At 43.1% G+C, this 72,089-nt stretch overlaps 3 protein-coding genes, 1 non-coding gene and 2 pseudogenes across 4 annotated transcripts; 3 read left to right on the top strand and 3 right to left on the bottom strand.

Annotated features, from left to right (window-relative positions):
- Positions 1-3,894: 3,894 nt before the first annotated feature.
- LOC111969056 (5.8S ribosomal RNA) lies at positions 3,895-4,053 on the bottom strand. Its single transcript, XR_011480453.1, has one exon. It is a non-coding gene; the product is annotated as a 5.8S ribosomal RNA (ribosomal RNA).
- A 1,685-nt stretch (positions 4,054-5,738) lies between these two features.
- Positions 5,739-9,561, bottom strand: ccdc32 (coiled-coil domain containing 32). The gene is given in 4 exon segments (XM_070445265.1): positions 5,739-6,180; positions 6,346-6,499; positions 8,299-8,470; positions 8,533-9,561. Coding segments are annotated over 4 exon segments (630 nt in total). The 5' UTR covers positions 8,653-9,561; the 3' UTR covers positions 5,739-5,996.
- Positions 9,562-20,939: 11,378 nt separating this feature from the next.
- On the top strand, positions 20,940-23,770 carry rpusd2 (RNA pseudouridine synthase domain containing 2). Its single transcript, XM_023994940.2, has 3 exons — positions 20,940-21,821; positions 22,067-22,363; positions 22,576-23,770. Exons 1-3 carry the CDS (start codon positions 21,117-21,119, stop codon positions 23,371-23,373), a joined length of 1,800 nt encoding a protein of 599 aa, XP_023850708.1. The 5' UTR covers positions 20,940-21,116; the 3' UTR covers positions 23,374-23,770.
- Positions 23,752-39,828, bottom strand: disp2 (dispatched RND transporter family member 2). The gene is made up of 8 exons (XM_023994939.2): positions 39,390-39,828; positions 31,280-31,702; positions 31,161-31,190; positions 30,602-30,725; positions 29,897-30,024; positions 29,424-29,542; positions 29,083-29,180; positions 23,752-28,704 (listed from the first exon to the last, which is right to left on the bottom strand). Exons 1-8 carry the CDS (start codon positions 39,479-39,481, stop codon positions 25,204-25,206), a joined length of 4,515 nt encoding a protein of 1,504 aa, XP_023850707.1. The 5' UTR covers positions 39,482-39,828; the 3' UTR covers positions 23,752-25,203.
- Positions 39,829-41,428: 1,600 nt separating this feature from the next.
- On the top strand, positions 41,429-47,592 carry LOC139028222 (uncharacterized; annotated as a pseudogene).
- Positions 47,593-50,011: 2,419 nt separating this feature from the next.
- Positions 50,012-58,559, top strand: LOC111968957 (extracellular tyrosine-protein kinase PKDCC-like; annotated as a pseudogene).
- Positions 58,560-72,089: the final 13,530 nt, after the last annotated feature.

Below are 72,089 nucleotides of genomic sequence, written 5' to 3'. Positions count from 1 at the left end.
TGCACACGAAGCGGAGATCGCGGTGCCCTTTGGCAAAAGAAAACTAACGAGAGAGAAAAACATGCCAGCGACCCCGAATGCGACCATACCCCCACATGTCTTCTTCTCGACGAGGCTGCGGAGGATGAAGTCAGTTGAGTAGCCGCTTCAACTTCCGTATCTCTACTTGACCTCCTACCGCGGCGATCACCAACAAATCTCCTACGACCATCGAGCTCCCCGAGGGACACTCCCGGATGGACATCGTGCATTGAACGGAGAGCCGCACTCAAACCTCTCGATATTCTCCCCCCCAGAGACTTTTGAAAAAAGATTTGGGCCGGGGGCGACCGGAGGCCATCGCCCCCTCCCTTCGAACGGCGTTCGCCCCATACTGCTTGTATCGATCAGGATCGTCAAACCGCATCATGACCTCTTCAAAACGGTGCTGTGGTTCCACACATTCGACGCTCACCTGCGCGCTATCTTTGCTTCACTCTCATGCGAGCCTGGTTCAAAGCTCTCGCGTTTGAATATTTGCTCACCTTTACCACCGGAGATCTGCACCCGCGGCGGCTTCCACCCGGGGCCCGCGTATCTGCCTAGGCTGGTCCCAGTGCCTGGCTTCTCACGGCCCTGGCGCCCTGACCCGCTACTCACTCGACTACAGTGCGGATAGCCCTCGAGCTCTCATTTGCCGTAGTGCGGGATCGGCGACCGGCCCCCGGGTATGGAGCGGCCCGACGCTACCACCAGCGCGGGGCCAGATCCATTTTTCGAGGGCTAGTTGATTCGGCACGGTGCCTTGTCTCGATTCCAGGCACATCCCTATTACCTCCTAGCGGCGATTCCGACTTCATGGCCACCGTCTGGTGTCTATACTCGTGGGTCAGAGGACCGAGCCACTCTTAATTTCTAGCCGGTACTTGGTCAAAAGACTCCAACCACCTCATCATAGGACTGTTCTATTCTGGATTACCGCATGCCAAGCTGAGCGTCGGGTACCGGGGACCGACCAAGGTCTAGGACCCAAGACTTCCTAAAAACACTTCTACCTCCCGCGAAGCCATCGATCTTCACTCGGCCGCGTTCTGCTGAATTTCTATCAACCATCTGCAGCAGCCCCTATATGTTCGTGCCATTATTGCCCCCAATCATACGTGGTCCCCTCTATCTAGTCCAGCCATGCGCTGATTCTCACTCTCTACGTCCCAGGCTCACGCCCATCGAGCCGGGCTTCTTACCCATTATAAACATATTTGTTGAAGCACATATAGATAGTAGGAACGCTTTCTACCGGTACGCCCAAGACCTCTTAATACTCTAATTACCTTACCTAACCGGGTTTCGGCGCCTCGTGTCTACATCTCAGGAATCACACTATGCAACCACCTGTACCCCCTGTATCTGTAGCAGCGTAGCTCACTTACTTGTTACTGATTAGCTGGATAACCTCTCTCGTAAGGTACATTCATTATTTGTACTTTACTCTTAGATGGTACGATTCAGTACTCTCCATTACTGTCTCTCCATACTGCATGATATCACCTAGTCGTAGCTTGATAAGTAACGAGCATCTCACCTCGTTATATATGTCGCAACGTCAGGACGCTACGGTATTCCATCCCACTCGAGTATGTTTACCTCTTCGTCGCGCGCGCATCTGCCCAGCGTCAATATCAATTCATCCAATCATTTAGCCCTTGATCCTATTCTGCTATTCCTGCGCTCACGCTCCACCTCCCAGCAGCAATGACAGAGCTGGAGCAAGTAGTAACATCTGTTAATAAACACGATGTGTGGACAAGGCGCGCGCGCCCCGAAGGGCGGAGTGATGTCTCACCTAACTCATTCTTCGACTACGCGTGCTAGGGCCTCGCTCGAGCTTTGCGATGAGCTGACACAGTTTCAGGTGTGTAGGGTTTGAGCAGATAACCCTACCACTGACGTTTCAGCGCCAACTGTTCAAAGTTTCTACCGCTGAGGCTGGCCAAGTAGTAAACATCTTCCTTTTAGGTCCGTCTTATTCAAGACGGGTCGGAACGTGAATGCGTGTTGCCAACAATCACTCGGGCACATACGCCTTCCTTGGTCTCTCTTGCGTAACGGAGGCAGAGCGCACGATAAAGTGTACGTGAATGGGGCGACAGAATTCACCCTCTGCCACTACTTGTCATCGTTAGGTCGATCACGCCACCGATCATACAAATGAGTATGATGGGGCCTCGCAATCTGGAGGAACAGTCCGATAACACTCGGAGTGTGGCACAACTTAAGCATCGCTAACTCTCTGAACTGTAGCATTGGGGAAGCTGCGTAGCGTGTGGCCCCTGAACAGTGGACACCGCGCCCACGCTGCAGATAGACTTGCTATAGCATATAGTGGAGACGATGACGTTGCGAGAGTAACTAAATAGTTTCACCTCCGCTTTGTCCCCTCGTAGTATGAGCGCCTGCACGAAACCTGTGAGCGGAAGCAAAGTGAACAGTCTCTTCTTTGGTGGTAAGAGCGTCTTGATACTGTTGCACTTTTACACAACATAGACCGGCTAAGCACTTTGAAGATGCCACACATTATTTCGTCTCCTCTAGAGTCGCACTCACAAAGAACCAGAGGACCACCTATAGCACAAAAAAAACGGAAAACTTAGCGCATGGCGAGTCTGACTTACTATTCAACCCCTCGCAACGCTATCGAACGAGTGACGTGAAATTGGTCTAGAGCACCTTTCTGCAGCGGACGGGGGCATTCAGCAGTCGCAAGCTTTTCGCGTGACTATGTTCTGCGTAGTTAGAGTGAGTCCCACAGGTTTGACAGATCTCCTATAGCCCACCTAGCGACTCGGATGCACCGCGGATTTCTTAAAGCAAAACCTGCACCCCGCTCGACACTTCCACCGCGGAAGTATTGGATTCCCGGCTCAGGCGTGGCGGCGGACCCTGGCATCCAGCACCGTATTCTTATCTCTTAAGTCCAAACGTGTTACCTCTTCAGCGCACCTCTCTGACAAATCTTACTGCATCTTTCAAGGATAGCTGGATGTACCTCTTTCCTTCAACATAGCTTATCTCTTCTCCACACAGGAACGCAGCAACGTTCCTCGTCTCGACAAAACTACGCAAACAGTGGTCTTCCGATTAAAGAGTTCCCCAGCGGCTCAAGTTATTTTGCTCGGCCTTTGCCTCAATTCATTAGGCACAGGTATTAGCCTTAGACTGGAGTTTACACACCCGCTTTGGGCTGCATTCCCAAGGGCAACCCGACTCCGAGAAGACCGGGACCCGGCCGACGTGGCCGTTACCGGCCTCCACACCGTTCCACGGTGAGCCTCGATGCAGAAGGACTAGGGCCACCCGCATCGGACACGGGACAAAGCGTCTTTCTATACGCTTACACTGTCCCGTGCCCGCCGGTCGGACAGATTCAGCGATGGGCTCTTCCCTCTTCGCTCGCGCCTACTGAGGGAATCCTGGTTAGTTTATTTTCCTCGCTTAGTATATGCTTAAATTCAGCGGGTTGTCTCGTCTGATCTGAGGTCGTAGTCAAAGTGAATTTTGTTGTGTGGCCGGTGCCCGGGCTCACCTTCTCATTCGGTTCAGGGCGGCGGTCGGGAAGCTCGCGACCCAAACCTAACCCCGAGCGCTACCCCGAGAACCACCAATGCGTAACGCGGGGCAGCTGGAGAGACAGAGTCCACCGGCAGCCGCGCCCGACCATGCGGGGAACCGTTGGGCGCCTCCCGCGAACGGGAAGGGAAAGGATGGGCGCGCGGGGAAGGAAGTAGAGCCGAGGCCCATCCTCAACAATTCCCACCGAGCCGCCTGGTCTGCACTTAGTGGGGACGAAGGGCCGCACGGTGGCGGCCTGCGACTGCCCCAAGCCGCGGAAACCCGGAGGTTCCGATTGATGCAAAGCGACCCTCAAGACAGGCATAGCCCCAGGAGGAACCTGGAAGCCGCAAGGTGCGTTCGATAGTGTCGATATCAAATGTGTCCTGCAATTCACATTAGTTCTTCGCAGCTAGCTGCGTTCTTCATCGACGCACGAGCCGAAGTGATCCACCGCTAAGAGTTGTACTCTTTTTTTTGTACACAGAGGCTGTTGCTTAGGACGGAGTTGGGGAGGTTGCCCTCCTTTCCCCGCCCGCACTTCGCCAGAGTTGAGGAGCCAATAGTTCAAGGACAAGTGTTGGTTGTTGTTGGGAGGCCTCCGGGTGCTCACCCGCCGCCGCCCGTCGCCGAAGCGCCGTGAGGCTGGGGAGACATTTAAACCCCCGCCTGCGCCGGGCGCAGAGCGGTTTGACTGGGTTCCCGGTGCCGAGCGAGGATACTGGGCGATACTCAAGCCGCTTATAAATGGGTTTACTTTCGGAAAAAAGTTTCCCGGTTCACCGGACACCCCCAGTCCCCTTCGGTAGGCGGAACCGGACTCACCTGCAATAGGTGCGCCATTGTGGCCGTGGCTAACGGGGAAAAGGGATGGAGCCGGTCGGTTGTTGCAACCCTAGGCAAAAGGAAGAATAGCGGGGAACCGGGTAAGACCTAGGGACACCCGCGCGAGAGATGAGCGACGGCGGGGGCGTGAGCCCCATTTACCCTACCCACCCACAGCAGACTTGTTCGGAGCAACAGCCCATGCCGGCGGCTGGCAACCCGTTTAATGATCCTTCCGGCAGGTTGTCACCTACGGAAAACCTTGTTACGACTTTTACTTCCTCTAGATAGTCAAGTTTGATACGTCTTCGTCGGCGCTTCCACCCAGGGCGTGACCGACCTCGGCAGGGCCGATCCGAGGACCTCACTAAACCATCCAATCGGTAGTTAAGCGACGGGGTGTGTACAAAGGGCAGGGACATTTAATCAAGCGAGCTTATGACCCGCGCTTACTGGGAAATTTCCTCGTTTCATGGAAATAATTGCACATCCCCAATTCCCTATCACGAGTGGGGTTCATCGGTTACCCACGCCTCTCGGCGAAAAAAAAAAAAAAAAAAAAAAAAAAAAAATAACAAAAAAAAAATAAGGGTAAGACACACGCTGATCCGCTTCAGTGTGGCGCGCGCTGCAGCCCCCGGGACATCTTGAAGGCCATCACCAGACCCTGTTATTGCTCATCTCGCTGTGGTGCTGAACGCACTTGTCCCTCTAAGAAGTTCGGACCACCGACCGCTCGGGGCCGCATAACTAGTTAGCATGCCGGACTCTCGTTCGTTATCGGAATCAACCCAGACAAAATCGCTCCACCAACTGAAAGAACGGCCATCGCACACCACCACAGAATCGAGAAAAGGCTATCTAATGAACGTAGTATATTTACCATACATGGTACTAATGAACGTAGTATATTTACCATACATGGTCATGAACGTAGTATATTTACCATACATGGTCATGAACGTAGTATATTTACCATACATGCTCATGAACGTAGTATATTTACCATACATGGTAATAATGGACGTAGTATATTTACCATGCATGGTCATGYACGTAGTATATTTATCATACATGGTAATACTGAACGTAGTATATTTACCATAAATTATAATGAACGTAGTATATTTACCATAAATTATAATGAACGTAGTATATTTATCATACATGGTAATGAACATGTAGTAGCTACATTTATAATGATTTCATCTAAGCTATTAATACTCTTGATTGGACTGGTAGACTGGTATCTTAAAAGCAGTGCCAAAGCTCGTTACAACATTATAGACCAACATAGTGCAGTAGCCTAACAAAAATGCAACCGGTGTGGTTTCGGGATATTACCCCAACAATTAACTGCTTTTTATTTGAAACATATCATAAAATCAACAACATTTGATAGGAGTAACATAACAAACAATGGACCGTTCCAATATTTGCAACGATATGTCACCGAATTCTTTCTCCTCAATAATAAAGACAAATACACATAACCTAAAAATGACAGTACAGGAAATCCAATCATGATTCTGTCCAGGAATAACACATGATAACGTATAAAAATGTCTGCAGTGAACAGGTAGCTATTTCTCAGGTATGGGACTCTTGTCCTCGTCAGGGTTCTGAGTGGCTGCCTCTGGTCCGCTCTGTGATTGGTCCGTAGAGGTCTGCTCTCGGCTCAGTGACGGTAGGAGGAGACACTCCAGCTCCTCAGCGCTGATGGCCACGTTCTCAGGTACCAGCCAACGCTTTAGATGCTCCAGGGTACTGTGAAGGGAAGTTATCACACATCCTATCATTACACAGAGGCAAGGTTGATAACAGAACAATCAGTGGACCTGTAAGAAACTTTACTAGCTCAACCTTCAACGCTGCTCAGTGATAGTGAGTTTATAGACTTACCTTTCTGCCTGTAGAACAAATGATGCTCACCTCTGATCTAGCTCGTCCTCCTGAAAGAGTTCCGAGCTCTGAGCGTCGTGCAAGAATCTATCCCAGCATTCTGTTTTGGTCTGAGATAGGGAGCGCAGCATCTCCCTGGACGTCACCTCAGTACACTGGCCCTCTATTCTCTTGAGACGGTTCTCTGAAAGACAGGATTTAAAATGAACTTCAATAGTATGCTAAGTAATATGGGACCTTGATTTCTGGCTTTCTCACAATCATTCCAAATAGCCAAGTCAAAAATTTGACTTTGCAGTGTGTTGCCAGGGGAGACCAGGATTAACAGTAAAACCTGTGTTGGGATACTTTCCCAATTCATTATCTTTCTGGACATAAAATGTTCTGCATGAACTACAGCTTACACCTATCAAATCAAATTATTTGTCACATGCGCCGAATACCGTGAAATGCTTACTTCAGAGCCCTTAACCAACAATGCAGTTCAAGAGATAAGAAAATATTTACCAAACAAACTAAAGTAAAAAAAAAAGAAAAAAAGAAAAGAAAGTAACACAATAAAATAACAATAAGGAGGCTATATACAGGGGGTACCGGTACCGAATCAATCCAACATCAAGAATGGAAAGAAGACTGGCCCTCTTAACTACAGTAAAGCAGTGATGGTCACCAACACTGGTCCTAGGTAGCTGTTGGGTATACAGGCTTTTGTTCCATACTACCAAGGACCAGGGTTGATGGCTGTTACGGTGACTATATTACCGCCACACCTGCAGTCATGAGTCACGACTAGCGCTGTTAACGGTGACTCTATTATCGCCACGGCTGCCTGTAAAATTCTACATGACAGTTGAGTCACGGTAATCTCGTTTTATGCATTCTGGACATGCATTAGTAGTAGCCTACCCAACTCGCTAACGATCATCAGGTCGCTAATGGCCTGGTTACTCAGGACTCTATTGTCCTGCTAACCACTCTGACATTAGTGGAAAACATGGTACTTGTGGATGTTGTTTCAAAGCCTAACAACAAATTGGTCAGCGCTTTCTAAGGTGATGATTCGTTCAAAACGTCCATATGCATATTAGAGCTAATGCATAAGCACAGGCCTATATATGAGCCCAAGCCCCCCCCCCAAAAGCTCAATTAAAATAATGATTGTGCCGTTATACAATACATAGCCAACCGCATAATTACACATGGCAGAAAAACATTTAACAAAATACTGATTTAAGATCTTTGGTAAATCATTTGTCTAGCCTAAAATAAACAAATTCAGATTTAGCCTACAATTATAGTGCATTTGTTTTTGATTTTGCATAGCCTATTAATAGGGTTTTTGTTAAATGTTAATTTATTTATTTAGCCTTTACTTAACTAGGCAAGTACGTTAAAAACAAATTCTAGGAACAGTGGGTTAACTGCTTTGTTCAGGGGCAGAATGACAGATTTGTACCTTGTCAGCTCGGGGACTCGATCTAGCAACCTTTCGGTTACTGTCCCAACGCTCTAACCACTAGGGTACCTGCCGCCCCATAATTAATAGACATTACCTTTAGCTACAGAATATCTCACCACTGTGCGTTTCCATCTCCTCCCCTCTCTCCTTCATTCCTTTATCATGCGCACAAAGAGAGGGGCTGTCAACAGTTAAATTAAATACTTTGTTTCGTTGTGAAAACATGTTACTATCGATGTTCCCCAATAGATTTCACAAATTTAACACGGGATAGCTGCAGGAACAGGGAGAACCCATTGCATACAGAGTTTAGGCAGAACATTACATTTGCCGCAGCGAAATTACCGGAGTAGCCTACCCAACATGAGTGCATATGGATGACATGTATTTCCCCCCTGCCCCTACCGCCACCCAAGGTCTTTTGCATGACAATAATGGGCTGACAAAATTGAATGACCGCCACTACTAATAGCCATAGATAAGGGTGAGTCATGACAGAAGGTCGATATTTTGATTGACTTTACCTAAACTAGCAATGTAGACATCCGAGTCTTCCATAGGTTCCCAGACGCTGTGAGAGGAGAAACTCATAGACGTGCCATTAGATTGCAGGTCATTGCCAACATGTGAAGGTTGGAATTAATCTTTGAACAGAGCAGCATTATCCTCTCCTCGGCCTTGATCTTTCTCCTGCACCTGCACATCAGGCAGGCTCCAGCAGATCTCTGACCACAGATCTCTGACCACAGATCTCTGACCACAGATCTCTGACCACAGATCTCTGACCACAGATCTCTGCTGGACCGGGCCTTATGACTCTCAAAATCGTCAAACATCTTCATACTGTGGTCTGTTGAGACAAGCATCATCAACAACATAGTCAGTGGTGTAAAGTGCTTAAGTAAAAATACTTTAAAGTACTACTTAAGRCGTTTTTGGGGGTATCTGTACGTGACTTTACTATTTATATTTCTGCCAACTTTTACTTTACTACATTCCTAAAGAAAATAATGTACTTTTTAATCCATACATTTTCCCTCGCACACATAAGTACTCACAACATGTTTACAGGAAAATGGTCCAATTAACACTTATAAAAGAGAACATCCCTTGTCATCCCTACTGCCTCTGATCTGGCGCACTCACTAAACGCAAATGCTTAATTTGTAAATGTCTGAGTGTTGGAGTGTGCCCCTGGCTATCCGTAAATAAATAAAAAATTATAAAATTGTGCCGTCTGGATTGTTTAATATAAGGAATTTGAAATGATTTATACTTTTGATACTTAATACATTTTAGCAATTCCATTTACTTTTGGTACTTAAGTATATTTAAAGCCAAATATTTGGAGATTTTTACTCAAGTAGTATTTTACTAGGAGACTTTCACTTGAGTCATATTCTATTAAGGTAGCTTTACTTTTACTCAAGTATGACAATTTAGTACTTTTTCTACCATGGAAAAAAGTTTTTATGAACTACTAATAGCAAGCTCAATAATGAATTAAATTACAGCTAGAAAGAGCAATGCAATTAAGTTTGAAGGTATACCAAATCCAAGGTGTTGGTAAACTGTCCACCCAAATTAGAAATGAGATAAACTGCAACAATGAATCAGAATGTTCCTATTTGTTAGCTAGGATATTACTTTAGATGCAGCTAGCTAGTTAACGTTAATGCCAACGCCAATTTAGTTAACGTTAGCTAGCTGCAACTAAAATAATCACCTTGTCATTGGAATTTGAAATTATAAATGGTAAACATTCACTCTGCTAGCTAAAGATGTTTATTGGTGTCTTACCTTCGACTTCAATTTAGAGCAGCTAAACCGTATTTTATCAGGTAGTATCTAGGACTTTACTTTGCTAACGTTAGCTAGCTAGCTAGCCTGCTCCTCTAGCTGTAAGAATCCCAAACAAGGCCATCCTTCTTTGGCGTGTTTTGAGTGATCTGACTAGAGAAGGTAACTGCCTGTCAAGTCATTCTGAGGTTCTATGAATGCTCATTGGCTTTCATTTGTGTAATCCCAATGTTATTGGCCAGCTCTGTGGGGACCAGGAAGTGTGACCTACAGCTGGGTCCTACATGGTTGTCTCTAGTTACTACAGCCACAAAGTCAAAATAGGTTAAATCGTAAAAAAAAAGAAGCTTTTTGGTCTTAATTCATGGTTAGGTTTAGGCATAAGGTTAGCAGTGTGGTTAGGGTTAGGTTTGACCGTCCTACAGCCAGAGATACATTTCTCTAATATCTCTGCTACAGCTGAGGCCAAAGGAAATCATCATCATCTTTATCTTCTTCTTCTTCATGTTCTTCTTCTTCTCCTTCAAGGTTTATTGGCAGACTACACCCCACAAGGTGAATTACCGCAACATACTGTGCGGGATGAAAACAAAAAGATCGCAAAAATAAGGTTATCAGTGGGTGTTAGTTTGTCATGTCTACACCAGATAAGCTTTTCTCTCATATCTATGCTACAGCTGATGCCAAATGAAATCATCATCATCTTCTTCTTTTCCATCTTATTATTATATTATTTTCTTCTCAAGCTTTATTGGCAGACTACACCCCAAAAGGTGAATTGCCGCCACCTACTGTGCGGGATGAAACAAAAAGATCGCAAAAATAAAAACAAAAAACCTCGAAGGAGCCTGAGAGGTGGCACATCATCCTTTTGCCTCCATATAGGAGTCCGATAGAACGTCCTGACTTTCACCACCTGACTTCCTTCACCCTTACAGCATTTCAAGAACTCTGGATCATGATCCTTTACTCCACAATTGCAGCACTGACCTTCTTCACTCCAATCTTCAGTGATACATCTTTCGTCTGCACACAACATGGCCACAATTTTTTACACTTTTTAATTGTAGCATTTTGGGGACATGATCCGTACCTTACAGCGGAGTCTGCTGAGGAGAGGACGGCTCATAATAATGGATGGAATGGAAACCATGTGTTAATGTGTATTTGGTACCCTTCCACCAATTCCGCTCCAGCCATTACCACAAAGCCCGTCCTTCCAATTAAGATGCCACCAATCTCCTTGTGCTACTTATAACCCTCCTTGTACTTATAAATCCCTCCATGTAACCTTATACCCTCCTGTTTACCTTATAACCCTCCTGTTACCTTATATGTACCCCATCCTGGTACTGATAATACTTCCTGACCTTATATACCCCTCCTGTGGTACTTCATATCCCCCTCCTGTTTTACCTTATATAAAACCCCTCTTGTGGTACGTCATATAGCCCTCCTTTTTTACTTATATTACCCCTCCTGTAGTACCTTATATACCCCTCCTGTTTTACCCTTATTATACCCCTCCTGTTTTACCTTATATACCCCTTTCCTGTGTACCTTATATACCCCTCCTGTAGTACCTTATATACCCCTCCTGTAGTACCTTATATACCCCTCCTGTTTTACCTTATATACCCTTCCTGTGGTACCTTATATATCTTTAAATGCATAGGGAGGTGTTCTTTGTATAAAAAAAAAGAACCAACGGACGTTCTTCCCTTTTTCCATTCTGGTCAGGTGATGGGTACTAACCACACCTGTGATTCTTTTCCTTAGGAATTTAAACTCAACTTCCATCGACATGACTCCCCTATCAGGCGCCCTGCTCCAAAGTTGAGATTCCCAATGCACTCTCTTCCTCAGAAATACAATTAATAAGAACAATCCCGCTCCTAGTCGCTTGAATTGACTCCACATTTCTCAGCACCTGTTTCACCTTCCTCGAGACCAGGGTCGGACTTTGTGATTTGGAGGCCTCAGGCAAAATTGTCTATATTGTAAAAATTAATGAACACAATAATTTAGCTTTTTGGTCTTAATTTAAGGTTAGGCATAAGGTTAGCAGTGTGGTTAAGGTTAGGTCTAGGTTTTTAATCAGATTTTAAGACAATCAATTGTATGAATGGGAGGGAGGCGGTGGGGGGGTAAGCCATAATTATGACTTGGTGGGCGTGATAACTAGTGAAGACCCCTTCCACTGCTYAAGCGGAAGGCCGACATCGGCAGATGCGGTGGATTGAGACGCAGCCCATGCAGCCCACTCTGGGGAAAAAACAAGCTCCGACTGGGAAATTGTTTTTGAACGATCATCCACCTGGGAATTCCAAGTCAGAAACTCAGACGTCTTTCTGGAGCTCCGACATTACAACCTGAGGATCACTGGCATCATGATTTGACCAATTTTTTCCCCAGAGTTGTCTTGAAAGCACCAAGACGTCATACCGATCTCCCAGATATTCATCCTTATCCAAAAAACACATCCCAGCCGGAAAACTAATACTTGTCTGCATTACACTTATCATATTCTTCAATTTTAGACAATTTCTATTTTGTTCCAGTCTTCGACTGTTTTCCATTCATCTTCTCCAACCTTACTCGACACGCTTCTTGTTTCAAACTCGACATCCAGTTCRATTTCCGTCATTGCGCAACCCAAATTAAATTTTGAAGATCAATGGTGGCTAGTACCAAGGTACATTTCCATAATTGGGAAAAGCTTTGCTACTCATATTTGTTTTACATTTGTAGCTTACTATAATACTACTTACATGTAGTATTTTACATGTAGTATTTTAAACCAACCCTTTTTGCTACATTTTGCTACATTTGCAATGTTTTCTGGCTAGCTAACATAACGTTTATTGTTATTACAGAGAATTATTACACCATTAAGGGCATTATGATGTCAGAGCATTATTACATCATTATAGCCATTATGGTTTCAGATTATTATTATAGAGGGTTTGCAGTTGTCACAAATCACCTAGCAACCGCACCAGGCACCATGTTGAAAGACCTGAGTCAGTCTGTTAGATGTATAAACGTATTACAACTTCTGTTCCAGCCCTGCACTAACACACCTGATTCAATGTATCAAACCTAATTAGTTAATAATCAAGTGTGCTATTGCTGGGCTGGAATGGAAGTCTGCTCCCCCAGTAGATCAGTGGAGTGATGTTGGCCACCTCTGGTATTGCATTTGTTTTGTTCACCTGAAATTATGCTTTAGTAGTAATAGCCATTTTGTTCAGTCATAAGCTCTCCAATTAGTTTTATTTGATTGTCTACATTTTTTCAGGATATCAGCCATGTGAACCCATTTTGCAGCTGATAATGGCATGCAACACCAATGCAGCCATAGGCCTACAGCAGTGGTTCCCAACTACAGTCCTTGAGTACCCAACACACCACACATTTTTGTTGTAGCTCCGGACAAATATACTGATCTGATTCAACTCTTTGAAGGCCTGATGATTAGTTGACAAGTTGAATCATGTGTTTTTGTCCGGGGCTACAATAAAACTGTAATGTTGGGGGACCAGAGTTGGGAACCACTGGCKCACAGTATGATGGCATTAGACTTATCGGCATTTGCAATGCATCCCTTGACATTGTGCATCTGAGTCAGAGAATAGCTAAAAATTCTTTACATTGTTCAGCTATATGTTCTTAATTTAGAAACAATACCAGTAGACAATGTATGAGGCTAARTATTCTACTAGATTTTGTACATGCCTTGTGCTGACATGAACTTGTTTAATGCAAACTTTGTAATCTAAGTGGTGACATGTCTGGAAGGAATAGAGGATGGGATCCTTAGCTTAAAACATACAACTACTACTACTACCAAAGTTCAATGCCAGATACTTTTCTCCCAGAAGGTCTTAGTGGCAATTGGAGGTGCCACTGTGATACTGAAGATGGTTTGCTTAAGACTACTACAACAATTACATTATCTATGCTAAATGTGTTTGAACTGTAAAAAGAAAGACAATAGTTAGGCTATAAAAAATATGTTTTATTCAACGTGGCAAAGCAGAGATGACAAAATACTTTTCATTTCACCCATACAACAATATAGCCTATCATGAAAGTACAGTATGTTCACAATATCAACAATAGTTTTTCACACGTTCCAAATTACATTATATATTTATAAGTTTAAGGGGGCACTTTTGTCATGTATTTTTCCATATATAGACACACCCTATGTGTTTTAATGAAATCAACTGTCGTCTACTGAGGTTGTCTGATGCTATAAGCATACTGTGATTAAATAATTTAGACACACAAATGACTCAAGAGGGAGCCAGAGATCAAGGTAGCCTAACCAGAAGAAGAAAACCTGTTCCGAACCTCCTCCTCCTGCTGCTGGCCTTTGCAGATTCTGCCATTATGTTCCTGATGTTGCAGTTGCCGTACCAGGCGGTTATATAGCCCGACAGGATGCTCTCAATTGTGCATCTGTAAAAGTTTGTGAGGGTCTTAGGGGCCAAGCCACATTTCTTTAGCCTCCTGAGGTTGCAGAAGCACTGTTGCGCCTTCTTCACCACACTGTCTGCGTGGGTTGACCATTTCAGATTGTCAGTGACGTGTACGCCGAGGAACTTGAAGCTTTCCATCTTCTCCACTGCGGTGGATAGGGGCATGCTCCCCCTGCTGTTTCCTGAAGTCCACGATCAGCTTCTTTGTTTTGTTGACGTTGATGGAGAGGTTATTTTCCTGGCACCACTACGCCAAGGCCCGCACCTCCTGAGGCTGTCTTGTCATTGTTGGTAATCAGGCCTACTACTGTTGTGTCGCTCTGGATAAGAGCGTCTGCTAAATGGCTTAAATGTAAATGTAAATCTGTAAACTTGATGATTGAGTTGGAGGCATGCGTGGCCACGCAGTCATGGGTGAACAGGAAGTACAGGAGGGGACTGAGCACGCACCCTTGTGGGGCCCCTGTGTTGAGGATCAGCGAAGTGGAGGTGTTGTTTCCTACCTTCAACACCTGGGTGCGGCCCGTCAGGAAGTTCAGGACCCCATGCCTTGGCAGCAGCTAATGGGGATCCATAATAAATACAAATTGAAAATACAAGTGTCAGCTACTGTCAATGAACAGCATTGTTACATAGGTATTCCTCTTGTCCAGATGGGATAGGGCAGTGTGTAGTGTGATGGCGATTGCATCGTCTGTGGATCTATTGGGGCAGTAAGCAAATTGAAGTGGGTCTAGGGTGTCAGGTGAGGTAGAGGTGATATGATCCTTAACTAGCCTCTCAAAGCACTTCATGATGACAGAAATGACTGCTTCGGGGTGATAGTCATTTAGTTCAGTTACCTTTGCTTTCTTGGGTACAAGAACAATATTAGACATATTGAAGCAAGTGAGGACAGCAGACTGGGATAGGGAGAGATTGAATATTGAATACCTGGTTAAATAAAGGTGAAATAAATAAAAATGTAAATAATATGTCCGTTAACACTACAGACAGCTGGTCTGCGCATGCTCTGAGGACGCAGCTAGGGATGCCCTCTGGGTCGGCAGCCTTGCAAGGGTTAACACACATAAATGTCTTACTCACGTCGGCCATGGAGAACGAGAGCCCACAGTCCTTGAGAACGAGCCACGTCGCTGGCACTGTGTTATCCTCAAAGTGGGCGAAGAAGGTGTTTAGCTTCTATGCTCGCTTCAAGGCAAATAACACTGAAAAATGCATGAGAGCACCAGCTGTACCGGAAGACTGTGTAATCACGCTCTCCGCAGCCGATGTGAGTAAGACTTTTAAACAGGTCAACATTCACAAGGCCGCAGGGCCAGACGGATTAACAGGACGTGTACTGCGAGCATGTGCTGACCAACTAGRAAGTGTCTTCACTGACATTTTCAACCTCTCGCTGTCTGAGTCTGTAATACCAACATGTTTTAAGCTGACCACCATAGTGCCTGTGCCCAAGAACACTAAGGTAACCTGCCTAAATGACTACCAAACCGTAGCACTCACGTCTGTAGCCATGAAGTGCTTTGAAAGGCTGGTCATGGATCACATCAACACCATTATCCCAGAAACTCTAGACCCACCCTAATTTGCATACTGCCCCAACAGATCCACAGATGATGCAATCTCTATTGCACTCCACACTGCCCTTTCCCACCTGGACTAAAGGAACACCTGTGTGAGAATGCTATTCATTGACTACAGCTCAGCGTTCAACACCATAGTGTCCTCAAAGCTCATCAATAAGCTAAGGACACTAAACACCTCCCTCTGCAACTGGATCCTGGCAATTCCTGACGGGCCGCCCCCAGGTGGTAAGGGTAGGAAACAACACATCCGCCATGCTGCTCATCAACACAGGGGACCCTCAGGGGTGCGTGCTCAGTCCCCTCCTGTACTCCCTGTTCACTCATGACTGCACGGCCAGGCACGACTCCAACACCATCATTAAGTTTGCCGATGATCACCGACAACGACGAGACAGCCTTTAGGGAGGAGGTCAAAGACTTGGCCGTGTGGTGTCAGGACAACAACCTCTCCCTCAACGTGATCAAGACGAAGGAGATGATTGTGGACTACAGGAAAAAGAGGACCGAGCACACCCCCATTCTCATCGACGAGGCTGCAGTGGAGCAGGTTGAGAGCTTCAACTTCCTTGGTGTCCACATCACCAACAAACTAACATGGCCCAAGCACACCATGACAGTCGTGAAGAGAGCACGACAAAACCTATTCCCCCTCAGGAGACTGAAAAGATTTGGCATGGGTCGTCAGATCGTCAAAATGTTCTACAGTTGCAACATCGAGAGCCTCCTGACTGGTTGCATCACTGCCTGGTATGGCGACTGCTTGGCCTCTGACCGCAAGGCACTACAGAGGGTAGTGCGAACGGCCCAGTACATCACCGGGGCCAAGCTGCCTGCCATCCAGGACCTCCATACCAGGCGGTGTCAGAGGAAGGCCCTAAACATGGTCAAAGACTCCAGCCACCCAGTCATAGACTGTTCTATCTGATACCGCATGGCAAGCGGTACCGGAGCGCCAAGTCTAGGACCCAGAGACTTCTAAACAGCTTCTACCCCCAAGCCATAAGACTCCTGAACATCTAATCAAATGGCTACCAAGACTATTTGCATTGCCCCTCTCTTCCCCTCTTTTACACAGGTGCTACTCTCTGTTGTTACCATCTATACATGGTACCTTTAATAACTCTACCTACATGTACATATTACCTTACCTAACCGGTGCCCCCGCACATTGACTCTATACCGGTACCCCCCTGTATATAGTCTCACTATTGTTATTTTACTGCTGCTTTAATTACTTGTTATTTTTATTTCTTATTCYTATCCATATTTTTTCAAACTGCATTGTTGCTTAGGGGCTTGTAAGTAAGCATCTCACTGTAAGGTCTATACCTGTTTTATTCGGCGCATGTGACTAATACAATTTGATTTGAATATAGCCTATTCARGTCTGTCAGCAGCAATCGTGATATAATTAACATTTAAAAACAATGTTGAAAAGGGGATAATGTTAGCTAACTTCGCTAGGTAGGCCTACGTTGGTTGGAGAATACAGTTCATTAGGTCTACAGTACTTACCATAATGTTCAGCCAACTGTTCAAAGTTTCTACCTGTAGCTTGCAAAGTAAACATTTTCAGCTAACAGTAACGTTACATCGGCAAATGCGCCCTTCTGTTGTTTGACAGGCAGAGCAGACAAAGGATGGGGAAATTAACCTGAACCACTACTTGTCATGTATAGTTCACCTTCATTTTATATACAAATAATGATGGCCAATATTGAGAGATATCTTGAGGCTAACTTCACATATCTGAACTTACATGGTTAGGCTACTGTCTGAACATGAAAGCATGCAGTTACTTGCTATAGCATATATAGAGTCTTGCAAAAGTATTCACCCCCTTGGCATTTTTCAATTCTGTTGCCTCACAACCTGGAATGAATTTCTTTTTGGGGGGGGGTTGTATAATTTGATTTACACAACATGCCTACCACTTTGAAGATGCAAAATATTTTTTATTGTGAAATAAACAAGAAATATGACAAAAAAACGGAAAACTTGAGCATGCATAACTATTCACCCCTCCAAAGTCAATACTTTGTAGAGCCACCTTTTGCAGCAATTACAGCTGCAAGTCTCTTGGGGTATGTCTCTATAAGCTTGGCACATCTAGCCACTGGGATTTTTGCCCATTCTTCAAGGCAAAACTGCTCCAGCTCCTTCAAGTTGGATAGGTTCCGCTGGTGTACAGCAATCTTTAAGTCATACCACAGATTCTCAATTAGATTGAGGTCTGAGAACCTTTCCTCAATAGTATCTTTCCCCCACAGGAACCACACGTGTTGTCATTCTCACAAACAATCGCAACATTGTTTCAATAATATATAGAACTTTTCTAGCAGCTCTGGTATATAAAGTTTTTTTGAGGCCTTGCTCAATTCTGTGGCAACACAATGACCAAACAATATACTGTATGTGAGGCTCTCATATCTCATATGATCTTAATATGATCATATCTTTGATCATGACACTGGTGAGGAGGATAGAGTCCTGGTTAAACTTTGACACAAAGTAGTTTGTGATAAATAGCACAATATGTTTAATCTGAGTATTTGTTATAGTCAAAATAATCCATACATTATGCTTTTTTTTACTCAAGTAAAAAGTTGTAAGAGCTCAGGTCAATGAGGCCTATAGGCCATAAATATCAAATAGAAGTTCAAAACTTGTAATGTTCACAAGAACTTGAAGTTGATAAAAATATGTAACACAACATTAGGTGATAATATATGTATTATTATGGATTTATAATCAGCTATAATGGGGTGGTCATTTTGGACCGGGAACACAGAATTAATTAACAGGAAACGAACACAACAGGAGGGTTAAATTACAGGTTGTAATGCAATAAAATAGGAAAAAATACCAAAGGGGGAAGAATACTTTTGCAAGGCACTCTAACTCTATGCATATTCGATGCATAGTCACTTCACCCCTACCTACATGTACAAATTACCTCAACTAACCTGTACCCCTGCACACTGACTCGGTACCGGTACCCCCTGTATATAGCCTCGTTATTGCTATGTTCATGTGTTACTTTTTAATATTTTTTTTAAACTGTAGTTTATTTGGTAAATATTTCCTTAACTCTTCTTGAACTACAATGTTGGTTAAGGGCTTGTAAGTAACCATTTCACGGTAAGGTCTACACCTGTTGTATTCAGCATTTCACGGTAAGATCTACACCTGTTGTATTCAGCATTTCACAGTAAGGTCTACACCTGTTGTATTCAGCATTTCACGGTAAGGTCTACACTTGTTGTATTCAGCATTTCACGGTAAGGTCTACACTTGTTGTATTCAGCATTTCACGGTAAGGTCTACACTTGTTGTATTCGGCGCATGTGACAAATAAAGTTTATTTTATTTTGATTTGAACTCTGATGATAGAGCTAATTGTTTTGTATCTAATCATCAGAAATGTTTACTTCTCACTATGCTCTTCAAGAGGCGACAGTATTCCAACCAAATAGTAAACATTTATTAAACAATCCCTTGAAAACGGCACACAGTTGTCGGGGGGTCTCCTTGCCTCCCAGCAGGCAAATCGAATGTTCTGCACCTTATTGTGATGTTTTATTGGTGACGACCTATTGTCTTACAACTTTGTCTTTTTACAAAGGAAGGAAAGTAAATTAGTGCATTTTCCTTACTGAACGAAAAGCATTTGTAATTCCTTCAATAACCAATATTGCTAGCATGCTCATCATTTATACAGTAATTTACACTCAACATGTGCTCTAATGCTGCAGCTCTTGGATCAGTTGGAGCCTGGTGGGAGACTGGAGTTGCCTGTTGGTCTGAAAGCCTTCATGGGGGTGATCTATGTTCCCTTGACTGACAAGCGACACCATTGGCCAGTTATGTATACACTATATAAAGGGTATGTATTCACTATATAAAGAGTATGTATTCACCACATAAAGGGTATGTATTCACTATATAAAGGGTATGTATACACTAGCTACATAAATTGTATATATAGTATACAGTGTAAAGCAGATAAATGGGCAGGTCATGAAAATCTTAAACCTTAACTAATGTCAGTTTCGTCCCCGCCTGACTTTGCCTTTATTCATCATCCCACATCTAGAGTTGATCTCTTGAGAGATGCTGTTCTGTGTTTTTCTTTCCAGAGGGGGGCTCTGACTTCTGTGTGCTGTGGTTGCCCTTGCAGGAGGTGACTCCGTGTGGTGTGGTTGCCCTTGCAGGAGGTGACTCCGTGTGGTGTGGTTGCCCTTGCAGGAGGTGACTTCCGTGTGGTGTGGTTGCCCTTGCAGGAGGTGACTTCCGTGTGCTGTGGTTGCCCTTGCANCTTCCGTGTGGTGTGGTTGCCCTTGCAGGAGGTGACTTCCGTGTGCTGTGGTTGCCCTTGCAGGAGGTGGTGCTGTGTGGTGTGGTTGCCCTTGCAGGAGGTGGTGCTGTGTGGTGTGGTTGCCCTTGCAGGAGGTGGTGCTGGTGCAGCAGCTATTGAGTTTTTAGATCTCCGTCTGTCTGCTGCCTAGCAACACTTCCCATTTGCTTATTGACTAAAACTGGGCAGCAGATGAACATTATCCCAGAGGGTTGAAGAGGTTTGCCAAGGGCTTTTGGATTAATGACTCTGTCTGTGATTGCTAAAATCGTTCATTTAAGTGCTCCCGTTTTGTACATGCATTCAAAACATCGACCCACTGTTTGTTCCTCACAGATGTCTAGCTGAAAGGTCGGCTTATTCATGTATTTAATTTGACAAAAAATGAAAGGGATATGACAACCCTCATACAAATTGAGTGATCGTACTTCATCAACCAACAGGAAGATGTCTTGATAAAAGTGAACATTAATTTTGTTCTAATGTCTGATGTGAATGCAAGTAAACATAGTCTAACCTATAAATGATTACAATTAGTCTGTATCGGCAACAGAAAAACAACCCTTTTTACATAACGATGAGAATAGATGCAGTTTAGTCTTTATTTTTTTTATACTGAAATGATTATACAGTAATGTCATAATTTATTAATATAAATATTGTAATGAAAACGCTTGTTTGTGTGTAAATGTATGGGACATAATGTTGTTTTATTTGAGAGAGATGGGATTGTTTGGCTTTGGGCTTTTTTTTATACACTTTGCTTCTATCAATTTAACCATTGCCTGTATAAGAGATCATAAATGCTATTTATTTAGGTCTATGATTTTATTATGTTGTATGTGTGAAGCATTAGGTGTGAAGCAATATTCAGTGTCAGGAGGATGAGGATATTTGATAAGGCTTTGAAACGGACTACTAACACACAGGGGCGTCATCGACGAGTGCCCGTAGTCATTTGGAAGGGAGACCCATACTTTCATAGCTGTTTCCGGGAGATACATGTGAGTAGTTTGGACACATATTACAGGTTATTTTATTTACCTTTAACCGACAAACAGTGGTTTTACAGAACTCCCTAGAGAAAACGATACTCTTTCTTAAATTTGATGGTACGTTATGTCAAGAACATTTTCTATGTTCTCCAAATCTTTAACAAACGCGAAATAACGCTTAATAACAGAACACTATCACGTGCTAGACCTTGGAATGCGCAATTGACAAACGTCACAAATTATAGCGATTTAATTTGTAAAGTGACAAAAAAACATACACTTTACCACTCAGTAAATGAGTTGTCATCTGGCCCACGTTTGCATCAAAACCATTTTACAGTAATGTCGCATACAATGGAGTCGACAGAAATGACGAAGGTGTCGGCGGTAAATACCTCAAACACTTCAGTCAATTCTACCACAGACGAGTTGAAAGAAACTTGTAAACGTAAGAGCGAAGAGAAGGAAGACCCAGAGAAAAGTAGTCGTGGAAAGAGACGACGAGGGGGTGGGAAGAAACAACTCCGTACAGGAGAGAGATACATTCCTCCTCCTCAAAAACGTAACCCCGGGGTAAGCTTCAGCAAAGAGCATTTTGATGAAACAACATACTATTTTGAAGGAGGTCTACGCAAAGTGCGCCCATACTACTTCGACTTCAAAACGTACTGCAAGGGACGCTGGATTGGGAAAAGTCTTCTCGATGTTTTCAGCAGTGAATTCCGAGCTGAGCCGTTGGAGTACTACGTTATGGCTTCCAAACTAGGACGCATCCGACTCAATGAAACACCAATGGATGACCTCTCTGTAACACTCAGGGTGAGTAAAATATTTGTCTCGTCCCTGACTCGTTCTATGATTATGTTGGCTTGAATTAGATGGATACTGATTATGTTGGCTTGAATTAGATGGATACTGATTATGTTGGCTTGAATTAGATGGATACTGATTATGTTGGCTTGAATTAGATAGACTGTTGTATCTATCTAACTTTGTCCCTACATAAAAAAGAAAAACATTCTGTGCATAATAAATATAGTCAGACTTGTCTTTTCCCCCCTCAGAACAATGACTTCCTAAGGAATACAGTGCATCGCCATGAGCCGCCTGTAGTCGGCCGGCCACTGGAGATTTTGGAAGATAATGGGGAGGTTTTGGTAGTTGACAAGCCAGCCTCAATGCCAGTTCATCCTTGTGGGCGCTTCCGTCACAACACGGTCATTTTCATCCTGGGAAAGGAACGGGGCATATGTGGCCTTCACACTGTTCACCGGCTGGATCGCCTAACATCGGGGGTGCTGCTCTTCGCCCGGACTTTGGAAGTGTCCCAGAAACTGGATGTGTTGGTGCGAGACAGACAGGTAAGACATCCTCTAGTCCAGTGTGCACTAATCAATCGAAAAGGGACATTGTGTTTACTAATAATATTTATTTTTTATTAACTTATCCAAGAAATCTGGTCATCAGTTTGGATTAAATAGGGCCTCAAGTATAATCTCTCTCTGGGAGGGAACATAACATATACTTTGTTAAAGTTTGATATAAGTGACTGATAGTCTGTCATCTTTTACAGCTGGAGAAGGAGTACGTCTGTCGAGTGGAAGGGGAGTTCCCAGAGGGTGAGATCATCTGTGAGGAGCCCATCCTGGTGGTCTCCTTCAAGGTGGGACTGTGCAGAGTGCATCCTAAAGGCAAGGATTGCCGTACAGTCTTCCAAAGGCTCAGCTGGAACGGCCACTCCAGTGTAGTGCGTTGCCTCCCTCTCACTGGCCGCACTCACCAGATTCGCGTCCACCTCCAGTTCCTGGGCTACCCCATCCTCAACGACCCTGTCTATGGCTCCTCTGCTTGGGGTCCCCAAAGGGCAAAGGGAGGCCTGAAGGGCATGAGCGACGATGAGCTTCTCAAAGCGATTCTGGAGGAACATCGCTTGAAGGAGAGTCTTCATCTCCTAGACATCCCAGATGAGGGAATGGTACAGGTGAGCAATGTGCGTACTGACGTCTGTGGCAAAGATGCTCAGACACCTCAGCCAGAGCTGTTGCCACGTGTTTGCAATTCTGTTTCAAGTGACTGTACACTGAGTGACGTAGAACAGAGTGCAAATCAGGTCCACAGCAGTCCAGCCTTACCCGGTGCAGTACCCGGACCAACTGATGAAAATGGGGATCAAACAGAGTCCACAGAATCTTCTCACTTAGCTGCTACAAACACGAAAGACCCTCTGTGTAGCGAATGTAAGATTGTCCGTCCGGACCCCACTGAGAAGGAGCTCATCATGTACCTCCATGCGTTACGCTATAAAGGACCAGACTTTGAATATTCAACTCGCCTACCTGACTGGGCCAAGGATGACTGGATTGAAGACTAAGGCACTGTAGTGATGTTGTACAACAGAAGTGCAGGCAGTGTATAATGTGATGTGCCCAATAGGATGCAAAATATCACTATTGTTGTTTTGTTGAAGTGTCTTTGGACACTTGGTGAACCAAGCTCGGTTGTTAGTTCTATGGCTCACGGTTCTGTAAATCATGAATAATTCTGTTTTTAAATTATATAATTCATTTCCCTCTAACTCACGTTAAGGGATATATTACATCGGACCATATATTTTCCATTGGACTCTAAGCCAGGAAGATGTTTATCTAGGATTTATTTTCAACAGCCCTTCTAATTGAAAACCAAATAAACATTTTCATGAAGTTTGACAATGAAATTATATTTTCATGACATTGAATAAAACAACCCATTCTGCAGGAAAAAATACATTTTTATTTATTTTTTAACTTTCCACCATGTGAAAATGAGTACAAGTACCGTGTTATCTCAAGTTTAATAGTCATTGCAACCTTTCTGTTTTCTCTGCTCCTCAAAAGCCTAAAGTTAAGTCCTATCATTCCTTTCTCTAAGGCAGGTTATTTCAAAAGCTCATCCAAGATTTATGATCACTGAATCAGTTGTCAAAAGGAAACCCTTTCGGATGAGACAACTTCAAAATAACCCTGCTTGTAGGCACATTATACAATTCTTGTCAATTCTTCGCATTCATTTTTGCAGTCATTTCCATAATTAAACCCTTAATACATACATTATTCTGGGTTGTATTTTGAACCAAAAATACAACTCTGAAACCATTTTGCCACTATTGTAAAGGATAATCCCTTTCACATAAAACACATTTACATTTTATTCATGGAAAAACAACTGTTGCAAAGATTTGGCACATGCTGCACATTGTACACCATGATCCATATACTGCATGTGTTCTGTCAAGGCAAACATATATATTTAATCTGATGTTCCAGGAGGTGGTGAAATGTAGTGAAGGCTGCTCTGTGGATGTAGAACTACACTTGTTGATTACCCAGTCAAGCCTTAGTAGAGATCGTATTACTCTACAGATAACGCTGATTCTACATTTCTTTGAACTGTGCTGGGAAGCTGGTTATCTACAAGTCATGTTTAATGATGGAAGGAGCCACCAAGCTGGTAAAATCACCTTTGTCAGATTCAGGCCTGCCAATACATCAGTTGGTTTCGTGTACAAGACCTTCGTTCTTTCATTATCAAAGGATAAGGCTCACTATATACATCTGCAGCTCCCTACTGTAAGTGTATAACAGTGCTGTTCAGGTCCCCTAAATAATTCATACACACAGAGTTGTCTTAAGTCACCAAATTAATGTTACATTTCTTGGCATTGACTTTGTACAACAGCAATGAGTGTTGTACATTCTAACAGTGAAGTGGTTTACAAAATGTATTTGACATTACACACCATTTCTAATCTACTTGTAGTGATGTAACTTCCATCACCATGTTATGATAAAATGTCTTGTTTTGATGGTGGGTGTGGAATACATAGCCAATCGCATTGTGTTCAAACAAAAGAGCCCCTTCCCTCACATCTAAAATGTATTTTGAAATGATTGTAAAGTGTTCAAATTACATTATTGTCTAAGAATCTAACCAGACGATGGATATGGAGCAGGGTAGTACAGTCGAATAACAAAAAGGCCAGTGATTATCCACGTTCCAGTGTCTGTCCAGCTGTGAATTTTCCAAAATGTGTAAATCCATTACAAAGAATCTTATTCACAACGTAACATTCTGCAGTTTCTGACTGAAATAATCAAGCGGACAGATGATAAACTGAAAACTTCTGCATGCTTAGATTAGACATTATCTTTTGAAATCCGATTCAGCTTTTATCTTCCCTCTGCCCATCTCGTTTGATCCACACATCAGGCAAATCTGGTTTACTGTTTGGCAACATCACTGGTCCTTCACTCTGGCTCGTACGGCCCCTCCCACACCCCGGAGAGGCCGTCTCATACGTGGTCTCTCTCAGGGAGAGACGTAGGGTGTCTCTCTTTCCGTTAAGGTGTCCTGGTTGTGGTTCCAGTACTCCCTCTGCTTCAATAGAAGTCTGTTGGTTTGAGGGTCCAGGTTCAATGTCACTCAGGCAAGTCTCATTGGAATCCTCTAACCCGTCAAATGAACTCTGAGATGACAGTAGGCGTTTGTGAGGGTGACGCTTAAAGGTACTATTAGGGGCCTCGTCCTTTGAGAGGGATGGCTGGTAAATTGTTTCTATTGTTTGACTAATGATGGTGTCCTCCATGCTTGAGGAAGAGGACAGCGATACGTTCCAGTGCTTAATGCCAGCAGACTGTCCTCTGCACGTCTTGCACAAGAGCCTTTCCTTAGCCAGGTCACCTGGAGGAGCTACTACAGGCCCTAGGGTGTTTTCTTTGTATGGGGAAGAGGTCTGCAAAGCTGGGGGTGGGTGACAGCCTTTGTGGTGCCTCCCACAGAGCTCTTCACTATCTGCCTCAATGTTGCTCCTCTCCACATCCCTCCTGGGACTCAGCCCACCAAACTGGATGTCATCCGAGAGAACTGAGGGTCTGTTGGATAGCTTACTAGTGCACGTGCTGTTCTCAAAGCTGTCACTCAGCTGACAGGCCAATGGCTGAAGCTCATACTGCTCAGGCTCCCTTCCGCCCCCTGCCTGTCGCTGTCTTTGACGCTGATGGTTCGGGTAAAGGTAATTACCCTCGTCTTTATTGAAATTCCTTCGAACTCTTGATCTTCCAAAAGCCCCGTTGGCTGCGCAGGTCGAGGACCTAGGTTCTGCTGCTGAGCAGGAGGGCAGACTTTCAGTCCCCGGTTCAGATGAACATGGCAACATTATTTTCCCACAGTTCTTTTGAGGACCGAAAAAGCAGCATAGGGATTGGAAAAAGAAAGTGGCAAATCCACATGCTACACATTTCACCAGAAATAAGAAAATCCCCAGCTTTCTGAACAACAAGGCAGTAGTAGGGAGCATGGCGATGCCCACACAACAGAAGGCCCCGGATCCTATTGCTACAGGACAGCTCATTCTTTTCAGAGAATGTGCAACTCTTCCAAATCTATCAGAGTGTGGAGCTGAATTATATGATATGCAGTAGTTGGCTAAAAAGTCGACAGACAGCCCAGCAGCAGCTGATATGAAGAGTGCCTCCACACCACTAAGCTGCCATTCTAGAAGGACCAGGAGGCCGATGGTGACAAAAACACTTCCTCCAACAGCAGCAGTGCCATAAATACTCAGTGGAATATTCCATGTGGTCAGAAGAAGCAATGCAAACGCTAGGGCTACAGAGAACCCAGTGACCACAAGGGTTTCTGAGCTTAGACATTGTTGCAAGTCAAATAGTGTCAACTGGCTCACGAACCATCCTTCCTTTAGTCCCAGTGGTGCGCCAGACATTTCACCATTAAACCATGACACAATATCATTATAGAAAAGGGTGGTGTGACTAAAGTTGTAGCTATAGCGGTGCGTAGTTCTAAATACCATTACCAGGGCTGCTATTCGACCATCTGCCTCAAAATGTAGGCCTCCAACCTCGGACACGTAGCCCTCTGCATGCCGCTCGGCCACCATCATGCTCAGGCATTGTTCAAAAACACCCGGTGGGTAAGGAAAGGGAATATCATTGCAGCAAAAATGGAAGGCATCCTCACTCTCTGAGCATCGTCGAATAGACACCCAGTGTACGAGTTGCTCGACAATACAGACGTTGTCTGTTGAGCCTTCGTTTTCAGATGATGATGATGATGGTAAATAAAAACTTTGGTTTTGAACTCTTCCACACAAGTCTCTCAACCACACCTGAGCCTCTGGGCTACTCATGTTAAACTCTGGATCCATAACTAAAGATCCATTGCTTTTTGGATCAAAGTGATTGCCGTTATCGGTTGGGATGACTCCCCATACAAGAGTCAATGTAATGAGCTTGTCCTCCCCGTTCACCAGCCGTTCAAACATGAATTGGTGGCGATATTCAGCGTCGTATCTTTCAAAGGGATGGCTAGAGCGGAATAACTGAGTTGCCCTGTTGTCTAAAGTGGGTAGTCTCATACCAGGGTCTACAACTGAGATGTATGTTCCTCCTGCGGCCAACACTGCGAACCAGCAGATCCAAATGTATCTGAACTTGACCACTCCACATGGGAGGATTTTCAGGAAAAGTAAATTGGAGGTGTCGGACAGTCCCCGCTTCAACCCTCGTAGCTTCTGACCCAAGGTGAAGAGGCAACGCTTTCGCGAGCTTGTGTCCCAGAACCCGCCAATACTTTTCGTGCAGCAAGGCTTCCATGCCTGTGCGGTAACAGAGGCTGAGGCAGGCACAGTGTAGCGCTCGCGTAATATCAGCGAGCTGGGCAGCCACGCAAGGGCGGAAAAAGTACAGATTAAGGAAGCTGTTCCCAGGTACACAGCAAAGCATCTGACTGCCGTGATGCTGCTCAGGAACCCCGAGAAGAACGTGGCACTAGAAGTCAGGCCTGATGCCAATATCAAATATCCGACCTCTTGGAGAACTCGATTGACTCTTATCTCTAGAGAAACGGGTGGATTCTGGGATAGTTGTAGATTCCAGAAATCAATGAAAGTGAAGGCGTGGTTAGAGCAACTACCAAACAGGATGAAAGCTGAAGCTAAGTTGAGGAAAGGGAAGAATGTCAGCTGAAAAACCACTTTGTAGAAGAAATAGGAAGTCAAGAGAGAACCCACAATTGCAACTAAAGACAGAGCTGATAGGAAAAGAGACTGCAAATAAAGGGCTATGGTGAGGAACAGTGAAACTACAGCCAGAACAGGGTAGATGGAGTCCCTAGCCAGGTAATACTTGAAAAGCTTTTGCTTGATGCCTAGGTCCATTCCTGTAATAGTAGTGTTCTTGTATGTAAGCTCACGACCTTCAAGGCTGTTCATGTATATCTCCATCAAGTGATCTCCTTTTTCCACCGGTAGAAACAGGAGGCTATATTTCAGTGACGGGACCTGATATTCTATTGTCTGTGGCCCTAGAAAGTCCTTATCAACCAGGTAATGCAATATCTGGAAAACGGCACGAGAGTGTTTGCACCGAGTCGGCACAGATGCACAGTTGCKTTGCGAGCCCCTCTCTGCACAATACGCCACCAGCCTCCCATCGTGGTAGTATGGGGCGCAATAGCGTAGTAGGCTCAGACTCTCTGACACTTGCACAGAGGTCAGGCTGAGACAGGATGAGGCATTGCTGAGAAGTGCCAGGTAGTTTCCCAGTGACCAACTTGGACAGCATCCTCCCCTGATTATGGCACCGTCCACTTCCAATCGGATATGTTGCTTGCAGAGATCTTGGAAGTGGGGTTGTGAACGAATCTGAAACATGGAGAAGAGAAGTTTGGCATTTACACACTTCTGTTGACTTATTCTCCCTCCACCTATGGCAAAATCAATGTAATTGATGTTCCATATATCTTTTTATTACAAGAGTAAATTGAAAGGGACAGATTTTATAGCAACTTTTCACATAACTTATTTTCATCTACCAGCTAATGGGGATCAATAACACCTTTTTTTGTTCTCTTTCAAATAAATATAAACGTTTTAAGATGTGTGCTATTAGTGCCTGCCAAGTTCTGTAGCCCAGAAAGGTATTTCATTTGTTTGAGTTGGCTCCCTGATTTTGTGGTCTGGTTGGTAATGGTGGATATATGGCAGATGGTCTGCTGATTTTTAAGATGCATGAAGACCTACCCTGGCCTGCTCCATCTCACACATGGAGTAGATCGCCTTCAGGCTCCAAAGACTGGCAGAGTTTCCAGAGCGGAACACAAGCTGGGCGTAGCGCTCTCCTGTGATGTCACAGATGGAGTCAAGAACATGGCACCCCTCAACAAAGACTGTCCTCAGTCTCCACTTACATAAATGTATCTAGAGGGATTGCTTATGTTTTGCTCATAACTGAAAGTGAACACTGGAATGATGAAGTAGCTCGTGGATACCTAGATTTTTTTGATTGATACATTATGGGTATGTTTCCTGCTAAAGTTTTAGGAACATTGCTCTAGTAGCAGAGAGACATGTTAGTTGCCTACCTGGAGCGTCACAGAGGAATGTGTCTTGGGCCGAATCCCTGTCTAGCATTCTCTTAGACCGTTGCCTGGACGACTGTTCCTGGCTCCCACCGGCATCCCCTCCGCTACCGTCTCCATAGCTCAATAAAATAAACATGAACACAACACAATTATACATGAGACATCTATACAATTCATATCAATCACACAATAGCTAAATCAGCACCCCAAGCAACAATGGACATATGGACTCCCTATACAATTATCCAGCATTTAAAAATTGTAGCTATACTATATCATGTGCAAGTGTAACCCTGTTCCATCTCTATCGTGCCTCTGAACTGAAAGATGCCAAATTGTAGCCTGTTTTAGTGAGTAATTATAATCTGCGGCTGAGTGATCACAATGTCCCATGGTTCTACTCTGTTGTAGCAGCCATTTTGTGCAGGGCTCTCTGTGTGTGGTGGAGAGCTCCTCCGGTTTTAGCACAGTACCTCCCAGCTGTCTTGTCTTTGAGGTGTTGCGGTATCAGAGACAGTGTGTTTCCAGGCCCTGTGTTCTGCTGAAGCTTGGCCAAGGCGGACTGTCGCACCCCGATGTATGTTCCTCGAGGCTCAAACCCCTGCATTAAAAACATCAAAGTCAACGCAACAACATCTGACGACAGCCGGAGCAGGAAAACAATACTGAATTAATTTACATGAGAAATATGTACGCCTAATGCTGACTGTTTGGCCTACAGTAGGTGAATAAAGACTGATTAGATGCTAAGGTTTAGTGACATACTAGAATGGATGCTTTGAAAATTAAAATTGATAGTGACATTGTACATACAGTGTTGATTGATATAGCGTTGTCTTCAATATTCTTCAAGATGTATTTTTACCCTGGTCTCTGCCATGGTCATTACATGTTGATCGCCATGAGTTTAACTGTACACATTTATTACACACATGGTAATTCAATTTGTTTATGTAACTATTCTTGACTGTTCGTTATACCTGCAATTGCACTGATATGGTTACACTTGTATTTCTGAGCTGACAAGATGTCATTTTTTGAGAGATCTGCCGGGTCTACTTTATTTACGGCAGCTTTTCAAAGAGGCAAGGGACGAGCTAAAAAAAGGGGTTTACAGTAGCATTCGGTTTGACAGGAAGTTGGCAGAGAACGCGACAGTGCTGCAGAGAGGCACTCACCATCAGCGGGTCAGAGAAGTCTGGCAGGGGACCAATCAACAGGCCGGCTAGGGAGCATCCCAGGAGGACTACTGCACATGCGACGAGCACCACCAGAGGATACTTCACTACCACCTGGGAGTAACTGTCAAGAAAATGCCACAGGAAAAGAGGATCTCAGTGACACTTATCTCTAATGGGCTTTGCATAGTAAAAGGACTGTACTGTGTGTCTCACTCGGTGGGTGTGCTAGGAAAGTCTCATGGTTCAAGTATCTTTCAGTTAAGTACACCATTTAACATTAAATTTCAAAACATTGGTCACCAGTACTCATATTTTGAGTTATGCAATGCTATTGTGAGCTTACGACCATGTTGTATAGATAAATACTTTTGAGCGTACGACCATGTTGTATAGCTTAATGAAATACTATTTTGAGCTTAGAACCATGTTGTATAGCTAAATGAAAGACTATATTTGTTGTCCTATTTACTGCCATGCACTGTGCACATTAAGGATGCAATGGAAATTGTAGGTCATTTTGCTGTTACACAATCATGTTGTTGTCGTGGATACTGACTTTCTAGGGATCCAGTAGAGTCCATCATCCCTAAAATAGACAAATAATTCTGCGTCATTGACCTTTTTTAAAAATTTTGCATGATAATTATGCTTGTGTACAGCATACAGACTACAGACCTGACTGTGACCACATGATGCTGTTTGGACTGGTGGGGGCCACCGCCGTCATGGGAACCGTGCAGCCAGTGGCAGCGGACAGCGTTGTGACAGGAAGGAACATGGGAGGGGCTGCAGCTGCGACCCGTCTTGACAGCGCTTGTCGAGCAGTCGGTGTGAGGAGGACCCACAGTGATTGGGTGCGACTCCAGACAGGCTTTGCCTTTGATTGGCTTGTGATGGCCACAACAGTGACATTGTCGGTGCTGCTGTGAATGGTAGGTGCATCCCTGGGAGACTTGGTGGTAGAGCTGGGAGGAGGTGGAGGAGGAGGGTCTGGGGAGGCTGCAACTGTCAGACTGGTCCCCTTCGTTTTGGATCCGAGTGGCCTGGGCCTCCGGGCACACACTGTCAGGAGGACACAGTGACACCTCCGGTATCTCACTGTGAAAAGACAGAGGGGGGAAAGTGTATTTATTTATAACCCCTACAGTGGCAGAGTTTGTCATTGTCAAATGTACACCATAATTTTCGATAATCAATGTTTCAGCTCAGCTGCTTCCCTGGCTGCAACAGTTTTACTAAGCCTTGAGTAGGTAAACCAAATGAATTGTGTAAGGGGTGACTTCCAAAGTATTGTTGCGTTGCTTGAAACCCAATTTGGCAAACCAAATTAATTAGGTAAGGAATGACATCTAAAGTATTGTTCCGTTGCTTGAAGGCCCAATTAGTCCAAGAGATGCTCCATCTGCCCTGCCTGCATTTCAGCATCCAAAAGAGAGTCCTGTTGATGGAGACTGCAGTGGATCTGATGAAGAATGACTCATGTTTATGGAAGACGTGCATTGCACAGATGTTATGGGTTAAGTTATGTGCTTTTCTTCCTCGTGTTTTCTCTAAAGAACAGGACATAAACTATACACAATGAAACTCTGCTGACTATCAGTGAGAGAGAGAGAGCTGAATACGTTAAGCACTATTAGTAATTGCGTTAGGCCTAATGACAAGTAACGTTTCTAAATCGGAATCCCTATTTACTGAACTGTAACTAATATTGAATGCACGTTATTACAATACTCTATAGCAGGGGTATTCAACTCTGAACCTACGAGGTTCGGAGATGGCTCGTTTTCTGTTCTACCTGATAATTAATTGCACCCACCTCGTGTCCCAGGTCTAATTAGAGGGGAACAATGAAAACATGCAGTGAAACTGGCTTTGAGGTCCAGAGTTGAGTTTGAGAGCTCTATAGTATTACCGAATTAAACAAGGCAACAGTAAACATGTCATCCCCCAACGAATGATGCAGCGTCCCCCCTTGGGCCAATTGAGATATCGCATGTGACTAACAGATTTCAGTTAATTTCTATAGCTCCCGCCTTGGGCCAATCAGTGTAATTAAAAAAAAAATGCCGGATCTCGATGGCAAGACGCATCATTCACCCAAGTTTAGTCAAAATTGCATTTGACAAACGTACGGAAACATATCCACAGTCCCCTCCCCGATTTCATTGTGGGGGACAACCAGACATGTATGCACTAGTCTAATTTCAATCTGACTTCGGTTAGAGGGTCAAATGACGTTATGGGTTGTTTTTCCAGACCTGGTCGTCTGGGTGGACTGAGACGCCACTTTTTTGACCCCCATCACCTCATCACCAAGGCGACGGGGTAAGTAAACAGAGAGCAGTACTTGAGGGTTTTATTTGCATTTCCAACCACCGGGGAGAGATAGGTGAGCAGCAAATTCATCACAACTCGACTGTGTGCCATTGTGCATTTTCAAAATGTAGCTGTATTAATAATAAAAAAGTGTCTAAAGATGTATCGGTCGCTTAAAAGTGTGGAGTCAATTTCTCAAACCTACGTAGTGGTTCCACTCAAATCACCCCGTCAAGATGACCGTTTTGGCAGGGGGAAGACAATATGTTGCTGTTGGGTGGCTGATGCGTCACCAGCTTGCTTCTGAACTTACTCAGGTGAAAGCATTATTTCTTTGCTGTCCAATTTAGAAGTTGCCATGTACCCCTCAGCTGACACATCACAAGCTGCACAGAGCACCGACGGCAGCATGATGGTGGGGGCTTCTGTGCTAGCAGCAGGTACTGCACTCCTTAGGACTGTGTTGCTGCAGTGGTAAACTCTGGTATTCACTGCTTCTCATTGACCACTTTTAATAGAACTAGGTCAATCTTGCATAGCTAGGCGATTAGTGGATCCAATTCATTATTGAACAGAGCAGTTACAAAAAATACCTCCAGCTAGGCGTTACGAGCCCCCTGCATGCAAGCTACGTATCAAACAACAATCGCCTGAGATATTGCCAATCTCTCAAATATGAATTGACATGGGAAACGTTCTATCAAAGGTTGATATGACATTTTATTTCAGTCTAAAGAGGGTGTTACTATGCCGATAGCCTGCTACATTGTATTCGTGTCATACTGTCGGCCAGTACCACCCTCGGTGGCACAGCGCTGTGCATTTTGCTAAACGTTGATATTACATCGTATTTGGGTCTAAAGGTGTTGATATGCTTACACTGCTGCTTTCATGTTTGGCCCCCGTACTACTACTGGTGGCCTGTTTAATGATTTTATGGAGATGGAATTAGCAAGCACGTTGTTCATGAGGGAACCATGTCAGTATTTGTCCTGTTTGAACCTCTTGGTTTCACATCATTTAACCACTCTCTTTGGTTTCACATCATTTAACCACTCTCTTTGGTTTCACATCATTTAACCACTCTCTTGGTTTTACATCATTTAACCACTCTCTTTGGTTTCACATCATTTAACCACTCTCTTTGGTTTCACATCATTTAACCACTCTCTTTGGTTTCACATCATTTAACCACTCTCTTTGGTTTCACAGCATTTAACCACTCTCTTTGGTTTCACATCATTTAACCACTCTCTTTGGTTTCACATTTAACCACTCTTTTGGTATCACATCATTTAACCACTCGCCTAATTATTATGATGCATTTGGTACATGCAGAATTGAATATTGATTGTTGTGGTTGGTTTTTGTTGGCTACTGAGTAAGCAGGCAGCTGATGCATCATGGGGAAGTTTGACAAGGGTACCTGAGTGTCAGTGGTTGCATATCATCAGGGAGAGTGGGATATGCAAAAAAAAAAAAACATCTGCAATTCACAAGTGTTTTAATACACACGTGTACATGTATGAAATAGGACAACATTTATTTTATTTTTTATCATTAGTCAAGACCAATAGGTAACAGCTCTATGCATTTGCAAAAAAAAAAAACAGGTTTGGAAAGGCATTGCATAGAGTTGTGCAAGAGATGCTACACTGACTACGGGATCTTTCAACTATTATCTCCAGCGTTGTCACTCCCTCCTCCTGTGTCAATAACAGGTGTCTCTCTGGCTTATCATTATGAAAAGGACAGAAAAGTATTTGTATGTGCCTTTTCTGACCAATATACTGAACAAAAATATAAACGCAATAATTTCGATGATTTTACTGAGTCACAGTTCATATAAGGAAATCAGTCAATTTTAAATAAATTCATTAGGCACTAATCTATGGATTTCACATGACTGGGCAGGGGCGCAGCCTATGTCCTCCCAGGCCCACCCATTTCGGCGCAAGGCCCACCCATTGGAGATCCAGGCCCAGCCAAACATAATTCAGTTTCCTCAGTTTCATCAGCTGTCCCGGTGGCTGGTCTCAGACGATCCCGCAGGTGAAGAAGACAGATGTGGAGGTCCTGGGCTGACGTGGTTACACGTGATCTGCAGTTGAGAGGCCAGTTGGACATACTGCCAAATTCTCTAAAACAGCGTTGAAGGCGGCTTATGGTAGAGAAATGAACGTTCAATTCTCTGGCAACAGCTCTGATGGACATTCCTGAAGTCATCATGCCAATTGCACGCTCCCTCAAAACTTGAGACATCTGTGGCATTGTGTTGTGTGACACAACTGCGCATTTTAAAGTGGCATTTTATTGTCCCCAGCATAAGGTGCACCTGTGTAATGATCATGCTGTTTAATCAGCTTCTTGATATGCCACACCTGTCTGGTGGATGGATTATCTTGGCAAAGGAGAAATGCTCACTAACAGGGACGTAAACAAATTTGTGCCCAACATTTGAGAGAAATAAGCTTTTTGTGCAAATGGAAAATTTCTGGGATCTTTTTTTTCAGCTTATGAAACATGGTACCAACACTTTACATGTTGCGTTTATATTTCTGTTCAGTGTAGTTTMTTTTTTTTCCATTATGAAACGCAAGCTTTCCATAGGGCAGACACATGGTCTATGATGCTCCTCTTTCCATATGACAGACACATGGTCTATGATGCTCCTCTTTCCATAGGGCAGACACATGGTCTATGATGCTCATCTTTTCCATAGGGCAGACACATGGTCTATGATGCCCTCTTTCCATAGGGCAGACACACATGTCTATGATGCTCCTCTTTCCATAGGGCAGACACATGGTCTATGATGCTCCTCCTTTCCATAGGCAGACACATGGTCTATGATGCTCCTCTTTCCATAGGGCAGACACATGGTCTATGATGCTCATCTTTCCATAGGGCAGAACACATGGTCTATGATCTCCCTTTCCATAGGCAGACACATGGTCTATGATGCTCCTCTTCCATAGGCAGACACATGGTCTATGATGCTCATCTCTTTCCATATGGCAGACACAGGTCTATGATGCTCATCTTTCCATAGGCAGACACATGGTCTATGATGCTCATCTTTCCATATGGCAGACACATGGTCTATGATGCTCATCTTTCCATAGGGCAGACACATGGTCTATGATGCTCTCTTTCCATATGGCAGACACATGGTCTATGATGCCATCTTTCCATAGGGCAGACACATGGTCTATGATGCTCATCTTTCCATAGGCAGACACATGGTCATGATGCTCATCTTTTCCATAGGGCAGACACAGGGTCTATGATGCTCCCTTTCCATAGGCAGACACAGGTCTATGATTGCTCATCTTTCCATATGCAGACACAGGGCTATGATGCTCATCTTTCCATAGGCAGACACATGGTCTATGATGCTCATCTTTCCATAGGGCAGACACATGGTCTATGATGCTCCTCTTTCCATATGCAGACACATGGTCTATGATGCCCTCTTCCATATGCCAGCGACACATGGTCTATGATGCTCATCTTTCCATATGCAGACACATGGCTATGATGCTCATCTTTCCATAGTGCAGACACAGGGTCTATGATGCTCATCTTTCCATAGGCAGACACATGGTCCTATGATGCCCATCTTTCCATAATGCAGACACCAGGTCTATGATGCTCATCTTTCCATAGAGGCAACACATCAGAGGTCTATGATGCTCCTCTTTCCATAGGCAGACACAGGGTCTATGATGCTCATCTTTCCATATGGCAGACACAGGGTCTATGATGCTCATCTTTCCATATGGCAGACACATGGTCTATGATGCTCATTCTTCCATAGGCAGAACACATGTCTATGATCTACCTCTTACCATAGCGCCAGACAACATGCGTCTATGATGCTCCTCTTTCCATAGGGCAGACACATGGTCTATGATGCTCCTCTTTCCATAGGGCAGACACATGGTCTATGATGCTCAGCTTTCTTGTCCTCGGTGACCTCTGTTTTTTTTTTTACTGAAACACCCTCCCCCCTGAAAATTAAGCGCTCTTAGAGCTCAGAATACTTTTAAATCAACTTAAAGCAGAGTTGCCCAACTGGCGGCCAGCGGGGCCGGTCGTTTTGTTTGTGGCTGACCTAAAGGGATACTACGAGATTCTGGCAGTTAAGCTGCAGAGTTCCACTCATTGCATTAATGCTAGTTTAACATTAGCTTGCGAAACTAACTCTAAATTCCTTCATACTGCACACAGAAATATAAAAATGGTTCATCTGACAGAATCTCACATTATCCCTTTATTGACCTTCCTTTTCGTAACCTCCCAAGATGCACCTATAGCACACATCTCAACAAAAATACTTCTACATTTAGGGCCAGTTACCCAGACACAAATTAGGCCTGGTGCTGGACTGCAGGACTAGTTTTCATCTGTGTTGGAGAAACCGGACATTAGTATTATTCCCTGTTAATTGTGTTTATCCAATAGTTCCCTAATCCACAAGTCGAACCAATTCATCAGTATGTTGAGAGAATTATATGTATCTAACCATAGCTATTACATAAAGTACTGTAATACACTGCAGACCAAAAGTATGTGGACACCCTCTCGTCGAACATCTCATTCCAAAATTATGGGGTTTAATATAGAGTTGGTTCCCCCTTTCCTGCTATAACAGCCTCCACTCTTCTGGGAAGACTTTCCACTAGATGTTGGAACATTGCTGCGGGGACTAGCTTCCATTTGGCCACAAGAGCATTAGTGAGGTCGGGCACTGATGTTGGGCGATTAGGCCTAGCTTGCAGTCGGCATTCCAATTCATCCCAAAAGTGTTTGATGGGGTTGAGGTCAGGGCTCTGTGCAGGCCAGTCAAGTTCTTTCACACTGATCTCGACAAATCATTTCTCTATGGACCTCGCTTTGTGCACAGGGACATTGTCATGATGAAACAGGAAAAGGCCTTCTCCACACTGTTGCTACAAAGTTGGAGTCTAGAATGTCATTGTACGCTGTAGCGTTAAGATTTTCCTTCACTGGAACTAAGGGGCCTAGCCCGAACCATGAAAAACAGCCTCAGACTATTATTCCTCCTCCACCAAACTTGACAGTTGGCACTATGCATTCGGGCAGGTAGCGTTCTCCTGCCATCCGCCAAACCCAGATTAGTCCGTTGGACTGCCAGATGGTAAAGCGGGATTCATCACTTCAGAGAACGCATCTCCACTGCTCTATAGTCCAATGACAGCAAGCTTTTTTGTGTGTGCGGCTGCTTAGCCATGGAAACCCATTTCATGAAGCTCCAGACGAACAGTTATTGTGCTGACGTTGCTTTCAGAGTCAGTTTTGAACTCAGTAGTGAGTGTTGCAACCGAGGACAGACGATTTTTCAGTACTCGGCGGTCCTGTTCTGTGAGCTTGTGTGGCTTACCACTTTGCGGCTGAGCCGTTGTTGCTCCTAGACATTTCCACTTCACAATAACACCACTTACAGTTGAACGGGGAAGCAGGGCAGAAATTTGACAAACTGACTTGTTGGAAAGGTGGCATCTTATGACGGTACCACGTTGAAAGTCACTGAGCTCTTCATTAAGGCCATTCTACTGCCATTGTTTGTCTATGGAGATTGCATGGCTGTGTGCTCGATTTTATACACCTGTCAGCAACGGGTGTGGCTGAAATAGCCAAATCCACTCATTTGAAGGGGTTTCCACATACTTTTGTGTATATAGTGTATGTCCAATGTTGACAGCTAAACTAAAGCAGGGGCAATGTAGTGACTATTAGTTATCTATCAAACAACTGGCATGGTGGAGTTTTGCCCAGTGGATTTGTGGTTTCCCTTGAGCCGACCCTACGGTAGGCTATTGTGTCAGCAATGTCGTATGCATATCTGCATTATGCTGACTTGGGAGAGCACAGAGTGAGTGGGTGAGCTGAGGAATACCAGATATCTCTGGATCCTGGGAGATTGCCTATTGAAGTGAATGTTAGTTGTGGATTGGGTGAATTGACTGCCACACTCAACCTGTTATTGGACTATTACGTTTCAATTAAACATACTCTGGGGAGAGATTGGCTGCTATTGCAGAGCATTTGAGAACACATTTTACAAATACAAATCAATGTATTTCTCACCCACCAAAAACGAGTAAATGAAAGATGGACTTCTTCCTGTTTAGTCTGCTCTTGATTTACAATTAATGTAAGCAGTGGCACGTCTGTACATTATAATAAATACAATATTGAAGAATAGGACCCTGAGAAATCCATGAAATGTATTGCTTTGGTCATCAACTGCTTACAAACACAAAGAAAATTGATATTCATTGACAGACAGATTGATATAGCCTACACTGACATAACGGCAATAATGGCTGGACAAAGCACCAATACAAATGTATATTTAATGATGCAGAGGAATAATTTAACAGCCGACTAGACAAACACCGTGCTTTTTTTTGAGATGAACAGAGAACGAAAGGCTACGTACCTTTGAAATGTCTCCCTTGCAGGTCTTTCAGTTCTTGGCGAATCCATGACTATAGCGTCTGCGCGCTCATCGGTGATAGAGCAAGTATCCATTCTATCAGTTACTTTTCTCCTGTCGGAAATTTCCAACTGGGAAATTGAGTAAATTCAGCCTCGTGTTTACTACTTGGAATAGTAAGATCGGTTCTATTGTACAACGGCTAAAAAACGGATGGATGGATGTTTGAGTAACCCTATCTGCTAAAGCCTGGCTTGCTATTGGTCGACGTGGTGTGATGAGCTCTTCTGCTGTTGAGGAGAAGTTTAGATGACCGGGAATAGCACGGGCGCTGTTCAATTGAGGGTGGTGCTGGCCTAGACCGTATGACACGGATACAATGTATCTACGATACTGCCTGCATTGTTTTGATTCGTGCGTAGCCCGCTATTCAAAACAATATCTGTTACGTTTCTCTCTTCTTAATCTATTATTGACCTTTTTATATAGAAAGCTGACCGAATGCCATGAACCTGTAAGTCTGAATAATTTATTGTGAATAATACAGTATCAAATCAAATGACATTTTATTGGTAAGCATCTACATATTTAGCAGATGTTATTGCGGGTGTATTGTCACATAACTAGCCTATATAACGGGCAACTATCCTTTTAGATTAGATTGGCCGAAAAGCAGTAGTTAAATGATACCGTTTTGGTTAAAATACAAAACAGAAGACTAAATAACATACACTTATTTTTTGGTATTTATTATTGTGGCCTCAGAGGGTTAGATTTGGGAAATACTCTTAGTTTTGCTTCCAAATATAATTACAGACCTCCATTAATTAAAGTTTAGCTCCAGCTCATATTTGAGAGCCGTTACCTAATTTACCGTCACTGTAGCCATCAGGTGAGGCAGCTCTTCTGCTGATAAACACTCTTCTGTCCTTTTAATGCAGACAGAAAAGGCACCTGGGACCTGAGAGGGAGCGAGTCTGCTCCTCCTTCGGTTACTCTTCATAAAGACATCATGCAGGCTCCTCTGGTGAATGATCAGTGGCACGCCAGCTGGTTTGTGTCTACATATGAATCATAATGCAGACACATCGTCGTCATCACTGATCCCATTAGTGTAGGCTGGAGGAAAGATCAATGGTGCTTTTTTACACTCAGAGGCAACCATTGGAGAAATTGGTTGAAAATACCAACGTATTATGCCACAGAGACACAGTCTGAAATCATCCTTTATCAACAACTTGTCTGTGTCAAAACATTTGATTTAGATGATCCAAGCAAGCAGTTCCTTTTCTAGAGAAACCATTACTTTTTTGTTAGCTAGCGATTTATAATTTTGACTAACATTTTAAATATGCCTACAGAGTAGCATATTATGTCAAGAACCCATTGATGTATCTCACATTTAGATGTACATGTTCCAAACGGTCCTTTTTTTTTATTTCGAGAAACAGTCAATTAGCTCCAAAGAAATTCTGAGGTTATTGACTTAATAACATTTGAAACATGGCATTTCGCTCTTAAGATAAATCTATGCAAGTTTGAGTAGTCTATATGACAAGATACTTAAGTAGGCCTACAGATACACAGTACTCAGAATGAGCTTCAATCTGCCCATTGCCATTGGATTTTCACATGACAGATTTAACACTGGGTTTAGCATCTATATTGTAAGCCAATGTTGTACTGTAGCTACTGTACATTCCGTCTGTAAATAAGCTGTGAGGGTTGATCATGAAGCGTTGAGGCTAATGCCGCTACATCCTCAGCCCGCCTATAGCTTTGTCTACTCTGGATTAAGGTTGGACCCGAAACGACACCCATGGTAATTTCCTGTGGCAGATTTCTTCTCAGTGAGTAGTGATGCGAGCGAAAATGTTTTATTTATGTCCTGGATACAGCTCAAGACAGAGCGGAAAGATTTCCCTAATAAGGGATACAAGAGGTTCCCAAAGGCAAGATGTTGCTTATGAACACGAGATAGGAAGATAAAGGGCCAGGAGTATTAAAAGGCATGCTATGAGAATTGTGAGTATGGTTCCCAAATGAGCAACAAGGTATATTGTATATTTCAGTAAGGGAAGTGTGAACTGTGAACAATATTTCACAATGAATCATCACGTCTGACCTTCAGTCTAGGATAGAAAGTAATGGTTAATAATTCAACTGTTACATTTTTAATACCATTAGACCTATAGTTAGTTAAAGTAATTGCAAGCAGAACTGCATGGCTTTCATCCAAGTATATTTCCAGTTCATTTTCCCTGGCAATTGGCTAGCTATTGTTCCTCTGCCCTTGTACCCGTAAGAAGATAATGCCATTTTGCTGATGAATACTGTGCATGGTGCCATTTAAAAAAAAAAAGCCATCTAAAAACAGACTAGGAAGGTGTGTTGCTATGGTTACTCCATCCATCTGCATGAAGATGTTCACCTATCTTATCTCACAATGAAATAGCATGTTGATTTTTATATGTAATAAATTTGTTTTTTTACATATAAAAATCAACAAAATCTCATTTGACCTTTTTTAGTTTAGACTGACAATCATCAAACTGTTATTTTCAATGTAACGTGGTGGGTGATTCCCCTGTAATCAGGGACTGATTGACAACTGGGACACTAAACTGGGTAGAACTACTGATAGATATAGTCACTACTGGTGACTACTGAGTAGAACTCTAAGTCACTATATGGGTAGAACTACTGAATAGACTACTAGTCACTAACTGGGTAGAATACTGATAGACTACTAGTCACTAACTGGGTAGAACTAATGATAGACTACTAGTCACTACTGGGTAGAACTACTGATAGACTACTAGTCACTATACTGGGTAGAACTACAATAGACTACTAGTCACTACTGGGTAGAATACTGATAGACTACTACAGTCCTATACTGGGTAGAACTACTGATAGACTACTAGTCACTACTGGTAGAACTACTGATAGACTACTAGTCACTAAGACTGGGTAGAACTATCTGATAACTACTAGTCACTAACACTGGTAGAACTACTGAGACTACAGCATATACTGGGTAGACTACTGATCAGTCTACTAGTCACTATACTGAGTAGAACTACTATCACTAATACTGGGTAGAACTACTAGTACTATACTGGGTAGAACTACTATCACTATACTGGGTAGAAACTAGTCACTATACTGGGTAGAACTACTAGTCACTATACTGGGTAGAACTACTAGTCACTATACTGGGTAGAACTACTGATAGACTACTAGTCACTACTGGGTGAACTACTGATAGACTACTAGTCACTAAACTGGGTAGAATACTGATAGACTACTAGTCACTATACTGGTTAGAACTAATCGATAGTCTACTAGTCACTATACTGGGTAGAACTACTAGTCATATACTGGGTAGAACTGACTAGTCACTATACTGGGTAGAATACTAGTCTTATACTGGTAGAACTACTAGTCATATACTGTGGGTAGAACTACTAGATACACTATACTGGGTGAACTACTGATAGACTACTAGTCACTACTGGGTAGAACTACTCTGATAGACTACTAGTCAGCTATACTGGGTAGAACTACTGATAACTACTATCTATACTGGGTAGAACTACTGCAAGACTATAGTCACTACTGGGTAGAACTACTGATAGACTAAGTCATACTGGGTAGAACTACTGATAGACTACTAGTCACTATACTGGGTAGAACTACTAGTCACTACTGGGTAGAACTACTGATAGACTACTGGTCACTATACTGGGTAGAACTACTGATAGACTAGGTAGAACTACTTCATGAACTCAACGAAAGACGCAAGGAAATCCTCCCTTTCCTTTCCTCATCTCATTCCTCATCTATTTGGATGAATCTGTACATTTTGCGCAACATCAATCATTTGAAAGTAATCATTTTGGATATTAGTTTGGAGAATGAGAGTGAAGTTCCCATTGAATCTATTAGAACGAATAAGGATCATATTGGCTGTGATCAGCATGTTGATATGAAAGCTGTGGATATCCTTGGTTCGGTTTATACCAGAATAGTGCTCAAAGATGTGCTATCGGAGGGACATTCTGTTGCGTTGAAGACTGTGTACGATAAAGGAATTGACATGGAGAGATGTCTCGCGGATTTTAAAGACCCCCTTGGGCTGTCACAAGCTCCTGTCTTTCAAAACTGAAAAAAATAAATAGTTTTGCTGCAGAGACTGCAACATCCAAACATCATCAAGGTACGCGAAAAGGGTATTCATTGAATAAATACATATATTGCCTAAGGAATAGAATATAACTTTATTGATCTCCATAGACTAATCAAGGTGTCAGAAGCTTACACAAACACACAACATAGCCCTGCCTTAAAAAAAAACATGACCTACAGTGTTAGAAAACTAGACACTTCCAGCCCATCAGTGTGACTTAGTTGCCTATTTAAGGAGCTATCCCGTTCTCTGTGTCTATTATGCTCTGCTGCATGTGTAAAATGGATGAAAAGCCTCAATGTGCATCTGCAGGACCTTCCAATGTATTTCCTCTTGAACCTCTCCTGACCTTGGGTCTCAGTTCTGCATCAGCAGCTGGAGGAGATACAGTGTCCATCTGTTGGCTACTCTGCCCATTGCTCTAAGAATCCACCAAGTCTATTTCATCAATCCATTACAGTCTAATTTGCAACTTGATTGTAAGCGGTCGTAACTGTAGTTGTAGGCTACTGTGATGACTACCTTGATGAACACACTTTGCTCCCGAGTGGTGCAGCGGTATAAAGCGCTGCATCTCAGTGCTTGAGACGTCACTGCAGACACCCTGGTTCGAATCCAGGCTGTATCACAACAAGCCGTGATTGGGAGTCCCGTAGGGCGGCGCACAATTGGCCCAGCGTTGTTTGGGTTTGGCCGGTGTAGGCCTTCATTGTAAATAAGAATTTGTTCTGAACTGACTCGCCTAGTTTAAATAAATTAAATAAAACCGTTATCTATTCACTGTAACAGACCAAAGTAATAGAGCACATTGTACTGGTTTGTCCTGAGAACGTGTTGAAACAGTTATACTGCTTTCTCATAATTCTCTCCTGATAGTGCAGTATAACCTATTTCCCCCCTGTAGCTCCGAGGCCACCGTGAGGACAGTAAAGGGGCAGGTGGTATCACCCCCTGGTACGGCAACTGCTCGGCCTCTGACCGCAAGGCACTACAGAGGGTAGTGCGTACGGCCCAGTACATCACTGGGGCTAAGCTGCCTGCCCTCCAGGACCTCTACACCAGGCGGTGTCAGAGGAAGGCCCTAGAAATTGTCAAAGACCCCATCCACCCCAGTCATAGACTGTTCTCTCTCTATAACCATATCTACATGTACATACTACCTCAATCAGCCTGACTAACCAGTGTCTGTATGTAGCCTTGCTACTTTTATAGCCTGTCTTTTTACTGTTGTTTTATTTCTTTACCTACCTATTGTTCACCTAATACCTTTTTTGCACTATTGGTAAGAGCCTGTAAGTAAGAATTTCATTGTAAGGTCTACACCTGTTGTATTCGGAGCACGTGACAAATAAACTTTGATTTGATTTTTATTCAGAAATTATTTGGAAAGGCCATGAGGTCGAAGGAATTGTCAGTAGAGCTCCGAGACAGGATTATGTCGAGGCACAGATCTGGGGAAGGGTACCAAAAAATGTTTGCAGCATTGAAGGTCCCCAAGAACACAGTGGCCTCCATCATTCTTAAATGGAAGAAGTTTGGAACCACCAAGACTCTTCCTAAAGCTGGCCGCTTGGCCAAACTGAGCAATCGGGGGAGAAGGGCCTTGGTCAGGGAGGTGACCAAGAATGCGATGGTCACTCTGATAGAGCTCTAGAGTTCCTCTGTGGAGATGGGAGAACCTTATAGAAGAACAACGATCTCTGCAGCACTCCACCAATCAGGCCTTTATGGTAGAGTGGCCAGACGAAAGCCACTCCTCAGTAAAAGACACGACAGCCCGCTTAGAGTTTGCCAAAAGGCACCTAAAGGACCATTCCTTTAGGTGCCTTTTGTGGGGATGTTTTTCAGCAGCAGGGACTGGAAGACCCGTCAGGATTGAGAGAAATATGAACGGAGCAAAGTACAGTGAGATCCTTGATGAAGACCTACTCCAGAGTGCTCAGGACCTTAGACTGGGGCAAAGGTTCACCTTCCAACAAGAAAACAACCCTAAGCACACAGCCAAGACAACGCAGGAGTGACTTCGGGTCAAGTCCCAGAATATCCTTGAGTAGCCCAGCCAGAAGCCGGACTTGAACCCGATCGAACATCTCTGGAGAGATCTGAAAATAAATGTGCAGCAACACTCCCTGTCAAACCTGACAGAGCTTGAGAGGATCTGCAGAGAGGAATGGGAGAAACTCTCCAAACGTGTGCCAAGCTTGTAGTGTCATACGCAAGAAGACTCAAGGCCGTAATCACTGTCAAAGGTGCTTTAACAAAGTACTGAGTAAAGGGTTTGAATACTAAATACTGTGATATTTCTGTTTTTTTGGTAATGCATTAGCAAAGATTTCATAAAACCTGTTTTTGCTTTGTCATTATGGAGTAGTGTGTGTAGATTGAGGATAAACTATTTAATCAATTGTAGAAATAAGGCTGTAACGTAACAATGTGGAAAAAGTGAAGGGGTCGGAATACTTTCATAATGCACTGTACGTTGTTGTAACGATGTGCAAATAGTTTTAAGTACAAAAGGGAAAATAAATAAAAAATAAATATGGGTTGTATTTACGATGGTGTTTGTTCTTCACTGGTGGCCCTTTTCTTGAGGCAACAGGTCACAAATCTTGCTGCTGTGATTAGATATGGGAGTTTATAAAAATGTGATACGTTTTATTATTCTTTGTGGATCAGTGTAATCTGAGAGAAATAAGTGTCTTGTGTATGGTCATACATTTGGCAGGAGGTTGGGAAGTGCAGCTCAGTTCCCCCCCCTCATTTTGTGGGCAGTGTGAACACAGCCTGTCTTCTCTTGAGAGCCAGGTCTGCCTTCGGCGGCCTTTCTAAATTGCAAGGCTATGCTCACTGAGTCTGTACATAGTCATAGCTTTCCTTAATTTTGAGTCAGTTACAAGTGGTCAGGTATTCTGCCACTATGTACTCTCTGTTTAGGGCCAAATAGCATTCTAGTTGACTCTGTTTATTTGTGAAGTATTATCTTTTAGTTTTCTCATGATCTGGTTGGGTCTAATTGTGTTGCTGTCCTGGTGCTCTGTTTGTGAACAAAGCCCCGCGACCAGCTTTCTTAGATGAACCTGGAGTTGATCCCCTATCTGTAGGTGATGGATTTGTTATGGAAGGTTTGGGAATTGCTTCCTTTTAGGTGGTTGTAGAATTTATCAGCTCTTTTTTTTGGGGATTTTGATCATTAGCGTGTATCGGCCTAATTCTGCTCTGCATACATTATTTGGTGTTCTACGTTGTACAAGGAGGATATATTTGTATAATTCTGCATGCAAAGTCTCAATTTGGTGTTTGTTCCATTTTGTGAATTATTTGTTGGTGAGTCGACCCCAGACGTTCACAACCATAAAGGGCAATGGGTTCTATAACTGATTGAAGTATTTTTTTGCCAGATCCTAATTGGTATGTCGAATTTGATGTTCCTTTTGATGGTGTAGAAGGCCCTTCTCACCTTGTCTCTCAGATCGTTCACAGCTTTGTGGAAGTTAGCCGAGGCACGTATAGTTTTTGTGTGTGCTCTAGGGCAACGGTGTCTAGATGGAATTTGTATTTGTGGTCCAGGCAACTGGACCTTTTTTGGAGCACCAATATTTTTCTCTTACTGAGATTTACTGTCAGGGCCCAGGTCTGACAGAATCTGTGCAGAAGATCTAGGTGCTGCTGTAGGCCCTCCTTGGCTGGGGACAGAAGCACCAAATTATATCTCTCTCTGCTCTCTCTCTGCCTCGCTCTCTTTTCTCTCTCACTCTGCTCTCTTTCTCACTTCGCTCTCTCTGCTCTCTCTCGTTTGCTCTGCTCTTACTCTCACTTCTCTCTCTGCTCTCTCTCTCTCTCTTGCTGTCTCTGACACACAGACACACTCAATCTCTCTCTCTACTGCACTCCTCCTCCACAACCCTGGAGAAAGTGCTAATCAGGAACAGCCCGTCCCCTGGCTCCCACTGGGGCATACCTGGGGTGGATGATAGGGGGCCCGGGGGGTTGGAGAAGGAGCTGCTGGGAGGATGACATTCTTAGCCTGGAGTGGATTAACCCAGTCCCCATCTTCATTCCAACGGGGCCTGATAAAATACGCTGAAGAGACAGATGTCGGTGCTCAGGGGGATCTTGAATGTCAGCCTCCTCTCTCACGCCTTAGGCCCTCTACTATTTTCTAGTGTGCGTAGTGCCCCATATATGTCTGTCTGTGTGTGACACTGATTGTCTGTGTGTGACACTGATTGTCTGTGTGTGACACTGATTGTCTGTGTGTGACACTGATTGTCTGTGTGTGACACTGATTGTGTGTGCGGGACACTGATTGTCTGTGTGTGTGCGTGACACTGATTCTCTGTGTGTGTGCGTTTTGTGTGTGAGAGAACATGCATGGATGTGCATGTGTATACGTCCAGAAGGGTTCCTGTTTGCAAGTACAGTATATGCTCATTAGAATACACGGTGAAGAGTCATCACGGGTAGTCATTTGGGGATCCGTGAAGGTGAGAAATGAGTAACAGTAAGGGTGAGGTGCCTGGTCCCTCAAAGCTTATTTGTCGCATACACAGATTAGCAGATGTCAAAGCAAGTGTAGCAAAATGCTTGTGTTTCAGTAAATGTCTAACAGTACAATACTAATACACAAATAATCTCAATTATTTATTTTTTTTTAAAGTCAAGATATTAAAAACATCTGAACGAGCAATATCAGAGTCCAGAATATAAATATGTGACCGACCGACTTGAATATAAATAATATTACAGTGCCTTCGGAAAGTATTCAGACCCCTTTGACTTTTTCCAAATTTTGTTAGGTTACAGCCTTATTCTAAAATTGATTAAATGAATTGTATTCCTCATCAATCTACACACAATACCCCATATTGACAAAACAAAAACAGGTTTTTAGAAATTTTAGCATATGTATTAAATATGAACAACAAATACCGTATTTACATAAGTATTCATACCCTTTGCAATGAGACTCGAACTTGAGCTCAGGTGCGTCCTGTTTCCATTAGTTATGGAAACAGGATGCACTTGACAAACCTTTAGAAGACCTGCATCCAACTTGACAGAGCTTGAGAGGACCTGCAGAGAAGAATGGGAGAAACTCCCCAAATACAGGTGTGCCAAGCTTGTAGCGTCATACCCAAGAAGACTCGAGGCTGTAATCGCTGCCAAAGGTGCTTTAACAAAGTACTGAGTAAAGGGTCTGAATATTTATGTGATGAGTTTTTTATTTTAAATACATTTGCAAAAAAACCTAAAGACCTGTTTTTGCTTGTCATTATGAGGTATTGTGTGAAGATTGATTAGGGAAAAAACAATTTAATCAATTTTAGAACACGGCTGTAACCTAACAAAATGTGGAAAAAGTAGAGGGGTCTGAACACTTTCCGAATGCACTGTAGATGTCCTGTAGGGCAGGCAGTGTGCCACCGGTGACGCGTTGGGCTGACCAAACCATCATCTAAAGAGGGCCCTGCAGTTGCGGGCAGTGCAGTTGCCATACCAGGCAGTGATACAGCCTGACAGAGTGCTTGTAAGGGTCTTAGGGGCCAAGATTAATTTCTTCAGCCTTTTTAGGTTGAAGATGCGCTGTTTGCCTTCTTCACCACAGTATCGGTGTGGAGGTACCATTTCAGGTACTCGGTGAAGTTTTTAACCTTCTCCACAGCGGCCCCATCAATGTGGATGGGGGCGTGCCCTCTCTGCTGTCTCCTGTAGTCCACGATCAGCTCCTTTGTTTTGTTGAGGGAGAGGTTATTTTCCTGGTACCGCTCTACCAGAGCTCTCACCTCCTGTCTGTAGGTTGTCTCGTCATTGTTAGTAATCAGGCCTACCGCTGTTGTGTTGTCAGCAAACTTGATGATTGAGTTGGAAACGTGCGTAACCACACAGTCATGGGTGAACAGAGAGTACAGGAAGGGGCTGAGCACACACTCCTGTGGGGCCCCCCCGTGTTGAGGATCAGCATGGCAAAGGTTTTGTTGCCTGCCTTCAACACCTGGGGTCGTCCTGTCAAGAAAGTCTAGGAGTGGAGTCCAGTGACATGTCTAGGACTTAGTTGCACAGGGAGGGGTTTCAGACCCAGAGCCCTGAGCTTAATCTTGGGCTCCTGAGTGGCACAGCGGTCTAAGGCACTGCATCTCAGTGCTAGAGGTGTCACTACAGACACTCTGGTTTGAATACAGGCTGTATCATAACCGGCCGTGATTGGGATTCCCATAGGGCAGTGCACAATTAGCCCAGCGTCGTCCGGGTTTGGCCGGTGTATGCCGTCATTGCAAATAAGAAATGGTTCTTAACTGACTTGCCTAGTTATATAAAGGTTAAATTTAAAAAATAAAATAAAATGTATGATGAGCTTGGAGGTTAATAAAGTGTTGAAGGCTGATATGTAGTCGATGAACAGCATTTTTTATATACATTTCATTTTTTACTTTTTACCCCTTTTTCTCCCCAATTTCGTGATATCCAATTGGTAGTTACAGTCTTGTCCCATCGCTGCAACTCCCGTACGGACTCGGGAGAGTAGAAGGTCGAGAGCCCTGTGTCCTCCGAAACACGACCCTGCCAAGCCGCACTACTTCTTGACACACTGCTCGTTTAACCAGGAAGCCAGCCGCACCAATGTGTCGGAGGAAACACCGTACAACTGGCGACTGTGTCAGCGTGCATGCACCTGGTCCACCACAGGAGTAGCTAGAGCGCGATGGGAAAAAGACATCCCGGCCGACCAAACCCCTAACCCAGGCGACGCTGGGCCAATTGTGCGCCACCTCTTGGGTCTCCCGGTTGCGGCTGGCTGCGACACATCCCAGGATTGAACCCGGGTCAGGTAGTGACGCCTCAAGCACTGTGATGCAGTGCCTTAGACTGTTGCGCCACTCGGGAGGCCCCAATGATGGAGCAAGTGGGGACAACAGACTGGTATAGGGAGAGATTGAATATGTCCGTAAACACTCCAGCAAGCTGGTCTGCACATGCTCTAAGGACCCATGTTGGGATGCCGTCTGGGCCGTCAGCCTTGTGAGGGTTAACACGCTCGAATGTCTTAATCACATCAGCCATTGAGAGCACACAGTCCTCGTCTGGAGATCGGGAGCACACAGTCCTCGTGAACGGCGGGGGCCCACGTCGGCAGCTCGGAGTGAGGCATTGGTGTTCACAACGTGGCTGGTTTTCTCTTTATAAACCGTGATTGTCTGGAGTCCCTGCCACAATCTCTCGTGTCTGAGACATTTAATTGCAACTCCACTTTGTCCCTGTACTGTCGTTTTGCCTCTTTGATTGCCTTACGGAGGTCATAGCTGGTCTTTTTCTACACGTCTATGTTCCCAGTCATCTTGCCATGGTTAAATGCGGTGGTTCGCACTTAAATTTTTGCGAGAATGCTGKCATCTTTCACAGGTTTTTGGTTTGGATAAGTTATAATTGTCACAGTAGGAACAATATCCTCTATGCACTTCCTGATGAACTTAGAGGCGACCCGGAACATTTCCCAGTTCCAGTCCGTGTGATCAAACACATGGCGAAGAGTCCATCAGTCTTTCACCCAACTCTTCTTTTTATAGTGGTGCGGCTGCACTGAGAGACGTTCAAGAAACTGGACGGGTTACGGGGGAGGCAGGTAGCCTAGTGGTTAGAGCGTTGGGCCAGTAACCCGAAAGGTTGCTGGATCAAATCCACGAGCTGACAAGGTAAAAATCAGTCTTTCTGCCCATGAGCAAGGCAGTTAACCCACTGTTCCCTGGGTGCCGAAGACGTGGATGTTGATTATGGCAGCACCTCTCTGATTCAGAGGGGTTGGATTAAATGCGGAAGACACATTTCAGTTGAATGCATTCAGTTGTACAACTGACTAGGTATCCCCCTTTCCCTTACTGCTCTTAAACCTGTGTAAGCCTGTAATTGCGCTTGTAACAACACTGTATTAGTAAGTTGTTAGACATGTTAGTATTTTCTTGCACACATTTTGTACATACCACAGCTGACAGTCTAAACAACACATATGATGAAATCATCATCATCATGAATTACGATGTACATGACATACATGTCAATAAAAAACAGAGTAGACCATGACAACCATAACTTCCACAACATCATCAAACCTGCACATATTTTACCTCAGGTTTGTTTGGGCTTGGTGAGGCTCCTCCACTTCCTCTCCCACTCCCCTCTGGGCTCCGTGGCTCTGTTGGACTTCCAACCCCGTCAGTTCGTCATGGTGTCTGGGGAGCTGAAACTAACAGACCTAGACGATGCTAGCGTGACAGAGCACACCTGTCAGACAGACCAGGACTGTCTTACAGTTCCCCCTCCGTAACTTCAGCCAGCCCTGCTTGGCCCTGGGAGTATGTGAGGGCCTTAATGCGATGAGGAATCTCTACAATGTCTACAGGTAATACAGCTAGCTGCACTCCCATTGTTAAACTTAACAGCGGTAAAAATATATTTTAAAGTGTTTTGCAAGATTGGTGAGATGTAGTCATTTCATTGCTAGTTTCTCAGACCCAGATGAAGTCTAAGCTTATCCTACAGTAATAAACAGCTCAATGTGGAATCTTTATTGAAAGTGAATTTAAGTACAGGTATAGGCTTAATCTAAGTCCAGGAAACCAGCCCCTTAGTAAAAAACAAGAACCATTGTTAAGGTAGGTGTTATGTTGCATTATAGTCCCACTCTTTGTTGGTTTAGTTAGATCATACCTCGCTTTGTTCCATTTCGAAGACTACATCATGTATTCACTCATGATCCTGACAGGTTTACTGCACGTTTGTTGTGATGAGGAGTCAACATTGCGCGACATATGTGACGGGACTTGTCTGAATGAGAAGTGTTTCTTTTGCCCCGCCTCAGGTATTTCTTCACCTACCTGTTGCCTCACCAAGCCCCAGCTGCTCTGAGACATCTGGTGGATCACATCATGAACTCAACGGGTGAGGACTGGAGTAGACTGAACATTAGTGATGGGCGGGATCGATACAGTTACGTATCGGGATATTATTTTTGATGATATGTCGTATCGCATTGTTTTGTCAATATCGCAGTATTATTTTTGCGCTGGTTGGCTGTACCTGCACAAACTAGTATTTTTCCTTCATAGCTCGTTCTCCATTTTCTTTTTAAATAGGGAGCCTTTTTTGTTTTCAAAACATTTATTTACGTGACTGATCAAAACTAGTTTTCTCATGGCTCTCTCTTGTCCCTCTGCAGCAGACAGACAAATGGTGAACAATATGTTTGGAACATCGAATCGCAAATAAAGTATAGAATCGCAATACATATAGAATTAGGAGAATCGCAATACATATCTTGTCGGCACCTAAGTATCATAATAATATCATATTGTGAGGTCCCTTGCAATTCCCAGCGCTACTGAACATGACCCGCCATTACTATTATTCCTCTGGAAAGACATAATATGGCCTTTCATATGTTAGAGCCCAGAGTTTTTCCCTACAACTGTAGGCCCTGCACGTTGATGTGTTTTTTCTCTTCCCCCCACTGCATATGAATATAACTGGGCCTAGGGCTGTTACAGAGACCGTATTACCGCAGTCAAATTCCAAGTGACCGTTTAGTCACGGTAACTAGGCTTCTCCAAGCTCCGATGCTGCTGAAGGTCATTAGTAGCCTACCAAACTTGCTAACTGCCTGCTACTCAGCACTCTATTGTCCCTCTAATCATTCTCACATTGATGCAAATGTTATCAAAAATCAAATCAAATACTTCATGAGAACCTATGAGCTCATGTTGTGCAACATTTCTGTAGGCTATACAATTGCGTGAGAAAAAAACAGAATTTTGATGGCCTCTAAGAAAAAGAGGAGGATCCCGTCAGCTTTTTATAGGCTAGGCCTACGATATTTCTCAACTTTCCTAATATTAAGCATATTTCTTCGCTTTACAACAGGAGTATTCTTAATTTAATAGCCTACCTGGCTGGCATGAAATTGAACCACGGGGAAAGTGTCCTCCATTTGCTGTTTAAGTGCATAGATGACATGTATTTTTTTTCTGCCGCTGTTCTGAGACAGGTGCATGATAACGGTCCATTCTAAGTCAAAAGTAATTTCACACACATATATTATTTAGTATATGTAAAGACAAGATTAAATTAAGAATAGTCTAATGCGTGACAATATTAGCCTATCACTTGTGAATGATGTATTATCACTTGAATGATGCCCAGTAAGGAAAGAAACAGCACGCATTTTTTTTGCAACTTTTTCAAATCCTAGTCGCACATCTCATGTAGCCTAGCCCATAGGCCCATATAGGCCTATGGGCTAGGCTACATGAGATGTGCGACTAGGATTTGAAAAAGTAGGCCCTGCAGTTGAGATACAAACTGAGATACAAACAAAGTATCTCAACTACAGTGGCCAAATAACGTCTTAAAATTAAGCACATTAATCCGCTTTACAACAGGTGTAAAGCTTAACCGGCATACATAGGCGGCAAGTGAGTTTCAAGTTTGGGGAAGATAATTTTCACCATACAAATGCCGCTTTATAATAAAGCATTACACACATAATCACATTTGCGGTCACTTTTGAGAACAGTGTTTTCCCGCTAACTGATTGCATTCTGGATTATTTTGGCTTATAGCCTACTGCCATGTGCGCATTGCTGCACTTATAATGTGAAGAAATAGCCTAATAGTTAATCAACATTTTAAGCTAAATGTTCTGATCTGTTGCATCAGCCTCCTTGCTTTTAAACGTTTTTTGGATGCGAGTGGTTGTATTCATTTGGGATCTATCCCATCCCACAACTGTCCTAGACTATGTTTGGAATATTTCTCTCTCAGACCAATAGAGTAGGTCAACTTTTGTACTTGGGAGATAGTAGATTGACATAGGCCAGTGCTTTTGCTGTACGTTAGGCCTATTCGTCTTGTTGGCTGACAAAAAGTAAACGAGGATAGTTCTTCTAACATATTCAATATGCGCCTCGGAATTCGATAAGAGGGACACGCGCAGTTGAGTCCCCGATGTGTCTGTCTTCGCTTGGAGTCTACTTCAGAGCTGAGATGCCTGTGAGAAGGACCCGATCACGTGACAGGCATTGGCTAATAAGAATTGAGATATCTGAGAGAGCCATGTCAGTGAGAGGTTCTTTGGAGCACCGTGATTGGCAGCCAGGAGAAGGGAATTGTTTTTGAAAAAAAATTGGTGCACACACAGGCCATGGCACGCACACACACACACAGAGGGAGAATCAGTGACACAGACTCTGAATCTACAGCCAGCCCTATGGCACACTGCTGTGCTCAGACCAGGTCAAATTCTTATTTACAATGACGGCTTACCCCTAAATATAATTATTATATTCAGCCCAAGGGCATAACGGCCACTTTGGCCTCAAAACGCTGAGAATTCGAAGCCTAGTGAGAATATTATCAATGTTTGCCAAATTGTGAATGAGAGACTGATAAAGTGTGTGCAGCCTGCACAAAAAGAAATAACTTTTTTCAAATCATCATTAGTTGCATCATGCAGCCTTAGAATGTAATAAAAATCTAAACATGTAGCCCAACATTTGTATCACAACTAAAGTTACATAAATAACTCTAAATTAAGCACATAGAAGGACCTGTTTCTTTTGTTAACCGCTCAACACAGAATGTGCGCACTTCCTCGGAATTCATTTATAGAACGTATCCTTTCTATTTTATTCAGCTTTGTTCAATTGTATTCTTCATACTATGAAATCATCGGAGATAATGCCATGGAATTCTAACCAAATCTTGTCTGCTAAGTGAACTAGTGTATCCCACAGCCATGTGGCATAGCCAGATCAGGGCCTAACATATGTTATTCTGAAATGGACTACATTTTCTTTATATCATGTTTCTTTAGACCTGTCTAAAATAAATAATGGATTTAATGTGATGGTGTAGGCTATATTAAATTGATTTATTAGACCTTTTTAAATGTAGATGTTCCAAAGGTCTGCATCAGTGGCTTGTAGGCTATGTGTGGAAGCCAGGAGATGCTAAACATGTTTGTTAATTAACGGTAAATTACCGTGAAACCGACTGTTATTAGCTTGACAATCACCAGCTGACAACATTTCATGATCGCCACAGCCCTAACTACAATAGGGCCAGGTTTTTTGACCGACCACTTGGGCCTGCCTGACCAGGGAAAAACTCTTTGTTCACATTTGTGTGGGGAAGTAGTATTGTTCACATATAACCAAGCCATATGACTAATTCCAGTGGTGTTTCCCCTCATGCCTTTCCTGTGCTGACCTGTGTTTCTCCAGGAGAGATGAAAGGTGATGTGGATGACACGTTGGAAGCCTTTGAAGACTTGCTCCATCTGTACAAGTCCGGCATTCACCTGGACAACATTCCTCCATCATTAATCAGAGGTAATGTGCTGTGTCTTAATACAGTCTCTGGTCTAAATGGCTTTTACAGTGCTCCAGACCCCTCCCTTCCGGCCCTTCACTCTATGAAATATCAATAACTAAAACGACTGGCTTAGATCCTGCAGTGACATTTCCATGCTCCAGCACTGGGTTATGCAGCTGCATTGTGAATAGTAATCATCGTAGAATGAGCGGACTGAGCCTGGTAATATTAAGTCATGTTTTAGACAAACAGTGTTGTGATGTATTAACACTGTAAGCAGCTAGGTTCTGGCTAATGAGTTCTAAAATGAAACTGTAACTGTCCAGTACCTGTGTTCAGTTACAGGCTGAATGGATTCCTGGGCCTATAGGTCTTATTAATGGTCTCTGTTGATTTAGCATCAAGTTCAATTTTGGAACTCCATAGACCGAGGATATACAGAGGAGATTCACCTAAAGTAAAACAGATAAACCTAATGTCTCCCCTTTTTTCCAGATGATTTGTTCTACTGATTGTTCTTATAAAATAACACTGTGTTTCTGGAGCTCAAACCTGTCACCATTTTGTTTCCAGCTTAAGTTTTCACTTTTAAAGTGAGCCTCTGTTTGCCTCACAAATTCCCCAACAGAAGCGCTTGTCCCCCAATTAGTGTGCCCCCCAACATTTCCAACCCCGGCCTTGTAGGTTTAGGTGAAATAATACCAATGGTGTAACATGACACCCCATGCCACCTTCCTCTCACTGTGAATGAGTTGACTTCCGTTCTGATGCTGGGTTGGAGCGAGGCCAGGCGGTCTTAATTCACATCCCATGCCAATGTTTAGCAGATAAGTTTGGCCCAGGCCCCACAACGTGTCTGAAAGACTCTGGTGTTTCCTCCCCCCCCCCCCCCCATTAGATTATGCAGTCATGAGAGGTATCAGCACCTCTGGAAATATGGAATCCAGATGCTGGCCCTCGTACAGCCACCTGCACAGCGCCATGGAGGCGGCCTTCATCTGTAACTCCCTTCCTCAGTGCACTAGCTTCAGCCTGAACAACCAGAGGACGTGGCCAGGTTAGTGTCACTCGTTGTCACCCTTAAGACATTGACTGAACCGTGGTTGTCATCAGGGGTGGAATTGGAAAATGATGCTTTGGGAAGTCGACGATGTAAAATGCCAAATTTCACCTTTTTTAAAGTCACATTTTTACAGATCAAAAACATTTCAATTTGGGAACTCCTTGTTGTCATTAAAATGCGTAAATCATTCACGTTGAATCCCCTTAATGCTGAGTACTTTAAACCTGATATCAAGCTGCAGTTCAGATTTACTTTCATTCTGAGTCACTGAAGAACTGGTCTTTTTTCTTATTTCTTTCTTTGCTTGTCTGCAGGCCGGCTCCTTACCTCACTCCGAAGCGCTTTCAGCTCTCTGGTTCCAGATGTGAACTCGGAGGTGTATTTGAAAAAGACCAAAGCCTCACCGGGAACTACGGTATGAGGAGTGAGACAACGGGAGTTGGGAAAATGGAGGGGGGGGAGGTTGTTTTTGAAGAAAATAAATGAATGTGATATATTTTATAGCGCTTTTTCTCAGTGGCTGGTTTGATCTGGCTGCCAGATTTTCCCTTCAGGTATAATTATGAAAAAATTGTGCCCTCTCTGTTCCCACCTCCGCCTTGTGTGTTGTGTTTGCGAGGCTACATGGAGCCAATGGTAGGACTCCAAGCCCCTCTCTGGGGGGGGGGGGGGGMGAAAKAAACTCTTATACAAATACACTTTGATGATAATGCACCTTGTGGCTTTCCGTAGGAATACAGGTTTGTGCGTCGAGGGCTGCGCATGGTATGAAGCATATAGGTGCTCACATCACAGCAGTCGACCTAGATGATCACAACCACTTCGTTCCCTCGTAATGGTCTTTGATTTGAATGCCAAGTTAAGTTAATACCATATGCTAAAATGGAATTATCATTGCATTGTTTGTGTTTTATTTTGTACACCTTGTGGGTGTGAACCTGTTTAACTTTTTTCAATGAAAGAGGTTCTGTTCAATGATTACTTGCTGTTCTGGACTTTTTTTTTTTATATATATATTTTTTTAACCCCCTATTTCTCCCCAATTTCGTGATATCCAATTGTTAGTAGTTACTATCTTGTCTCATCGCTACAACTCCCGTACGGGCTCGGGAGAGACGAAGGTCGGAAGCCATGCGTCCTCCGAAACACAACCCAACCAAGCCGCACTGCTTCTTAACACAGCGCGCATCCAACCCGGAAGCCAGCTGCACCAATGTGTCGGAGGAAACATTGTGCACCTAGCGACCTGGTCAGTGCGCACTGCGCCCGGCTCGCCACAGGAGTCGCTAGAGCGCGATGATACAAGGATATCCCTACCGGTCAAACACTCCCTAACCCGGACGACACTAGGCCAATTGTGCATCGCCCTATGGACCTCCCGGTCGCGGCCGGCTGCGACAGAGCCTGGGCTCGAACCCAGAGTCTCTGGTGGCACAGCTAGCACTGCGATGCAATGCCTTAGACCACTGCGCCACCCGGGAGGCTTTTGTTCTGGACTTTTAATATGCTTGTTTTAATTTTTAATATTGTTGTTTAATATTATAAATGCTTTGATATATTGTGTTTTGGAGTCTGTCTGTTTGATAGCGTCACTATAGGAATTGATCCCGTCTCTACTCCAACCAGACAATCACACTTCACACTAATGTGTGGGCATGTGTATGCATTCCTTTCGACACCCTCTCCTCTCAATCTGTTACCCATTTCAACGGGTGCAGATCCCACGACATATGGTGCTCCGCCAAGTTTACACAAAGCCCAGGGAATGCGTGCCAACTTGCCAGGTCATTATAGGACTTACATGTAAATGCTCCTTGTTTTCAGGCCCTTTCTCATGGAACAGGTCCATAATACTAAGGAGCCCTGAGAACAATTCAAAGTAAATATCCTGTTATGGGACCAACCATCTGCCCTGTTTGGGAGAGCTCCCGTGAGTTCCATTGAGAGGAGGAGGTATTAAATGCAGGTATGCAGAGCCAGAGATAAGCTAAGATCGGCCTGGGTTTGGTATGGTAGAAGCAGGTTATAGAGGGCTACGGGAGAGTCTCATGGTCCCTGGTCCCCTACTGTCTAGGTTAGAACTGGTTGGCATGATGAGGCATTGGGGAGAAAATACTAATTCAATGACTGACTGGATCACTGCGTGTGATTCAGTTGGTAGAGCATGGAGCTTGCAACGCCATGGGTTGTGGGTTCGATTCCCACGGGGGACCAGTACAAAAAAAGTATGAAAATGTATAAACTCACGACTGTAAGTCACTCTCGATAAGAGCATCTGCTAAATTATTAAAATATAAATGTAAACTGCTTTCTGGACTGAGCTTTCAAATAGTACTGGATATACATTTGAAAATGGATTTTAAAGAACTGATTTTAGCATTACAAGACTCCATCATATCAGGTCCAGTACCATCGTTGGGCCACAGGTGTGAACGATTCAACAGACTGCTGGCATTACACATCTGGCTAAAAGACTACTGTAGCTCTGCTGGAGTCACTTTTATTGATACATTTGACACCTTCTGGAAACAGAAGATACTCTACAGGATTGACGGAGTCCATCCAAATCATCTTGGCTCCTGGTCTCTGTCCACGCATTTCAAGGCAGCGTTGAAACAATGACTGGTAAATGATTCAAGACCAGCTCAGTTAATCTCTACCATTGTGACAATGAGTTGTCATAATGCTGCATCAAATGTACATGATCTTAGGGGCATTGGCAAACACAATGTAAGTAATTTAATTTATGTACCCCTAATTGCACCGAATACATCTGTTTATCCTACAGCTATTGTAAGCAGTAAACATGAGCCTATAAACCATAGTTATACTGTTAGCACTGAGGCGGTGTGCAATAGTAGGAAGACCACTTTATGTAGCTCACCCTGCACTATCAGCTCCAATGTAAATAAAGTGAGTAAGTCTACCACTGATAAGCTTCCCAGTAAAGCATTAAAAACAATCAAGCAACCCAGAAAAGTGCTAAAAATAGCCCACATTCACATATGTAGCCTGAGAAACAAGATCCATGAAGTCAATAACTTGCTTGTAACAGATGACATTCATATTCTGATTATCTCTGAAACTCACTTAGATAATACCTTTGATGATGCAGTGGTAGCAATACATGGTTATAACATCTACCGAAAATACAGAAATGCCAACGGAGGCAGTGTTGCGGTCTATATTCAGAACCACATTCTTGTAAAGCTTAGAGACGATCGAATGTTAAATACTATTGAAGTAATATGGCTACAGGTTAATCTGCCTCACCTAAAGCCCATTCTTGTGGGAAGCTGCTATAGACCAAATGCTAACAGTCAGTATCTGGATAATGTGTGTGAAATGCTTGATAATGTATGTGATATCAACAGAGAAATATATTTTCTGGGTGATTTAAATATTGACTGGCTATCATCAAGCTGCCCTCTCAGGAAAAAACTTCAAACCTGAACCAGTGCCTACAACCTGGATCAGGTTGTCAGTCAACCTACCAGGGTAGTTACAAACAGCACTAGAATTAAATCYTCAACATGTATTGATCACATTTTTTACTGACGCTGCAGATATTTGCTTTAAAGCAGTATCCAAATCCATAGGATGTAGTGATCACAATATAATAGCCATATCTAGGAAAACCAAAGTTCCAAAGGCTGGGCCTAATATAGTGTATAAGAGGTCATACAATAAGTTTTGTAGTGATTCATATGTTGATTATGTAAAGAATATTTGCTGGTGTGTAATGAGGAGCAACCAGACACTGCACTTGACGCATTTATGAAATTACTTATTCCAGTTATTAATAAGCATGCAGACATTAAGAAAATGACTGTAAAAACTGTAAAATCCCCTTGGATTGATGAGGAATTGAAAAATTGTATGGTTGAGAGGGATGAGGCAAAAGGTATGGCAATTAAGTCTGGCAGCCCAACTGATTGGCAAACGTACTGCAAATTAAGAAATCATGTGACTAAACTAAATAAAAAATAAAAATAAACTACACTATGAAACAAAGATAAGTTAATAAGGAATCATAGTAAAAAGCTTTGGGGCACCTTAATAAATGAAATTTTGGGAAAATAAGCCAACTCGGATTCTTCATTTATTGAATCAGATGGCTCATTCATCACAAAATATTGCAAACTACTTTAATTACTTTTTCATTGGCAAGATTAGCAAACTTGGGGATGACATGCCAGTTACAAACGCTGACACTACACATCCAAGTATATCTGACTAAATTATGAAAGACAATACTTGTACTTTTGAATTCCGTAAAGTCAGTGTGGAAGAGGTGAAAAAATTATTGTTGTCTATCAACAATGACAAGCCACCGGGGTCTGACAATCTGGATGGAAAATTACTGAGGATAATAGCAGACGATATTGCCACTCCTATTTGCCACATCTTCAATTTCAGCCTACTAGAGAGCGTGTGCCCTCAGGCCTGGAGGGAAGCTAAGTCATTCCACTACCCAAGAATAGTAAAGCCCCCTTTACTGGCTCAAATAGCCAACCAATCAGCCCTTAGTAAACTTCTGGAAAAAATTGTGTTTGACCAGATACAATGCTATTTTACAGTAAAAAAAATTACAACAGAATTTCAGCACGCTTATAGGGAAGGACACTCAACAAGCACACCACTTATACAATTGACTGATGATTGGCTGAGAGAAATGGATGATAGAATGATTGTGGGGGCTGTCTTGTTAGACTTCAGTGTGGCTTTTGAAGAATGTATGTGTTATGGCTTTACACCCCCTGCTATATTGTGGATAAAGAATTACTTGTCTAACAGAACACAGAGGGTGTTCTTTAATGGAAGTCTCTCAAATATAATCCAGTTAGAATCAAGAATTCCCCAGCGTAGCTGTTTAGGCCCCTTGCTTTTTTCATTTTTTACTAATGACATGCCACTGACTTTAAGTAAAGTCAGAGTGTCTATGTATGCGGATGACTCAACACTATACACGTCAGCTACTATAGCGACTGAAATGACTGCAACACTCAACAAAGAGCTGCAGTTAGTTTCAGAGTAGGTGGCAAGGATTAAGTTAGCCCTAAATATTTCTAAAACTCAAAGCATTGTATATTGAACAAAACACTCACTAAACCCTAAACCCTCAACCAAAAATTGTAATAAATAATGTGGAAATTGAGCAAGTTGAGGTGACTAAACTGCTTGGAGTAACCCTAGATTGTAAACTGTCATGGTCAAAACATATTGATGCAGTAGTAGCTAAGATGGGGAGAAGTCTGTCTATAATAAAGCGATGCTCTGCCTTCTTAACAACACTATCAACAAGGCAGGCCCTAGTCTCTACCTTCTTAACAACACTATCAACAAGGCAGGTCCTACAGGCCCTAGTCTCTACCTTCTTAACAACACTATCAACAAGGCAGGTCCTACAGGCCCTAGTTTTGTCGCACCTTGACTACTCTTCAGTCGTGTGGTCAGGTGCCACAAAAAGGGACTTAGGAAAATTGCAACTGGCTCAGAACAGGGCAGCATGTCTGGCCCTTGGATGTAGACAGAGAGCTAATATTAATATGCATGTCAAGCTGTCTGTTTGAACTACTGGCACACAGCTCGGACACCCATGCACACCCCACAAGACATGCCACGAGGTCTCTTCACAGTCCCCAAGTCCAGAACGGACTATGGGAGGCACACAGTACTACATAGAGCCATGACTACATGGAACTACATAAAAAACACCTTATGGAACAGCAGGGACTGTGAAGCATCACAAACATTGGCACAGACGCACACACACGCACGCACACACACACTATACATACATACACATGTATTTAGTACTGAGATATGTGGTAGTGTTGGAATAGGGGCCTGAGGGCACACAGTTTGTTGTGAAATCTGTGAATGTATTGTAATGTTTTAAAATTATATAAACTGCCTTAATTTTGCTGGACCCCAGGAAGAGTAGCTGCTGCCTTGGCAGCAGCTAATGGGGATCCATAATAAATACAAACTAAAATACAAATACTGTAGCATTGGGCTGTCTTCAGCAGGGCACAACATTGTTAAACGTTGTTGAAGATTATGTAGAACAAGGGTGTCAAACTCCCGGCCCATGGACCACATTCTATGTGTGGCCTGCGGGTATGACACCACTGATGTAGAATGAGCATGCCAGCTTTATTAATGCCTAAATGTCACTGCAAATGGCCCTGGTCTTCAGGGAAGGACCATACAATTGCTCTGGAAGAACAGTCCTGAATCTGTGGGGTTTGGTGAGAGGGGCCCTGGATCATGTGTTTTTAATGTCCCCCAAGTTAACTCCAAGGCAAAGGTTTATTCCGCCTCATATACCCATGGAGCTAGAATGGAGCCAAGGTAGCGTTTCACTATGGCGTCCAGTGACCATGTCCATGGACCACGGATGGACTCTCAACAGACTATGGGAGGAGCACAGTACTACATACAGTAGATCCATGGCTTCATGGAACTCTATTCCTCGTCAGGTAACTGATGCAAGCAGTAGAATCAGATTTAAAAAACTAATAAAAATACACCTTACGGAACAGTGGGGACTGTTATTTAGAGACACACAGACACGTATACACATTACAAGACACACACTCTACACACACGTACACATGGATGTTGTATTGTAGTTATGTGATTGTGGAGTAGTGGCCTGAGGGAACACATTAAATGTTTTGGTTAAAGTATTTTCAAGCCATGATATATTTTGTTGTGTTTTTACATGAACCGCCCCAGGATTGTTGTCTCTGTAGGGATTGTCTGTATTCTCTGTAGGGATTGTCTGTATTCTCTGTAGGGATTGTCTGTATTCTCTGTAGGGATTGTCTGTATTCTCTGTAGGGATTTGTCTGTATTCTCTGTAGGGATTGTCTGTATTCTCTGTAGGGATTGTCTGTATTCTCTGTAGGGATTGTCTGTATTCTCTGTAGGGATTGTCTATTTCCTCCTTTTCTCTGCCTGTTGTTCAGTATAGCTTGAATTGTGCCTGGTTCAAGGTTGAGCTCTGCTCTTTCAATGAGGAGGGCAAAAAAGTGACTTTTCCTCTTAGGAGTGTTTTTGGCTTGATCATACACATTACAAGACACACACTCTGCAGACACATACACATGGATGTTGTATGTGATTGTGGAGTAGTGGCCTGAGGGAACATTAAATGTATTGGTTAAAGTGTTATGAAATGTAACGTCATATATTTTAAATTGTATATAACTGCCTTAATGTTGCTGGACCCCAGGAAGAGTAGCTGCTGCCTTGGCAGGAACTAATGGGGATCCTTAATAAATACATAATACAACATACCCTTTACGTAGTGTACACATATTTGTATTTATTTTTTTAACCTTTATTTAACTAGGCAAGTCAGTTAAGAACAAATTCTTATTTACAATGACGGCCTACCAAAAGGCAAAAAGCCTCCTTCGGGGACGGGGGATAAATATATATAAATATAGGACTGTCACGCCTGACAGAAAATAACTACCCACAAAACACAGGTGGGAAAATGCTAACTAAGTATGGTTCCCAATCAGAGACAACGATAGACAGCTGTCCCCGATTTGAGAACCATACCCGGCCAAAACAAAGAAATACAACACATAGAAAAATGAACATAGAATGCCCACCCAAATCACACCCTGACCAAACCAAAATAGAGACATAAAAAGCTCCCTCAGGTCAGGGCGAGACAGTACCCCCCCCCCCCCCCCCCCCCCAAAGGTGCGGACTCCGGCCGCAAAACCTGAACCTATAGGGGAGGGTCTGGGTGGGCATTTCTCCGCGGTGGCAGCTCTGGTGCGGGACGTAGCCCCCGCTCCACCTCTGGCTTTGCCCACTTAGGTGGCGCCTCTAGTGCGAGGACCCTCGCCGCCGACCCCGGACTGGGGACCCTCGTTGCGGGCCCCGGACTGGAGGGCGTCGCAGGAGGCTCCGGACTAGAGGGCGTCGCTGGAGGCTCCGGACTGGAGGCCATCGCTGGAGGCAAGTATTTAATGTATTTAACTACAAATACCCTTTATATAGTGTATGCATACCCTTTATATAGTGAATACATACCCTTTATATTGTGTATACATACCCTTTATATAGTGAATACATACCATTTATGTAATGTGTTCATACACATTATGGAGTGAATACATACCCTTTAAATAGTGTATACATACCCTTTATGTACTGTATACAGTACCAGTCAAAAGTTTGGACACACCTACTCATTCCAGGGTTTTTCTTTATATTTGTTGAATAATAGTGAAGACATCAAAACTATGAAATAACACATTTGGAATCATGTAGTAACCAAAAGAGTGTTAAACAAATATTGTATATTTGAGATTCTTCAAAGTAGACACTCTTGGCATTATCTCAATCAGCTTCATGAGGTCATGAAGTCTCCTGAAATGCATTTCAATTAACATGTATGCATTGATAAAAGTTCATTTGTGGAATTTCTTTCCTTCTTAATGCGTTTGAGCCAATCAGTTGTGTTGTGACAAGGTAGGGGTGGTATACAGAAGATAGCCCTATTTGGTAATAGACCTAGTCCATATCCAGGCTGTATCACAACCGGCCGTGATTGGGAGTCCTATAGGGCCGCGCACACGGGTTTGGCCGTCATTGTAAATAGGAATTTGTTCTTAACTGACTTGCCTAGTTAATTAAATAAAGGTTAAATAAATACAATTAAAAATAAAATATTATAGCAAGAAGAGCTCACATAAGCAAAGAGAAATGACAGCCCATCATTACTTTAAGACATGAAGGTCAGTCAATCTGGAAAATTTCAAGAACTTTTCAAGTTTCTTGATGAAACTGGCTCTCATGAGGACTGCCACAGGAAATGAAGACCCAGAGTTACCTCTGCTGTAGAGGATAAGTTCATTAGAGTTTACTGCACCTCAGATTGCCTCCCAAATAAATGCTTCACAGAGTTCAAGTAACAGACACATCTCAACAACAACTGATCAGAGGAGACTTTGTGAATCAGATCTTCATGGTCAAATTGCTGCAAAGAAACCACTACTAAAGGACACCAATAAGAAATAGAGACTTACTTGGGCCAAGAAACACGAGCAATGGACATTAGACCGGTGAAAATCTGTCCTTTGGTCCGAAATGTGAGATTCTTGGTTCCAACCGCCGTGTCTATGTGAAACACAGAGTAGGTGAACAGATGCTCATTTGCAGTTCCCAGCGTGAAGCATGGAGGAGGAGGTGTGATGTGTGGGGGTGCTTTGCTGGTGACAGTGTTGTGATTTATTTAGAATTCAAGGCATTCTTAAAAACCTCTTCAGGATCGGACCCTTTTTTTCAATTTGCACCTAAAATGACATACCCAAATCTAACTGCCTGTAACTCATGCCCTGAAGCAAGGATTTGTATATTATTGGTACCATTTGAAAGGAAACACTTTGAAGTTTGTGGAAATGTTAAAGGAATGTAGGAGAATATAACACAATAGATCTGGTAAAAGATAATACAAAGAAAAAAAAAAACGTTCTTTTATATTTTTTTGTACCATCCTCTTTAAAGTGCAAGAGAAAGGACATCATCTATTATTCCAGCCCAGCTACAATTTAGATTCTGGCCGCTAGATGACAGCAGTGTATGCGCAAAGGTTTAGACTGATCCAATGAACCATTGCATTTATCTTCCAAATGTTGTGTTTAAGACTGCACAAATGTGCCCAATTGGTTTATTAATAACTTTTCATGTTCAAAACTGTGCACTCTCTTCAAACAATAGTATGGTATTCTTTCACTGTAATAGCTACTGTAAATTGGACAGTGCATTTAGATTAACTTCTCTGATCTACGGATACCGGATGCGGGTTTAAATTCGACAACATACGGTGATCGCCACAAATAGTCATATTAAACATTCCTAAAAATACAAGTGTCTCACATGCTTCAAAAGCATAGAATGTTGCTAATCCAACTGTGTTGTCAGATTTAAAAAAGGATTTACTGCGAAAGAATACGATGCGATTATCTGAGCACAGAGCCCCATACCAGAATACATTTTCAACCAGCACAGGCATAACAAAATCACAGATTGCAATGAAATAAATCGTTTACCTTTGAAGATCTTGCTCTGTTTGCAATCCCAAGGCTCATTGTTACACAATGAATGGTCTTTTGTTCGGTTAAATCCATTTTTATAGCCTAACACGAAACATTTTGTGAACGCTTATCTCGTTGAATTTCGTGTCATTCAATTTTAGCCGAAACATTCGACATAAATACAGACTAAACCTGACTTTATCCAGTCATGTTTGGTTTCCTTGCAATCAACTGTTTGTTTGTAACACAACGAAACTTGATGGGTCATTTCGCGGGACGTATTGACCGAAAGAAACCGATTGGAAGACAACAAGTAACGACCTCATTGTGCACCAATTATATGACCGCTGTTTCGTTGATTGACTGTATTTTAACCCAATGACCACTGATCGTCTTGAAATCTAGCTGGGTAGATAGCCAATGAGCAGAGGTAAACGGCAATATGTAATGTTTGTGTTTTGGAAGACCAACCCATGTAGTAAACTKCGGCGTAAAGACCGTCATTCGCCATTGAAGWTTCATACTGGAAGGAGCCAAACTCYTTACGCACAGCACTGTTTCAGTAACAAGCATCTTCAGATGTTTATATATCGAACATCATGGCGAATAAGTCAGGGAAAGCTAAATCTAAGACTAGATATACGAATGTAGACAAAATTATAGAGGAAATTGATCGTGAAAGTGAAACATATGCTTTTGMAAGACGACTCAGTTAGCGACCATGACTCAAATGGAAGCATATTTTTTGAACGGAGAGGACATTGTTTTGGACTGGTAAGTTCTTCTCATGCTAATGCCGTTGTTTGAAATTAATAATATAAAATATTATTTGTGATTGTTTTTACATTTTATTTGCAATATATAAAAAATGTATGAAATGTGTAAAGTACACATTAGCTATACTTCCTCCAATGGCATGCTTCCTCAACTCAGTCTACATATTATGGATTAGAGGGAGCATGGTCGAGATGCGTGTGTCTGCCGCCAACGTGTCCATCCCCTCTGAAGCTGGTTCAGAGGGGATGGACACCTCCCGGGCCATCTAGAGGTAAACTGTTCATATTTACTCTTGAGGGCTATATACATAGATTTGATTTGATAGAGGACTGAGGGTCTTCCAAATATTGAAAGTGTGTAAATAGTTACCCATGTTATTTTGTAAATGTATATATATATTTTTTTTCCAATATTTTTTTCCCCATTTTTTTTTTTCTCCATTTTTTTTTCTCCATTTTTGGGGGGGGGGTGTGTGTTAGAATACCATTTTGGTATTTTGTATATAGTTCTTTTTTTGTATACCTTCACCAATTTGGCCACTTGGGTACATTTGGGCTACTTGTGTGGGACACCTGGGTGACTTCATGATAAATGTCATGTAGCACACTCATTTTGGAAGTTATCATTCTGAAACTTTGCACAAGTACTGATGCCCTCTTATGTTTTTCACTGAAATTGTCCCCATATTCATATCTGAATGTTTGTTTTATCTTGTTCATTTTAAAGATGATGATACAACAATTAAAAAGAAAAAACGTATGGTTTTTTCATTGTATTATCTAAACCAGATCTATTGTGTTATATTCTCCTACATTCAATTCACATTTACACAAACTTCAGAGTGTTTTCTTTCAAATGGTACCAAGAATATGCATATCCTTGCTCCTGGGCCTGAGCTAGTTAGATTTGGCAGTTAGATTTGGGTATGTCTTCAGGTGGAAATTGAAAGAAGAAGGGGGGGGGGGGGGGGGGGGGGGGGGGGGGGTAGCTGTAAGAGGTTTTAACAAGAATTTAAGCTTTCTGCCAATATCAGATATGTCTATGTCTTGGGAAATGTTCTTGTTACTTACAACCTCATGCTAATCGCATTAGCCTACGTTAGCTCAGCGTCCCGCAGGGGGCTCACCGATCATGAAGAAGATTTATTAACCAGCATGGCTCCACAGCATTCTGCAGTGATACGCCATCCCATCTGGTTTGTGCTTAGTGAGACTATCATTTGTTTTTCTACAGGACAATGACCCAACACACCTCCAGTCTGTGTAAGGGCTATTTGACCAAGAAGGAGAGTGATGGAGTGCTGCATTAGATGACCTGGCCTCCACAATCAACCGACCTCAACCCAATTGAGATGGTTTGGGATGAGTTTGACCGTAGAGTGAAGGAAAAGCAGCCAACAAGTGCTCATCATATGTGGGAACTACTTCAAGACTGTTGGAAAAGCATTCCAGGTGAAGCTGGTTGAGAGAATGACAAGAGTGTGAAAAGCTGTCATCAAGCTAAAGGGTGGCTGCTTTGAATAATCTCAAATGTAAAATATATTTTGATTTGTTTAACACTTTTTTGGTTACAACATGATTCCAAAAGTGTTATTTCATATTTCTATTATTCTACAATGTAGAAAAAAGTTTTTAAAAAATAAAGAAAAACCCTGGAATGAGTAGTTGTGTTCAAACTTTTGACTGGTACTGTATTTATTTATTTACTTGGTTTGTTAATGATTGTGGTCTGACACGCCAAGCGTAGGGCTGAACAGCGATGGATGCATCCTCCTTGCCACCACTGTGGAGAGACCCTAATTTGCGTGTTGCCTCAACAGACATTAAACAGTTAGGGGAATCATTGAGGGGCTGTAAAAGTTAGCACCATTAGGAGATAATTAGGGCATAAAGTGCTGCATCATTAACATAGTGCCAGTAAATGGCCGTCAGTCATATTAATTAAATGCAAATCCTTGGCTGGCTACCTGTGGTAATGACTCATGGAGCTGGCTCACTTCAGGCAGACCATTTCTTCAGGCAGACCATTAGAAAGGAAGGCTAGTATGTATCTAGGAAGGCTGTAATTTAGAGCCAGTAAACACACAGCTTTCCTGAAGCCGATCTGGCACCGTAATTCCCCTTTAAAGTGCAGGCCAACATATTTAGTGAGAAAAACAAATTAGATGAATCATTCCATTATATTTCACAGAATTATATTTTTGCCGGCTTCCCAACTGAAGTCTGCCCCTGAGAGTCAATCTGCACAGCATCATCTAATAACATTGATATTTTTACGATCACATTTATTGGGCATAAATGGAGCAAGCACTTTGGGGTTGTGGAGTATATTACCTCCAGCGAAAGTAATCTTCCACGATTAGAGACGTAAAAACAGTCAGCGCCGATCCCAGACTTTGTCAGCAGGGAGGGTTTTATGAGGTGGGGGTTTGAGTTCTGTTTGGGAGAGAACCCTTAAGCTCTTCTGCACAAAAAAAAGGGTTGGAGATCAAAGAAGAAGGTTAGAGTGAGGGTTTTGGTCGGGGTCTAGGCAGGGCCTCGGGGGAGGGAGCCGAGCTCGGATGAGAGAGCTGCCCAGAGCTGTCACAACCGACTGTCCCTTCTGCTTCAAAACACAACTCAACCTCCAGCCAGCCTAGATAAAGCAACCTACTCCCTCTCTACTGTCATTTAGGGTCACAGAAGTGTTTTGAAGTGGCTGACAGGCTGTATTCCTTTCCGGTCTCTCTCAACATTATCTTTGGAGACAGCTCTCCCCTGGCCTCCACAGAAGTGCTGACGGAGAACTCTGTCTGACCCTAGGAGTACACGTTTGAACATCCTGACCGACCCAACATGGCGGCCATGTTTTAACACAACACAACTCAGCTGAATGCACCAACAACCTTTGGGTGCTATGACCTACAAGTAGATAAGTGCATGTGGAATAAAAAATAAAAAAACAATTCAAAGAAGTTAGACAAATCAGGTGTCAATGGTGATGAGATGTTTTGAGATGTTTTGTCATTGTTTTCACCTGTGAATTTGACATGTATGAAAATAAAAACATATTGCTGTGTTAATCTAAAAGGCTTGTCTGTCAGCACTGGGCTGTGATAACCTCAGTCCAACCTAGGCAGCCCAGCCTGGATACAGTTCAGACACTAAAGCTGACTTTTATTGCATCCCCTTAGGGAAATGTGTCTTGCGTCTCACTTCAAACAAGCATAGTATGTCATCGCTCAGACCGTTGGCTTGTGATAAGAAATATACTCAAATATTCTGATAATCTCATATAATCAGATAATGTGATAAAATAATCTGATAATGTGATAAAATAATCTGATGATGTGATAAAATAATCTGATGAAATAATCTGATGATGTGATAAAATAATCTGATAATCTGATAAAATAATCTGATAATCTGATAAAATAATCTGATGATGTGATAAAATAATCTGATGATGTGATAATCTGATAAAATAATCTGATAAAATAATCTGATAATCTGATGAAATAATGTGAAAAGAAGATGAGATGAATGTGTTTGATCATATCTTCCACATCTGTTAATAATGCGATGATAAATACTTGTTCAGAGAAAATGTAGATTTATTAGGTCCTCGCAGACTCATTGGAATGCTCCCCTTTCACTATACTTACATATTCCATCCTATCCTGTAAATCGTGAACTTTCCATCATTATATGGCAGTTACGAGGTATTTATATTGCCTTCCTCAAGGCACTTTGACTCTTTCTCAATTGTCACTTTGGCTCTTTCTCATTTGTCTAAAAGTGTGGAAATTCCATTCCTCCCATGCCTAAGCAAGTTGTGTGAGACTCTGGCATAATTACTGAGAAAAATGAGATAAGTGATTCTTTTAATCAGCATTTTATATCTGCAGGCCTTTGATTTGAAAGAGATGTTGGTTTAATTGACCCTGGTCAGTCAGTTGACTGCTCTTCCCTCTCTCAGACTCCAGTTGGCTCGTTGGAAGATCCCATCAACTTCTAGTGAATCTTTGTGTTCATTTCAACAACTTTCTACTTGTGATGTTCTAGATGCCTTGCTTGGTGTGACAGGTATCCTAGTGGTTAGAGTGTTGGGCCAGTAACCAAAAGGTTGCTAGATTGAATCCCTGAGCTGACAAGGTAAAAAATATGTTGTTCTGCCCCTGAACAAGGAAGTTAACCCACTGTTCCACAGTAGGCTGTCATTGTAAATAAGAATTTGTTCTTAACTGACTTGCCTAGTTAAATAAA

Source organism: Salvelinus sp. IW2-2015, linkage group LG9 (assembly GCF_002910315.2).
Source record: "Salvelinus sp. IW2-2015 linkage group LG9, ASM291031v2, whole genome shotgun sequence".
In the NCBI taxonomy this organism is placed as follows: domain Eukaryota; kingdom Metazoa; phylum Chordata; class Actinopteri; order Salmoniformes; family Salmonidae; genus Salvelinus; species Salvelinus sp. IW2-2015.
This window is presented reverse-complemented; position numbering and strand designations above follow the sequence as displayed.

What these genes read in the sequence shown, in the direction of transcription:
- rpusd2 (XM_023994940.2), top strand. Translation starts at nt 21,117, where the DNA reads ATGGTACGTTATGTCAAGAACATTTTCTATGTTCTCCAAATCTTTAAC. An exon ending in ACCTCTCTGTAACACTCAGG is followed by an intron (nt 21,822 to 22,066) that starts GTGAGTAAAATA and finishes TTCCCCCCTCAG; the next exon opens with AACAATGACTTCCTAAGGAA. An exon ending in TGTTGGTGCGAGACAGACAG is followed by an intron (nt 22,364 to 22,575) that starts GTAAGACATCCT and finishes CATCTTTTACAG; the next exon opens with CTGGAGAAGGAGTACGTCTG.